The sequence below is a fragment of the Malus sylvestris genome, chromosome 15, assembly GCF_916048215.2.
Source record: "Malus sylvestris chromosome 15, drMalSylv7.2, whole genome shotgun sequence".
Classification (NCBI taxonomy): Eukaryota; Viridiplantae; Streptophyta; class Magnoliopsida; order Rosales; family Rosaceae; genus Malus; species Malus sylvestris.
The window spans coordinates 17,632,364-17,704,452 of record NC_062274.1 but is presented as its reverse complement, the minus strand read 5'-3'; the positions used below and the strand labels follow the sequence as shown (position 1 = coordinate 17,704,452).

Below are 72,089 nucleotides of genomic sequence, written 5' to 3'. Positions count from 1 at the left end.
TGGAGAAGGCATACATCTATTATACAACAAATATACATATATACATACATACATACATATACAACATACATAGTCATACATATACATATATACATAGACATACATATACATATATACATATACATATATACATAGACATACATATACATATATACATACATATATATATATATACATATACATATATACATACATATATATATATATATATATATATATATATAGACGGACTTAAGTTGTCAAATTATAAACCTAGACCACACATTAGGTGACAAAAATATATACATAGACATATATATATATATATACATATACATATATACATACATACATATATATATATATATATATATATATATATAGACGGACTTAAGTTGTCAAATTATAAACCTAGACCACACATTAGGTGACAAAAATTCGTGCAACAAGTGCAAATTAAGAAAACGTTTCCCTATATTATAGATAGGCCAAGACACATTTTTGGTTCATGTAGTTTTCACAAAGTTCAACTTTCGTCCCTGTATTTTTAGTTGTATTGAATTTCGTCACACATGTTGTTCGGTAACTTTTGCTGGTTTGTTGTAGGGAATGGTTATGTGCACTACACGCTCAAAGGTAAATTTGATGGGTTTTGTACTAGAATTGAATCGGCAGAAGTTGAAGGATGTTGTCATAGTGGAACAATTTGCCAACTATATAGACAAAATTTGATGCAATTGAGAATACATGTAGCCAAGTGAAACTACTAATGGTATATTCAACTTTTATTAATTTTTTGGACGAAATTGCCATGCGCACAGTGAGATAAAATTGACAGAATCCATAGCAAGAAATCAATAGAATGTCCTCGATATTGGAAAGATTTTCAATACTTCAGAAGAAGATACATCTTTTTTATTTCCTAACGTATTTTTATTTTGGGTCAAAGCTAGATACCTTCAGAAGAAGATACATCCCCAAAGTTCAAGTGGTTCAACAATGTCCATGAAAAAGTCTGGCGATGATGACGAAGGAAGTAAATGGGACGAGACTGATTCTGAATGTAAGCAGTTAAACATGATTAGGACATGGATTAAGTGGCTGTTAGTGCAAAGACATATGCTTTGGAAAGTTATCATTTTATTCACATTTTTTCTTGGTTGCAGATATCGTTCTAGAGATATAGATTTACTATTACTTGTACGACTTCTTTCAGCTTCAGTTCAAACAACATACAGGGTAAGTTTTTTATGTAGCTTCGTTAATTAACTAATTTGGAACGTAATTATTCAAAAAAAAATATAACGAAATAAATCAACTGTATATCTTTTATAATTTCATCATAAATAAATAAGAGTACCATCTTTCGTTTTTTCTTTCTTTCATTTTCCCCTTTGCATGGCAGATGGAGACTATTTAAACTCTTATTATTTGTATGGTGTGCTGCATTGATGATATTATGATAAACGTTAGTTTTATATAGTTATATCAAAATAACGCAATGAACAAATATGTTAACACATTATTTGTAATTTTTTTAAGAGTAATGTTAGAGAGACCATCTATTTAAATCATGTTTTATAAGTCATATGACGTGGTTGTTGATTATTGATTTTTTTTTACAAAATATTCTTATGCTAATGTGGTATTTGAATTAAAGATTAATCTGATCCGACGCTCCACAAAAAATCTACACTAATCAAAGTTTTCCCCGTTAATAGATATTTTGATCCCAATCCTACCAAGTAATAAAATCCAACAAAAAAAAAACTACTAAAACTCTGTAAAAAAAAAAAAGGAGTAATAAAACTTAAAAAATCGAATAAACAATAATGGGAGAGAGAGAAGACCTATAAAAAGATGTCATCTTTTCGGCCAAGCCGGTGACTTTGGTCCAAACCCAATTCACAATCTTGATTTTTGATGGGTATTGTTGGAAATTTGGAATTAGGGTTGGTGGAGGAAGTGTGTGATTGAAAGCGAGTGGGCTGTCAGGTTTTGGGGATTTTATTTTTTTGGTGGGAAGTAGCGAATGCCATTGGGGTTGACGAGAGTTCTTCTGGAGAAACTTTTGGTGTTGCAATTTCGAGTTCCCAATTCCCAGTAGATACTTCATGTCGTGGGCTGGAGCAGAAGATACTTTCCTTTCCACTTCTCTTGCAACCTATCTCGACAGTATACTCTCTCTCTCTCTCACTCGATCTACTTTTAACTGATTGAGAATCGGGTTTTGTGATTTTCTGCTGTTTTTGTTTGTTTTAGCTGTTAATTGCCGTATAGAGCTTTTTTGTTGCTGTAATATTGTTGAATTGAAAAGGGTTTGAAGGCTGCTGCTTTACTGTTCGGTTTGCAGATTCCATGTTACATGTGCTGTTTTATTGCATTTCTTTTCTATTTATGTATGAGGTATAAGGAAGATAAACGAGTAAAGCTTCCGACTTTAGGTCACTGACTCTCTGCACTGAGTAATTATAGTGATGAATTGTAATTTTGGGTATAGGTGCGGGATCCTTTTGTCCCAATTTCTTAGACTCGAAAACGTATCTTTGTTTCATAAGCAAAAGTAGAAATGGTAGATATGTTTTCGTAAAGAAGAAGGTGATGATGATGAATCAAGAGATTTGAATAAGAAATGAGAGCCAGACATTCAGGGTATTAGAAGTGCTCGCAGCATCACTTTGTGCATTTCCGTTGTTGGATAGCTAGTTTGAGAAAATGGAAATCTAAGCCGTATTCGTGAGGCCTCAAGATTGAGTTCACTAATAAATTTGACTCGGATGCTGAAAGTGCACTCATTAATTTCAAGCTTCATAGTTCAACATTATATATTTGTGTGGGCTGGTAGTATGTGTGGTTGACAAAAGATATTTAATTCCTTACAAAGTACCTCACTTATTAGGATTTTATATTTATTTTTTCAGAAAAGCTTCTTGTATTATTGCGAGATGGACGAAAGTTGTTGGGATTGCTACGGTCTTTTGATCAGTTTGGTAATACTAATATATCACTCCACGTAGCTTACCGAGTTCTCATTAGCTTTACTCTTATAATCTCTATTGAAACTATTGCTAACGATGGGTGGTTTTCTTTCATCTGCATAGCTAATGTTGTTCTTGAAGGCGCATGTGAACGAGTAATTGTGGGTGACCTTTATTGTGACATCCCATTAGGTCTGTATGTTATCCGTGGGGAGAATGTCGTCTTAATTGGGGAGCTGGTATATTGCATTCTCTTCCAGTTCTGTTAGACTTGACGACTGTTAATATTTTTGGAATAGTTTATCAGTTGTTTTTAATTGAATTCTTGTTATCCGCTTTACAGGAATTGGATAAGGAAGAGCTTCCCCCGCATATGACTTTGGTACCAGAAGCTGAGATAAAAAGGGTAAGTCTGTATGTTCATCTTTTAAGATTTAAATTGAAAATTCCAATCTGCAATGCTTATGGTGTTAGCAGTAGGTCATATTGAATGCAATATAGATGAAGAAAACTCAGTGAATGCATATGTGCCATAGATATAATTCTTCGCACCTAATCCAAAATTGTCCTGCCACGGGTAACAAGGAGCTTCTTTGTAGTTTTGATTGGGAATATTAGTTCACTTTGGTTCTTCCTAAAGAAAGAAACTCTTAGGTTCAATTCTTTCCAAATGCGAAGTTGGACCACATTATTATGTATGGCAAGCCCATTGTAAGGCTTAGCCCACTTCCCCATCCCCTTAGTGTAGATATTATCGTTTGTTCCAAAAAAAAAAAAAAGTTTCTTGTACAAATGCAAGCAGTAAAAGATGCAATCTTTGTATGTTCTATTCCGGTGGCTGGATTGAATTGTTCTTTGATATTGTTCTCTTCTGTTCAGGCTCAGAAAGCAGAGAGGGATGCAACAGATTTAAAAGGCTCCATGAGAAAAAGAATGGAGTTTCTCGATTTTGATTAACTTGCTCCCTTTTTATTGTGGGTTCAGGCCATGTCCGCAAGTTTTAGTGCGACAGTGACCCAATATTTTCGCCTAAATAGGAGCGCAAAATAGAATAGAAACTGTTTTGAGTTCTGAGCACTCATGAACAAAGGGGAGAAAGGAAGTTGTGTTTTGTGTCTAGTAGATGTGAGGCAATGTCGACTATCTTCCCACGTGTCATTTGGATTTGATTGATGCGTGCAAGCATGGTCTCAGGTTCTGTGGAAGTGATTCGGGTTTTAGATTTTCAATTGCATCTCTGTCGAACATGTTTGTTTTGATTTTCCATGGGTTATTACCTGTTGTGGAGCTTCACTTTTCATGGCACATTCAGTGCCATTTATATTTGTAAGATTGTAATTCTTGTTTAAGCCATGTTATATTTTAGTCATAAGATCTGTTCAAGCCAAAATTCAGTATGTTTTTTGCAAATGATCAAAGATTGGATCATCAAATCCCTCCAATATTTAGTACAAAATCCCGAAATTTGACACGGTCCGATGGATCAGCTTTTCATTCATGCAATCTGAAGTTTGAACAGTCCTTGGCTGCTTCGAATCCGTAAACATAAGCATGTAAAAACTGAGAAGTAACATCGTGCTAGTGCAATCATAATATTGCAGTACCAAAGGCGTATGCATTCTTCAGGGAAGGTAAGCAACGTAACGAGAGGCTGGTAACTAGGAAAGCGAGAAACAAGGTCGGAGCGTTTTGCCAACTCAAAGTCTTGGAAACGAAATGCAGGTGCACAAGTACATCCCACAAGAGAGTAGTGAGTCTCGGCATCCCTGGAGCAGCTTTGAGCAACGCCCCATCTGGTGAAATGCTGTAGTCCTTTGTTGGAAGGGAACCAAACCACGCATTTGGTAATCTGACAAAATGATATAAAAAGAAAGTAAAAGGGAGCTAATATATTTAGACCAGAACAACATCGACCCGTATGGGTTAGTGAGCTTGGGCCTCCATTGACGGATAAATCTGAACGGCTGAACGTCAAACGCATCGTGGAGGGTTTTGGTCTTGATATACCACAACTTTTTTGAGAGAAATCACAATCTCATGGGTTTGGAAATTAAATATATAACTTGAAAGCCATGTCGTAAGTGCTTCCATTCTGCAAATAAAGCATGAAATACAAGGCTTAGACATCCATGGACGGGGTTGGGTGGTTGGGATCATGGAAGAAAATGCCGATAATATCGGCGAAATATCGCCGATATTATCGGTTTTTCGCGCAATGAATATTTAAATAGGTATCCAAATGGTTTTCGTCAAAATATCGTGATATTTTTTGAACTGCTACTCGGAGAAGAACGCCGGAGCTTCTACAGCTCCGGCCAACTGTAAAACAGGACCTTAGACTCCGATCTAGGTATCAAAATGAAATAGAAGACGAGATGAACATTTTTATATATTCCGTTTGCCATGAAACGGTCGGAGGTGTTCGGAAAGTTCGTCGACCACCCACGGCCTCGCCGGAGATGGTGTGCCTATTCTCGAGCCGATTTCGTCCCAAAAACCTTGCAAAAACACGATTTTGAACTTAAATTTCACATATAAGGTTCAAATTTCACACATGCAAGAAAGGTTATGAGCCGAAGCTTACCTTACCTAACCAGAGAAATTCAAGAAACTCGCCGGAGTTCCTGCGTTCGCCGAGTGCCAGAGACGAGAATGAGAGGGAGAAAGACGAGGTTGTTGATGATGATGGGTGTGCGTGTGTGTATGTGGATCTCGGACCCTCGGTGCAGAGAGAAAGGAGAGAGACGGTGCCGACGAGGGAGGACTGAGGAGCAGAAGGCGATGTGGGTCTCTGTGCGTGTGTGTGGGAGAAGGATCGAGAGTCCTTGGGTCTCTGTGCGTGTGTGTGGGAGAAGGATCGAGAGAGTGGGAGATCTGTGTGTGTGGGAGAATGGAGAAGGGGGAGAAGAGAGCTCAGAGAAGAAAAGAGAAGGATCGAGATTCAAGAGAGAGAGACGTATGTGTGTGAGGTCTGTGTGCGTGTGTTGTGTGCATGTGTGATGGCATGTCTGTGTGTGTGTGTGGTTGGGTCATCTCATCTGACTCACCTGATTGATTTTACAATCACTTTTTACAATTTCAGACCATGGACAACAAATAATAGTGCTTTAATAATGAAACCGTGTGCCACTGTGAGTCTGTGATATTCTTTCACATGCAAAACCATGTGCCACTGTCTGTTATATTCTTTCACCTTATCAGAGGTGGAGTATCAGAGGCATTCAGAGCATTTTCGTTTCTTCTTCTTCCCTTACCATTTTCAAAGCCATTCTAGATCCATTCCAAAGCTTGAACACAAAGGGTTTCATATTTAAGGTAAGTTTACAAACTTATATTTATATTATTGTAATTTATACAACAACAAATAAATTTATATGGACTCTATGTTAATTTTTTTAAGTAATTAATACTTGCATGTTAATTTTTGTAAGTAATTAAGTAATGTTAACAATTACATGTTAATTTTTTAAGTAATTAAGTAATGTTGTATAATTATTCCCTAGGATAATTTTAATATGTTTAATGTTATTTATTATTTTATTTCCCTTACCATTTTCAAAGCCATTCCAGATCCATTCCAAAGTTTGAACACAAAGGGTTCCATATTTAAGGTAAGTTTACAAACTTATATTTATATTATTGTAATTTATACAATAACAAATAAATGTGTGTGGAATCGTATGTTAATTTTTTTAAGTAATTAATACTTGCATGTTAATTTTTGTAAGTAATTAAGTAATGTTAACAATTAGATGTTAATTTTTTTAAGTAATTAAGTAATGTTGTATAATTATTCCCTAGGATAATTTTAATATGTTTAATGTTATTTATTATTTTATTAATATTAGGTTTTATTATCAAATTGGATTATTATTCATTAATATTAGGTTTTTTTTTAATTATCAAATTGGATTATTATTCATTAAATTAGATTATTATCAAATTGGATTATTATTAATTAAATTGGATTATTCATTAAATTGGCTTATTATCAAATTGGACTATTCATTAAATTGGATTATTATTAAATTGGATTATTATCAAATTGGATTATTATTCATCACTATGTTTTATATTAGGATTATTTTTTTATCAAATTGGATTATTATTCATTAATATTAGGTTTTTTTTATTATCAAATTGGATTATTCATTAAATTGGATTATTATTAAATTGGATTATTATTAAATTGGATTATTATCAAATTGGATTATTATTCATCACTATGTTTTATATTAGGGAATCACAACCAACACCACCAATAGCCCCAAGTTTATATAAGTCATCCAAAACACGTCAAAAGAGTGTTTGGAGTTATTTCATTGGAGGTAATGTGAAGGAGGGAATGAGGCGTCTAATTAGCAAGTTCTTTATCTATGAAAATGTCTTTGCTGCGAAGGCATCATCACATTATTTCAAAAATATGGTAGTGGGATGTCAACAGGCCGGTGTTGGAGTACAACCTCCCACTCCCTATGAGATAAGAAACAAATATTTGGATATGGAGTATAAAGACATTGGCAAGTATGTTAACAAGTTGAGGTCAAAGTGGGAAACTAATGGTTGCACAATCATGTGTGACGGATGGACTGGCCCGACCAGATTGTCTATCATAAACTTCATGGTATACTCCAAGGGAAAGACAATTTTTTTGAAGTCTGTTGATGCTTCAGACCATATAAAGAACTACAAGTGTATTTACAAATTATTGAGGGATGTAATCATGGAGGTGGGAGAGCATAATGTTGTCCAAGTCGTGACCGACAACGGTTTTGCATTTGTCAAAGCTGGAAAAAAGTTAATGAAGCATCATAATGTGTTTTGGACATCATGTGCAACACATTGTATTGATCTCATGTTTGAGACAATGGGGAATAGAGAGAATGTTGCTACTGTGGTAAAAAGAGCTAGAACGATCACAAATTATATTTACAATCACGGTTGGTTGTTGGCAAAGATGCGTGAATTTTGCAAAGGAGAAATTATTCGTCCAGCTACCACTCGATTCGCCACCAACTATATTGCATTAGTCAGCCTACTTAAGAAGAAAGCAGGGTTGAAGCAACTATTCACTAGTGACGATTGGGCCAACCACAATTTGAGCTGCTCAAATGCAGGTCGTATGGTGGAAAGTATAGTGCTTGATCATGCTTTTTGGACTCAATCAGAACATGTGTGCCAAGTGTTTGAACTTCTTTACAAAGTTTTACGGATCGTTGACACATAAGTGTATCCTACTATGGGGGCAGTATATGAGTTGATGCGTGTAGTGAAGGATGAATTGGAAAGAAAACATAGTGCAAGGTGGGTCATAAAGATAATTAAAGACCGATGGTATAAAACATTATACCACGATTTGCATGCAGCAGGTATAAATTATGTCATAATTTGCAATTCATTTCTTTAGTTGCATAAGTATTATTTCTCTTATTAGAGTATGTGTTTCTTTGAACAACATATTATTTGAATCCCCGATACCAATACAGACTCAGTGTTGGAGATGATGGTACCCTTATACGTGTTGTACATAATGTATACTCTAAATTAGACCCTGCATCACCAGCAGTTGGCCAATTTGGAAATGAGGTACACAATTACTTAAATTATAATAATTACTTTGTTGGATTAAACTAACACGATTTATTGAATTCAGCTAACATGGTTTAAAGATGCAAGAAGAACTTTTGGAGAACCAACATCAGTTGCTGCTTGAACAAATATGTCTCCTAGTGAGTATAAACATATTTCACTATAAGTTTATAATAGAATTTGTTGGAGTTATTAGGCTTATCAACATTGTTTTTCATTGTAGCTGAATGGTGGATCATGTATGGGACCGATGCACCAACTGTGAGAAAGTTAGCAATCAAAGTATTATCACAAACAGCTTCCTCATCTGCTTGTGAAAGAAATTGGAGCACATTTGCACTCATACACACAAAGCAAAGAAATAAGTTGGCTCATTGTAGCTAGGAAAAATTAGTTTATTGCTACTACAACATGAAGCTTCAAATTCGAGATAAGGAAGCAGAAATAGATCATGTCGACCATGGTGACCCACTAGATGTGTTTGATATTGGTGGTGAAGATGATGATACAGAGGGTAACCAACTTTATCAATGGATTAGACCTCTTCATTTAGATGATGATGAAGGCAACCCAGCTCCTAGAGTTGCTGAAGAAGCACGTAATGAAGGGATAAATGTAGAAAGAGTATTAGAGGAGGAGGTGAGATCTAGCAACGCTGACTCTTTGGAAGAACTTTTGTGCCCAAGACCAAGAAACACTGGAATTCCACCTTCTTCCAATCCTACACAACCACAACATCGTGCTGATACTAATGATATCTCTAGTACAAGATCAGGAGACTCACCTATCACCGGAGGTGGGAATGATGAAGGATATAGTGGAGCTGGAGGTAGTGGTGGTGGATATGGAAACTATGTTGGACCACCTCCTGGATTTATGAGCCCCTTCACTGGTGAGGCAAACTTCACGCATGCAACACAGGATGATGACCATGGCAGTAGGCGGGCAGGACCAGAAATTAGTGCCATAGGGAAGGACTATACACGCATGCAACACAGGATGATGACCATGGCAGTAGGCGGGCAGGACCAGAAATTAGTGCCATAGGGAAGGACTATACTCGTAGAGAAAGAGGCAAGGGGATTTTGTCAAGTCAAGAAGATGACTCGTTATCTAGAACTTCGGACTCTGTTGGAGTGGGAAGTAGTAACTATGGTAATACTCATAACCAACCATTTCCCTACCCTTCATATCCCATTCCTGTTGGGATGGAATCGAGCGACTCATGGAAACAATCCGAGACTCAATCTTCAAATGATTTTGCTTATGGACAACGTCAACCAATCTCGGATCCATATGGGTGGCATGTTAACAATTACATGCAAAACTATTTTGGGGATTTATCATTTGATAACTACTCTTCACAATACACTCACTCTACACATAGAGATAATGAAGATAGTGAAAAATTTGAACCTCATAGGAATTCTATGTGGTACTAAGTCACTCATGTATCTTACCATGCAATGTATAAAGTGTAAAATATTGTACTAATTCATTATATATAAATGATTATGGTGTGTTTAGACTTCTTTAATTAATTACTACATATTTTCTACACTCACAATGTTTGTCAGCTCGCTATATAATCAACTTGATAATGTTAAATCCATCATGCAATGCATTTCCTTCCAAATTTTTTGTGATAAACTAATAGATAATTGACTAAATAAACATCCTGCAAAGTTTCAATAAAAATTTCCAAGTTTTTCTTACAATTTCCGTGGTTTCCATGTAATTTTTATCGATATCGATATTATCCTGATATTTCCATCGATATTTCCGTGTTTTCGGACTACCGATATTTCCGATATTACCGATATTTAATACCTTGGTTAGGATGGTGGCTGTCGGAGCTGGTGTGGTTGGACTCCTTTGCTGGCTGGGCTGTTTAATTTTACCGGGTCGTCATGTTTTAACGGGTTTAATAGTTGGATATTTAACTGGTTGTAACTTAATTTAAACTCTACATCTCCACCCTCCATTTGAATCCAAGCTCTTATTTACGTGTGTAAATAAGATTCACACCAGAGAAAAGTTGCACTAGAAACGAGATATAGAAAGAAACAGATATACATTTGTGGCATGTGAGTTCTTGGCCGCACGAGTCAGTTACTTCATGAATGATGAAGAATTTTAATCGTAGCACTCCTTGTTTTCTTGACATGTCTTTGTGATACTAGAGATGCACAAAAATGTGTGTAATGCACACACAACATGGAAACTTTTGCTTGAATTTAGATGTAATTGCTCGTAAGAGCATAAAGATAACTGTTACTATTTTTCTCTATTTCTCTAGCCCTGGTATAGGACTGATATTTTTTTTTCCGGGTAATGCTAGGAAGTCCAAATTCTTAAACCAAATTTTGTAAACCAAATGATATGGTTGTTGATAATTGAATTATTACTTAAGTATTGGCTAACGTACTTATTTCTTATTGATGACACATTATTTAGTTTCAAATTTGGTTTCAAATTTCGGTCTCCCAAGCGTTATCTTTTTTCTTTTGCATTTCCTTGTGGGACAATGCTTAGGAGACTAAATTTATAGACAAAATTTGCAAACTAAATGATGTGTCATCAATAAAAATGAGCACGTTTGTCAACGCTTAAACAATTATCTAATCGTCAACTTCCATGTCATTTAGTTTACAAAATTTAGTTTCCATAACATTACCCTTACTTGTGTCTTTCTTTTTTCTTCTCTTGCCGGGATGATTGTTTTATAAACAAAGTGCCTTTCAACCTAACAAACCTACCAAGACACTTTCTTTGACAATTTTGTAAAGGTATGATCATACTTGGTTGCTCACATTTATAAGGGGCATTTACACCATTTACAACAATATATCTTCTGTTTACTTGTTAATACCAAGTTTATTAACCAAATTTTATTGGTAAAATAATATGACAGTTTTATTTAGTCCAATGCTGAGCTACTATAAAACCTCTTTTATCTATAAAATATAGCTTTGCTCTTTGGCAGTTTTGAAAACTTGGTAAATGACAAGTCTTTAAAACAAAATCATGCGATACATGTATGTTTAGTCAAGGAACATGTAAATACATGAATGAATCTCTCTGTTGGTATTCCTAGCTAGAAAAAATAAAATTATAAAGGTTCCTTCTCTGTACATCTAAATTTAAAAAGAAAAAGAAAAACCCAAGAACTAAGAACCAAACATTCCTTCAGAATAGAAATATCACTTAATATATTCAGTATTTTTCACTAAATTCCATTTTTCTTCCCTTGTTCCAACCCAACACCCTCTCTCTCTCTCTCTCTCTCTCTCTCTCTCTCTCTCTCTCTCTCCCCTACCCTCTTTTTAACTCACCCATATATATGCATGGTAAGGAGAAAAACAAAACACTTCCTGAATTATCAATGTTCACTCATTTGCACTAGCTTCTGTGGTTTCGCTCATCAGCCCTTTTAATTTCTCACCTTTGTAAGAAAATCCCATTTGTCTTGAAGTATGCATTGAAGTATACCTAGCAAGCGCATATATATATGCATGCATGCCTGCATGCTTCTCAAACTCGTACCTCTTCAATCCTCCTAATGGCTTCCCTTAAATCAAGCCTTTGCTCAGGCTCACTCGTAGTGCAATCAGCTCCAACCATCAGAAGCTGCAGCATTTGATCCACTGAATCTGTCTCACTTGCTATCTCTGGGTCTAGCAACTCTTGTTCTCTTTGCTCAGCCATGGCTGATTGGACCCACTGAACGACGTCGGTTCCGCCTTTCCCGTTGCTCAGATACTGAGATGGGAACTTCCCGGTGAGGATTTCAAGGATCACAATTCCAAGGCAGTATACATCGGCTTTCGGAGATATTTGCTGGGATTCTATGTACTCTGGGGTCCTAAAAGCAAACATGGATTGTGCAGAATTGCTAGGGTTTATGAGGGGATGTAAGGCATAGTCGTTGAGGACGGGCTCATAGTCTTCTTTTAGTAGAATGTTGCTCGACTTTAGGTTTCCATGGGGCAGGTCATAGGATGCAAACTCTGTGTGGATGAATCCCATTCCACATGCAATTCCTTGAATTATCTGCAGACGGGTTGACCAGTTCAGCTCCGAATGAGAAATTCCACGATCACCTGCTAATTTAAAATTGTGCATATATTTATCAGTCTGGTTAGATTTTTATGAGCTACAAAGTTATAGATGTATACCACCAAGAAACAAAATTGAAATTTGTAGCCCTATCCAATGGGAGTTTTTGTTGTGTTCATCTAGTTAGAAGTGTCTTTCATTGAACAATCTTATACTATTAGACCGTCAACTTAAATCGTTGATAAGGTGAATTCTAATTAATAGTATAGTTGCATAACATGTCATATTCTAACAAGAAGCAGAACCCTAATTTTCATTAGATTCTCCCACATCAACTGTAATAGGGAAAAGAAGAGTTTGGTACTAGTTACCAATCTACATTACCCGGTACATTATTCAGATTTGGTTGATAATCTACTGATATTTGATAATGTCAACTAATTATTAACAATGTACCAAGAATTGTAGTTTAGTAGTCCAAACCATTGATTAGAATGATTACGCCCCTAGTCTAATTTTCATTAGATTTGTCATACAAGGTAAAAATGGTTTGTTGCTAGATAGCAATCTACAATACTTGGTATATATATGTGATATTTGGCCGATAATTTACTTATATATAATTAATAATATCGATCAGTCTCGAATATTGTAGATTGGTACTCAATATTAGTCAATGATGTATCAAGTAGTGTAGATGATACTCGTTACCAGTCAATCAAACAAACATGGTTCTAACATATAAGGAGGCCTGAGTTAAGATTAATTGAGCAAACTTGGACAAACTCATACCATGCAGAACGTATAGCAAGCTGCCCTTAGGAATGTATTCTGAGATCAACAGCTTCTCCTCTCTCCTATAATGGTAAGCTAAAGGAGTCAATATATTCTTGTGGCTTAATCTTCCAAACCTTCTCATCTCAGCATCAAACCCATCTCTCCCCAACCTATTCATCTCCCTCATCCTCTTCACTACCACCGAAAACCCATTAGACATCACCGCCTTGTAAGCCGATCCCAACCCTCCATTCCCCAAAACCTCCGCCGCTGCCTTCATCAAATCCGGCAATCCAAACGTACCCTTTTCCTCATTCACCATCAAAAGCTCGTTCATGCCGTTTTTCCCATGATTCGACCCCTTCTTCGAGTCCCCGCCACCTTTTCTGCTATTGCTTTGGTTGACCTCCATGCTACGATTTGACTCATTCGTGCTTCTCACGCTGCGATTTGTGGTGCTTGGAACATGAACGTCAACCACCTGCTCCTGTACATTACGATGGTCATCCATGATCTGTTCTTTGCCGAGCACGTTGAAATCGTCCTCCGGTTTTCGCCTCTTCTTTGTGAGCAGCACGTAAAGCAGGAGTAGAACCATGATAGCGGCAATGACACTGATGACTATGATTATGGTTTTTGATCTTTTATCTTCCTCTTTCTTAGATGGAGTCGAGTGCGGCGTCGAGGGTGGTGACTTTGATGGGGATTCTGGCGGAGGAGATGACGGTGTTGGAGGTGGCTTGCATGATGACTTGAGTGGCCCGCCACATAGTCCTTCGTTTCCTTCAAACGCCTTGGGGTCGAATTTCGATAGGGTTTCCGGGATAGGACCTTGTAGTTTGTTGTTCGAAAAGTCGAGTGAGTTCAATACTTCTGATTTTAACTTCGGGATAGGGCCTGTGAATTGGTTTTTCTCCAAGTGAAGTTGTTCTAGCTTGGTCAATTGGGTCAATGACTCTGGGATTTTTCCGGTGAAATTGTTACCGTTGATGTAAATTTTCTTCAACGACGTCAAATTGGAAAAGTAGTCTTTTGGGATTTCACCGGAGAAGTAATTTCCCGCTAAAAACATGGATTTCAATGCACCAAGCTTGTGGAAATCTGGAATCGGACCTGAGAATTTGTTGTTCATGATATTAATGGTTCTGAGGGTAGGAATGTCTTTCATTGCATCGATGTCAATATTTCCGGAGAGACCCATGTTGGGGAAATGGAGACCAGTGATGACATCTTCGTTGCAGACAATCCCAGCCCATTTGTCGTTACACGGGGAGGTGTTTGGTTCCCAGTTGTCCAAGGGATTGTCTGCAGGAGAGAGAGAGTTCTTGAGCTTCAAGAGAGCTTCTTGTTCTTGTGACAAGGAGAGGGAGAGGTGAGTGGAGGAGAGGAAGATGAGGAGGAAGAGGAACGAGCGAACAGCGACCATTTGCCAGGCCGGAAGGTGGACAATGTGGTGTCGTCGTCTCCACCGGATAGAAAACAAGCCGCTGTTCGAGATGGCGTGGTGGTGTTGTGTGTGAGGGTTTGGTGTGTTTGTTTTTCATCAATGTAGGGTGTATGAGAGAGGAGGGGAAGGAGGAGGAGGGGAAGGAGTTGCGTGTGACATGTTTAGGTGGGTGGGGTGTATTGGGGGGATAGGGATTGCCAGATTTTACAAGACAATCTAAGAATAGAGATTCAGTACAGAAGAGAGAGGGCTGTATTTGCCTCTTGTGGGGGATTCAGAGAGAGAGAGAGAGAGAGGGAGAAAAGAGCGGTGGAGGTTGTGGAACTTGCATTGACCTTTTCAGCCATTGGATGCCCCACATTTCAGGACTTCAAATTCCAAAAATTACACACAAAAACATTCTTTTCATTCATTCCTTTCAGTTGGGTAGAGTTGGTAGAAGGAGACACCATATTTGCGGTGCCACCCTTTCATGATTGATCACAAGTGAACGGGTGTTGTGTAAATAATACTAGATAGCCAGTAGTAGAAACTAGATTTTCCATCTAGAGTACCAGCGTTGTCTGCATGAGAATGCATGCAAGAGTTCATCTGTGAAATTGGTTGTACTACGTGGCCGTTTCTCTATTATTACACCATGATTTTCTCAATTTGATTAACTTCGTTAAAGAAGAAGAGGAACAATAAATCTTATCTTTAAAGTAGCTATTAATTGTTATTTGGTCACAAACAATTAAAAATTAATATAAATACTTGCCACTTAATATTGATGTAGTGATATTATTCTTCATTTGTAACTAAAAGGTTTTAGGTTTGAGTCATCAAGATGATGAGTTCGATATCAATTTATTCTTCTATAAGAGGTTTAAAAACGAGCTAAGTGGAGCCAAGCTAAATATCATATATAGCACTGTGGCCACACAATAGTTACAGTACTCAATTAAATTTTTAAGAAAGGTTCTTTAGATATAAACTCATGCAATACTTATTTTCTTGACAAAAACCCATCTCATTTTAAAAATCCAAATAAAACCCAAATTTGAAATAGACTACCATGTAAACAAATAAATACCTATTATTTTCAAACTATTTACAATTGTCCCACACAATACTTTAATTATGTTAATGAATTTAATTATCCACCATAATTGTGGGAAATAAGTGACACACCCCTTCCCGAAGGAGGGCGTGCTGGCCGCCACGTGCGAGTGACGTAACCATTTGCACAGTACGGAAGCTAAGAAGATAAATAGAATTACGAATAAATAAAAACCGAAACACTAGCAATTCTAGCTAAGAAAAGATGCTAGTGCGAGCCTAAGTGTATAAATACACATTCAGAGTAGAAGTACGTCTAGTTGCAGTCAAGTAGGACAATTACTAAGTTATAACACTCGAAGGTGAATCCTACTTTTGTGAATTCTGTCAGAATGTCGTTGGATTCCTCGTGGCCACCAAAGCACTGCTACCTAGAACCTGAAGGGGTGAAAAATAAAGTTGAGTGGGTCAGTAAAACAAATCTTTTTCAAAACCTTTTCTCTTTTCAAAGGTTCTAACCCCTTGCCGTAAAACCTGTATAATTTTCCCAGAATCAAGATATAAGCATATACATATATATATATATATATATATATATATATATATATATATATCTGAAATCATAACAATTCAGTTCATGCTTCACATAATCATACTCATGAATATATATGCCATACCAAGTTAAAACAAAGTAAGCTATCCAGGTAAGTTTAATTTCATAGAAATATGATATGTTAGCCGGAACTTTTGTGGTAGTCTGTACGGCTGAATTCATAGCTCAAACTCAATCTAGCCGGAGTCACTACTATGACCTATACGGCAATATACTACACATAAGTCGGAACCCCTGGAAAGGGTCTGTACGACAAGGTTGGGTGTAATATAATTATGCTCAATTTACTCTCTCAATGCTAGCTGTGCGATAATACGTTAGTCACTTACGAGTCGGAACCACCTATAGTGGTCTGTACGACAAGACTGTGCACCTAATTGGATCCGATGTGAGCATATGGTGCAGGAGGTGACATAATATACAGGCCTATGCCAACTCTCTTTGGCTAAATCGCAATCACCCAGGTGCAAGTTATGAGCTCTATGTTCATCAACACATTTATAATTATTCTATTCACAACTAAGGCCTTTATCTCAATCACGTCTCATATAGCCAACCAAACATGTTCATCACACTTCTCAATTCCTCAAATAAACTTATATCTCATTTATTTCATCTTATATATTGTATGGCTGCACCTAACATTTCGTTAGGCTGCCTACGTATCCTAAGCAGGGATCAAGCCGTTTGTAGTTCACCTAAACCAAACATAACTTACCTGAACTTACCTATGCCTCCATAGCACTACATTTTTATATATAAGGTATCACACATCAATTCATGCACGAAACATAATTGTATATGCATGACATTTATGGCATGGCATTTAAATTGCATTTCCTTTAAATACATTTTCTGGGAAAAACGTCAAGTATATATATACTGAAAATAACTACCCACTCACTTGGAGTTCGCCCTACATCTCCCTAGCACAACACATCAAGACGTCATGACGATCGGCACCTAGAATAATCATCAAGACATGCCTCAGAAATCATATCGATAGAATATAACTTATATAAAACACGTCACTACGTAGTTCGATCCGGAAGATCTGCAACTCAGATTTCCGATCTGAAACTTCTAGAGATATACAATATACCTCTAGGACAACATCCTAAAATTTCATTACCATCCAACGATCAGATTTCAGTCAATTGCCAAAACCAAGTGACGGTTAACATTCAATCTTATGAACTTACAACTCCAATTCCGAAAGATCCGTAAATCGGATTCTCGATCAGTAAGTTCCTATAATCCTCAAATATTACATATTACAACGTATCAAAGTTAGGTGACGATCCAACGGTCGGATCGTCAATTCATATTTTGGCCTAACCACACATCGTAACGAAATTAAGTCCAAATGATTAACCAACGTTAAGCCAATATCAAAACTGAACTTAGGACATCAAATATAGCTTAAAAATAACATTGGCGGCCCACTGGCCACGTGCCGCCGCACGCGTCGCTGTGGGTGGCGGTTGGTTGCCCCGGCTCGCCGGAAAATCCAACTATTTCCAAAATTTCTCAAAAAATATAGAAATGAAGATCTCAAAGATTAGAGCAAACTTTATACCTGCGGCCAAGTCCAATTTGTCCTAGAAATGCTCCAATTCCACCAAAACTGTATGAACCCTAGAAATGGGTGAGTTTCAATTCGTCCTCAAATCAACTCCGCCGTCCCAACCAATGCTTGGGCTTTGTTCTAGGCCTCAAGAGGATGTTATGGGTGGTGACAATTGGAAGGAATTGCTTCGGGATTGGGTGATTCAAAGCCAAAGCCGCCGCACCTTTTTCTTGCGGTTTTCTCCATTTTCAAAGCCAAATCTCTCCATATTTGAGATGGAATGGATAGAGGGAGGGTCCTAGAGTGTTTCCCATGAGGTTTCTTGAAGCAATTCGCCGGAAAAATGGGTGAAAATCATCGAAAATAGGCATGGGTACCGACCGGATCAAGAACAGGCCAAGGGGATTCGGCCGATCCCCCGCGCCACTCTCTCCCTCATTTCCTCCTTTCCTTGTTCCGATTGGCCAGGCTTTTCTCTCTCTTCTCTCCATTCGCCCAGCTCTCTCCTTTCTCCCCCGGAGCTCCTGCTTTCATCCTCTGGTTGGGCAGCTTTGCCCAATCTTTTTTTTTTTTTTTTTCACCAGTCACGCGTGCGCGCACACACACACACACACAAAACCTTCCTTCATCTTTTTATTTTTATTTTCCTTCCCTTACATCTGAACCATCCATTTCAGATTTCCTTTAATCTGGGCCATCCAAATGGCACACCAAATTTTTATAATAAAATTCATAAAATGCCCAAACTTCAAACTTTAAAATCTTTTTCGTTATAACTCCAATTCATGAACCGTCTGCGCCCATGCTTCCGTAGTGACGAGTACTACGAGGATATGTCAAGAAAACAAATTTTAGATGGTACGACACAACGATTAACCTCGAATAATGCGTGTGCCTCAAAGAGCATTTTTGTAAAATCCTTTATTAAAACTTTAAAAACTCTTAAAATCAGGGACGGGCTGTCACAATAAGTGCCTTATTATTATAAAATTATCTACTTTATACTACTCTTACCATCATATGTTTCATTTCTTTTATTTGTTTGACAATCATTGTAGGTAAATTATTTTGCAGGTATGTATTAGGCACATTTTTTTTAAATATGTATATGCGTGCAAATAATTTATCTATATTTTTATGTAAAATAATATGTAATTAATTAATTTTGAATCAATTGGTTAAAAACATTTATTTATTTTGTAGGTAAATTATTTTTCATGTGATATTACATGTATACTAGCCACATTTTGTTATTATTTTATAGAGTGTGCAATCAATCGATATTCTTTTATTTTGTAGGTAAATTATTTTGCATGTATGTAAATTGTTTTATTTTTATTTTTTTGCAAAATATTTGTATTTAATTAATTTTGAATAAAAAATATTGATTTATTTTGTAGGTAAATTATTTAATTTATTTTGATTTAATTTGCATGTAGGTAAATTATTTAATTAATTTGATTTATTTAATTAATATTGATTTACTTTGCATGTAGGTAAATTGTTTTATATATATATATATTTTTTTTTTTTTGCAAAAATATTGGTATTTAATTAATTTTGTATGTAAAAAAATATTGATTTATTTTGTAGGTAAATTATTTTGCATGTATCATTACATAATTTACTAGGAACTTATATTGTTATTATATATATGTTGTGCAAAATAATTTACCTATGTTAGATTTAAAATATTGATAATTTTGAATAAAATAACTTTTTTTTTTATTTGTAGGATATACTAATTTACCTGTTAGCATCATGTGAAAACAACTATATATGACATACCCTGACCCGGAATGTCCACTTGGACTCCGAATCGAGCTGTGCTGGCTAACACCTAGAAGGTGACGAAGCCATAAAGTGTAGTGTAGTGGAATATGTAAATAAATTTAAACCTAAAGTTGCCTAATTTTAAGAGTGCGCTTATGAGCGGGAATGAACCCATTTCACACGTGATGTCAGAATATAAATAAAGTACAGTAAGGTAGGATAAGAATTATACCATTAAAGGTAGCCACCTATACCGAGATTTTTCAAGAATCCTCGTTGACACGAAAGCTCAACACTAAAACCTGGAGGGCGAAAAATAAGTGTGAGTGGGCCTGAAAATAAAGCTTTGTAAAAAAACCTTTTCAAAAACATAATAACTCATCGCTGTAAAACAAGTATAGTTTCCAAAATATACATACTACGTATAGTATGAAAATACTTACCGTAGCCTACAATATCTCAAGAATTCAATACGGCACAATATCTCGTAAGTAAACACATTATGTCCGTAATCGCATAATCTCGCATAAGCAAACATATCATAACGAGTACTCATCGACACATACTGACACACAAGTTCATGCATAGGTATTCTGACATGAACATGACTGGGTGTAACAATGATATACGCTCTAGTATTACAATCATGTGAAGACTGACACTATGCGCATCACATACGAGTCCTAATTGCCTATAGCAATCTAGGACAAGACTGGCACCTATAATGGATCTAAGTGAGCGTACAGTATGATGTGCACATACACGTGAAAGCCTGGCCCTGGCCTGGGACCGGTGTAGCAAACGATGAGCAAATATCATAAATAAAATCATACGGCAGTAAATCAACACTTTACGTCGACGTCATACTATTCCACAGACATTAATCATAGCCATAAATATAATTAAGGCAACAATAATAATACGCATACCAATGTATCTTGTAGGATGTAGCATAATTGCATGAATTCCGTCAATAAAATAATTTATATACGTTATTGTGTAACGTAGAAAATATTAATAATAAAATAATAAAAATATCAAATCAGAAAATAATAAAATAACAATTTAGCAATATAAACTAGTATAAGATAAATAAAATAGTGATTTCTTCAAAAATAACTTTTGGATTCGTAGATCCATAAAATTTTAACCGTAACCCCAATTTCTGTTCTGATTGTGCCTCCGCATTCATACTATCGAGTACTTCGAGAATATAGTAAAATAATAGTTTGTACACGTCACGAAAAGATGGTCAACGAAAGTCAAAATCTTTGCCTCTAGGGGCATTTTTGTCAATTCACACTTTTAAAATTTATTAAATCGTAGAATTCGGGACGGGTTGTCACAATATAAGAAACATTTGTATCATGTAAATTTTTGTTATTAAATGCATAGGAATCATGACATTTAATTTTTTTCTTTTCAAATCCCCATAAGGTATTTGAAGACATTTAATTGAATGAAATAATGTAAAATAAATGTAGATAATAAGTGAGAGACCCAAAATAAGTTTTATTAGGGGTTATTTAGACATCTAAAAATACAAATTTTGCCAAGTCAAACTTAATTATGAATATTGCTTAGTTGGAGCTTAGTCATTGGGTTTTTGTTAAAGAAATTTATCATGATGGGTTTTAGTTAAAAAAAAAATTGAATTCCATAGGGTGTACTCATATTTTCAGTTTTAAGAAAAATAATATTCAGATTACAGAATGCAAGAGGTGTTTTTTCCGGCTGCTTGGTATGTACAATACAATATAGTTGAAGTTTACAACAGAAGAGAATATTGCATAATGCACAGAGACACTTGCAGGCAGTTAATTTGGTGTGTATGCAAACTACAAGAGCCTTTCAGGAGTCCTCAGCTTCAGCACTGCGAAGCGAAAGCTTACACACATGAATTGTTGGCAACAATTTATAAACACATTAAACAGCATGACAGCGAAAACCAAGAAATACGTTATTCTTTGGAGAATTGAGAACTTGTACTGAGTTTTTATTTATTTATTTATTTATTTTTATGTTTTTTCATGTTACATAATAAAATATTATTTAAGGTTCTTTAGATATAAATGTAGGAACTATAAATGGTTAGTCTTCAACAAGGATCACAAACAACATATCTTACATATAACATTTACAAGAGTTGGCATTAAAAAGAGATCGCCTATACCTGAGAACCCATCTGTCCAGCAACAAAGACAGCAGCAACACCAACTGATAGATCTGGTGCAGGATGTGTTTACTGGTAACGCATAAGAATTCTTCTACTCACTCAAGACCTTATGTTCCAATGGTGATAGAACCCTGATTACAGAACGTGTTCTTTGTGAGCAGGGAATCCTTTATTATATTGAACTGAACTTCTCCAACTTCCATCTATCATGATGATTGGATAGCAACTGCTATGAACTGCAGCCATCAGTTTCCTTTGACGTGGAGTAATGCAGGCATCCTTATCATGTCCCATATCCCTTAATTCTAGGAGATCAGTTATTGACATGGCCATGACTCCTAATTGGTTTAAACCCACGTTTAGGTATCCTTATCATGATATGTGTAAGTTCAAAACCTAACATTCTCCCACTTTTGAACTTCCACTTATCATGTTCCTTGTCCAACGTATTAAACCAATCCCTTATGTGATCACTTAAGTCATGTCAACCATACAACAACTCATATCTGCCATGAATAGCTTCAAAAGTTGAACCCCAGAAAATTAGTACTTCATAATTTGTACTAACACTCTGAAATCACAACCCCCAAAACTACTCATGCATGATATTAACAGAGCAAATAGACATATTTAACATGTCTATTATTTACACTCCCACTGATCAAACCAAACATCATTGTCAAGCCTTTGTTTGGCTCCAATGATAAGCCTTTTACAATAACCAGCTCATTAAACCTCGGTTTGATTAGTAATTCATCATTTCAAACACTGCATATATATATGAAACAACATCAAATATGATACAATCATATTCGATCCTTTATCAAACTCCAATGAGTTTGCCTAATGCTTCCAACCAAGCCTCAATTCTACCTTATGCAGATAAACTAGTCATTGAGTGAATAACCATGACATGCAATTTATGTAACACCTTTGGGCAAGAGACATAAAATATTAGTTATGCAATCTTAATCATGCATCCTTATTTGCATAGCTATTTCACAAAAATTTCAAGTTACAACTCAAATCATGTCTTTGGACAAGGGAACAAAGTTGACTTAAAACTTTTATAAAATACTACACACTATATCACAGTTCAAGCCATTCACTATTTCTTTCTTTTGAAAGATTGGTCTTATGCAATGAACTGTCACTCATAAAATTCAATTAAGAATCCCTTGAACAAAATTTTCTAATAATTCCCACTTTGATGAAGATTTATTCAAACATTTGTTCAAGTATAGAGATTATTAGTGTTGAAAACCAGCATAAAACTTTAGCATTTCAATTTGATTGTAGAAATCATCCAAACGTCAAATGAAAAACCAATTTTCTACACAAGTAAAATCTAATTATAGATTATTTTCACATGTATCAGGTTCAACCTTGCAACCTACCAGCCATATTCAAGTTCAACATAAAGTTACTAAGCTACAATCTACACCAATGGCTATTGCCAATACATACTTAGATATCAAGAAACTGATTTCAATCATATCCCAGATTTCAATCAGATATCGATCATCATTTGCATGACTACCAATTATAGAATGATAAAAGCACAAAGTTTACAATGTTTTAATCTCCAAACCATATATTCCTTTTCCTGCGGTGAATAAAACTTTGGCAACAACATATGGCATCAGAATTAATCATGCTATAGAAAAAACTGTAGCAATCATCACACGAATTTTATACATGCATAAAGCATTAGGATTTCTTATCACAAGTTCATAGTCGAGGTATTCACTGAAGAAGACATGGAAAAATCGTTGAGATGCATGCTTATAACATACCTTTAGTTAAAACTATAAGCAACCATTCATTCTTTATTGTACACCCACCATTATAGGATCTTTTCATGCAATTATATCAAGTATATGGTAGCACACATGCAGTAGCACCATCTGCTGTCTTCTGACAGCACGCATGGGAAAGATTTGTGTAACAAACATGGGAAAGAAGTCTGAAGGTTACACTTTAACAGTAACCACATGGGAATGCTTCTGACAGCACACATGGGAAAGAATGAAGGCATTAGAATGATACCTCAGCATCTGCTTCTGCCCGCATAACACAGCAGCGGCACAATCTCAAAACGTGAAGATTCCCAGTCCTTAAATCTATCCTGATACGCCAGTTGAAATCATCTGGAAAACTGTAAGGACTATCTTAAGAAGACATGGAAAACTTGAAACAATCATTAGTGATTGTTAAATGCATATTTATATCACACCTTTGGGCAAGAGATATAAACTGCCATTGACGTTCATTGTATAGCCATCATTCAAGGATCTTATCATGCAATTATTACAAGTCTTTGGACAAGAATATGGCCTGATCTACATGATGCCATACACTGATTAAAACTACCAATAATTTATACATCCCCTTCTTTGGAAAAGAATGTGAACATTTCTTGAGTTTTAAACCACAAACATTCTTCCTTTACTGTAATCGAACAATATTCTTGACATTTACTGCAAACCAAACTGTTAGTATAGTAGCAGAAAAGATAAAACTCAAAGTGATATAGTTCCAACAATATACGGATCATTATATTGATCACAACAGAAATAGATGAAAACTGCATTCTCACTGCAGCCAAACACATTGCATATGCAGATCATAAAGCCACTTCATCTTCCATTTTTAAATAAATGGGATATAATCATACTAATAAACTAATGAAAAACATCATTTGATTCGTCATGTCCCAGAGCATGCACTCAATCTGTTGTTTAACGAGGAAACTTTACCAGAAGAATTACAGCAGCAGATAGCACACACACTGCAGTATAATTTTACCATACATTCTCGCAATGTTCATTTACACACCATCAACCGGTGCATGAAAATAGTTTATTTTCAACTTTACTTGCATGCACCCAAGGAGATCAAGGAAGAAAAGTGAAATAAAAAACGCATGCTTATGAAGAGAAAAATTTACGAGCATGCAACATAGCACAAAAACAAACCACTCAAAATTTCCCTTCTTTGTAGAATTTGCCTAATTCTGTGTCTTTTCAACCAAGATGAACGCCACATGCAGGTTCTCTAAGCAGAGATTGACTTTCACAAGTTTGGTGATCTAATCATCTTTTTACTTGTTCTTGCATATATAAACAATCAAGAAACATTACAGGAACTTGCAATTAGAAATTAGGCAACAAGATATCGAGGTAACCATGAACCAAGAAATCAAAATAGTCATAAATAAATGCCTCAAAATAACAAATGAAACTATCATTAACCAAGGCAGCCATGAAGTAGGGAATTAGATGTTGTCATGAATCAAGGCAACAATCACCGATGCTAACATTAGGGGCTAGGTTGAGGCAATTTTCTTCCCCGTACAGCAAATATTTCCAGTAAATCATATAGGTATAAATGTTAAGATAATTAAGTTTGAATCCAAGTAGACTAACCTTGCTCTGATACCAAATGTAGGAACTATAAATGGTTAGTCTTCAACAAGGATCACAAACAACATATCTTACATATAACATTTACAAGAGTTGGCATTAAAAAGAGATCGCCTATACCTGAGAACCCATCTGTCCAGCAACAAAGACAGCAGCAACACCAACTGATAGATCTGGTGCATGATGTGTTTACTGGTAACGCATAAGAATTCTTCTACTCACTCAAGACCTTATGTTCCAATGGTGATAGAACCCTGATTACAGAACGTGTTCTTTGTGAGCAGGGAATCCTTTATTATATTGAACTGAACTTCTCCAACTTCCATCTATCATGATCAAGGAAGAAAATATCGGTGATATCGGAAATATCGGTAGTCCGAAAACACGGAAATATTGATGGAAATATCGGTAAAATATCAATATCGATAAAAATTACATGGAAACCACGGAAATTGTAAGAAAAACTTGGAAATTTTTATTGAAACTTTGTAGGATGTTTATTTAGTCAATTATCTATTAGTTTATCACAAAAAATTGGAAGGAAATGCATTGCATGATGGATTTAACATTATCAAGTTGATTATATAGCGATCTGACAAACATTATGAGTGTAGAAAATATGTAGTAATTAGTGAAAGAAGTCTAAACACACCATAATCATTTATATATAATGAATTAGTACAATATTTTACACTTTAGTACCACATAGAGTTCCTATGAGGTTCAAATTTGTCACTATCTTCATCATCTCTATGTGTAGAATGAGTGTATTGTGAAGAGTAGTTATCAAATGATAAATCCCCAAAATAGTTTTGCATGTAATTGTTAATATGCCACCCATATGGATCCGAGATTGGTTGAGGTTGTCCATAAGAAAAATCATTTGAAGATTGAGGCTGGGATTGTTTCCATGAGTCGCTCGATTCCATCCCAACAGGAATGGGATATGAAGGGTAGGGAAATGGTTGATTATGAGTATAACCATAGTTACTACTTCCCAATCCAACAGAGTTTGAAGTTCTAGATAACGAGTCATCTTCTTGACTTGACAAAATCCCTTTGCCTCTTTCTCTGCGAGTATAGTCCTTCCCTATGGCACCAATTCCTGGTCCTGCCCGCCTACTGCCATGGTCATCATCCTGTGTTGCATGCGTGAAGTTTGCCTCACCAGTGAAGGGGCTCATATATCCGGGAGGTGGTGGTCCATAATAGTTTCCATATCCACCACCACTACTTCCAGCTCCACTACCTCCAGCTCCACTATGTCCTTCATCATTCCCACCTCCGGTGATAGGTGAGTCTCCTGATCTTGTACTAGAGCTATCATTAGTATCAGCACGATGTTGTGGTTGTGTAGGATTGGAAAAAGGTGGAATTCCAGTGTTGCTTGGTATTGGGTGCAAAAGTTCTTCGAAAGAGTCAGCGCTGCTAGATCCCACCTCCTCCTCTAATACTCTTTCTACATTTATCCCTTCATTACGTGCTTCTTCAGCAACTCTGGGAGCGGGGTTGCCTTCATCATCATCTAAATGAAGAGGTCTAATCCATTGAAAAAGTTGGTTACCCTCCGTATCATCATCTTCACCAACAATATCAAACACATCTAGTGGGTCACCACGGTCGACATGATCGATTTCTGCTTCCTTATCTCGAATTTGAAGCTTCATGTTGTAGTAGCAATAAACTAATTTTTCCAAGCTACTATGAGCCAACTTATTTCTTTGCTTTGTGTGTATGAGTGCAAATGTGCTCCAATTTCTTTCACAAGCAGATGAGGAAGCTGTTTGTGATAATACTTTTATTGCTAACTTTCTCACAGTTGGTGCATCGGTCCCATACATGATCCACCATTCAGCTACAATGAAAAATAATGTTGATAAGCCTAATAACTCCAACAAATTCTATTATAAACTTATAGTGAAATATGTTTATACTCACTAGGAGACATATTTGTTCGAGCAGCAACTGATGTTGGTTCTCCAAATGTTCTTCTTGCATCTTTAAACCATGTTAGCTGAATACAATAAATTGTGTTAGTTTAATCCAACAAAGTAATTATTATAATTTAAGTAATTGTGTACCTCATTTCCAAATTGGCCAACTGCTGGTGATGCAGGGTCTAATTTAGAGTATACATTATGTACAGCACGTATAAGGTTACCATCATCTCCAACACCGGGTCTATATTGGTATCGGGGATTCAAATAATATGCTGTTCAAAGAAACACATACTCTAATAAGATAAATAATACTTATGCAACTAAAGAAATGAATTGCAAATTATGACATAATTTATACCTGCTGCATGCAAATCGTGGTATAATGTTTTATACCATCGGTCTTCAATTATTTTTACGACCCACCTTGCACCATGTTTTCTTTCCAATTCATCCTTCACTACACGCATCAACTCATATACAGCCCCCATAGTAGGATACACTTCTGTGTCAACGATCCGTAAAACTTTGTAAAGAGGTTCAAACACTTGACACACATGTTCTGTTTGACTCCAAAAAGCATGATCAAGCACTATACTTTCCACCATACGACCTGTATTTGAGCGGCTGAAATTGTGGTTGGCCCAATCGTCACTAGTGAATAGTTGCTTCAACCCTGCTTTCTTCTTGAGTAGGCTGTTTAATGCAATATACTTGGTGGCGAATCGAGTGGTAGCTGGACGAATAATTTCTCCTCTGCAAAATTCACGCATCTTTGCCAACAACCAACCGTGATTGTAAATATAATTAGTGATCGTTCTAGCTCTTTTGACCACAGTAGCAACATTCTCTCTCTTCCCTATTGCCTCAAACATAAGATCAATACAATGTGCTGCACATGATGTCCAAAACACATTATGATGCTTCATTAACTTTTTTCCAGCTTTGACAAATGCAGAACCGTTGTCGGTCACGACTTGGACAACATTATGCTCTCCCACCTCCATGATTACATCCCTCAATAATTTGTAAATATACTTGTAATTCTTTATATGGTCTGAAGCATCAACAGACTTCAAAAAAATTGTCTTGCCCTTGGAATATACCATGAAGTTGATGATAGATAATCTGGTCGGGCCGGTCCATCCGTCACACATGATTGTGCAACCATTAGTTTCCCACTTTGACCTCAACTTGTTAACATACTCGCCAATGTCTTTATACTCTATATCCAAATATTTGTTTCTTATCTCATAGGGAGTGGGAGGTTGTACTCCAACACCGGCCTGTTGACATCCCACTACCATATTTTTGAAATGATGTGATGAAGCCTTCGCAGCAGGGACATTTTCATAGATAAAGAACTTGCTAATTAGACGCCCCATTCCCTCCTTCACATTACCTCCCTTGAAATAACTCCAAACACTCTTTTGACGTGCGTTGGATGACTTATATAAACTTGGGGCTATTGGTGGTGTTGGTTGTGATTCTCTAAGACTGCCTCCCCGTCTCATTTGTGCACCACCACTTGTCCCGGAACCTTGTCCCCTATTAGGAATTTTATGAAGGTGTTCTCTTTCCCATGCTGACTGTTTGGAGGCACGTAATGCTTGTTTCAAACTGCGTCGTTCTTCAGGTCCCATGTCATCATCACATTTGTCCTCATCGTCATCATCATCACTGTCAACCGCTTGGCCATAGACTTCTCCCCGTAGCCCAGCTCGAATATTTTCCATTCCTTGTGTCATCTTTTCCTTCTGCTGTTTTTTATTTTTTAATAATGTGCTGATGAATGCTTTCACTTATGGGGGGACATTATCGCATCGTTGGACATTTTTTGCTGGATCTAATCCACTAAGATGGTGCTTAAGTCGTGTCACTCCACCACTCTTCATTACCCGACCACAATATTTGCAAATTGTGCCATGTTTGTTTCCGTCTATTGGGTCGCCATGTTCCCAAGCTGGATCACGTTTACTAGCTCCACTAGACATCTTAAACGTACCTACATTTAATTTGATAAAACCTAATATTAATGAATAATAATCCAATTTGATAAAAAAATAATCACTGATGAATAATAATCCAATTTGATAATAATCCAATTTAATGAATAATCCAATTTGATAATAATCCAATTTAATGAATAATCCAATTTGATAATAATAAAAAAACCTAATATTAATGAATAATAATCCAAATTGATAAAAAAATAATCCTAATATAAAACATAGTGATGAATAATAATCCAATTTGATAATAATAAAAAACCTAATATTAATGAATAATAATCCAATTTGATAAAAAAAAATCCTAATATAAAACACAGTGATGAATAATAATCTAATTTAATGAATAATCCAATTTGATAATAATCCAATTTAATGAATAATCCAATTTGAGAATAATAAAAAACCTAATATTAATGAATAATAATCCAAATTGATAAAAAAAATAATCCTAATATAAAACATAGTGATGAATAATAATCCAATTTAATGAATAATCCAATTTGAGAATAACAATAATATAAATATAAGTTAGGAAGGGCTTAATAAAAAGTTGTACACATGCTTTCTAATCTAACCTCCGACCAGGCTAACTAATATATTTCATATTAAATTCACAAACATGCAACTGAGATCCCCATGTTCTATTTTATTTTTTATTTTATTTTTTTGGTCTTAACTTAATATTAATGAATAATAAAAAACTTAATATTAATGAATAATAATCCAAATTGAAAAAAAATTAATCCTAATATAAAACATAGTGATGAATAATAATCCAATTTGATAATAATAAAAAACCTAATATTAATGAATAATAATCCAATTTGATAAAAAAAATAATCCTAATATAAAACATAGTGATGAATAATAATCTAATTTAATGAATAATCCAATTTGATAATAATCCAATTTAATGAATAATCCAATTTGAGAATAATAAAAAACCTAATATTAATGAATAATAATCCAAATTGATAAAAAAAATAATCCTAATATAAAACATAGTGATGAATAATAATCCAATTTGAGAATAACAATAATATAAATATAAGTTAGGAAGGGCTTAATAAAAAGTTGTACACATGCTTTCTAATCTAACCTCCGACCAGGCTAACTAATATATTTCATATTAAATTCACAAACATGCAACTGAGATCCCCATGTTCTATTTTATTTTTTATTTTATTTTTTTGGTCTTAACTTAATATTAATGAATAATAAAAAACCTAATATTAATGAATAATAATCCAAATTGAAAAAAAATTAATCCTAATATAAAACATAGTGATGAATAATAATCCAATTTGATAATAATAAAAAACCTAATATTAATGAATAATAATCCAATTTGATAAAAAAAATAATCCTAATATAAAACATAGTGATGAATAATAATCTAATTTAATGAATAATCCAATTTGATAATAATCCAATTTAATGAATAATCCAATTTGAGAATAATAAAAAACCTAATATTAATGAATAATAATCCAAATTGATAAAAAAATAATCCTAATATAAAACATAGTGATGAATAATAATCCAATTTAATGAATAATCCAATTTGAGAATAACAATAATATAAATATAAGTTAGGAAGGGCTTAATAAAAAGTTGTACACATGCTTTCTAATCTAACCTCCGACCAGGCTAACTAATATATTTCATATTAAATTCACAAACATGCAACTGAGATCCCCATGTTCTATTTTATTTTTTATTTTATTTTTTTGGTCTTAACTTAATATTAATGAATAATAAAAAACCTAATATTAATGAATAATAATCCAAATTGAAAAAAAATTAATCCTAATATAAAACATAGTGATGAATAATAATCCAATTTGATAATAATCCAATTTAATAATAATCCAATTTAATGAATAGTCCAATTTGATAGTAAGCCAATTTAATGAATAATCCAATTTAATGATTAATAATCCAATTTAACAATAATCCAATTTATTTGTTATTGTATAAATTACAATAATATAAATATAAGTTTGTAAACTTACCTTAAATATGGAACCCTTTGTGTTCAAGCTTTGGAATAGATCTGGAATGGCTTTGAAAATGGTAAGGGAAATAAAATAATAAATAACATTAAACATATTAAAATAATCCTAGGGAATAATTATACAACATTACTTAATTACTTAAAAAAAATTAACATGTAATTGTTAACATTACTTAATTACCTACAAAAATTAACATGCAAGTATTAATTAGTTAAAAAAATTAACATACGAGTCCATACAAATTTATTTGTTGTTGTATACATTACAATAATATAAATATAAATTTGTAAACTTACCTTAAATATGGAACCCTTTGTGTTCAAGCTTTGGAATGGATCTGGAATGACTTTGAAAATGGTAAGGGAAGAAGAATAAACGAAATTGCTCTGAGGGAATGCCTCTGATACTCCAACTCTCATAAGGTTTTGCACATCCTCTGAGGGAATATAAGTATATAACAGAGAGTGGAACATGGTTTTGCCTGTGAAAGCATATCACAGACTCACAGTGATACACGGTTTCATTATTAAAGTTCTAATATTCGTTGTCCATTGTCTGCAATTGTAAAAAGTGATTGAAAAATTAGTGAGGTGAGTCAGATGGGGTCAATCAACCACAGAGGCACACACACAGACATGCTATTATTCGTTGTCCATTGTCTACAAATGTAAAAAGTGATTGAATAATTCATGAGGTGAGTCAGATGGGTCACTCAATCACAGAGGCACACACGCACACAGACGTGCCATCACACACGCACATAACACACGCACACATATCACATACGCATACCGCACTCTCTCTCTCTCTCTCTCATTCTCGATCCTTCTCTCATCTTCTCTGAGTCGCGCCGGACCTCTCTTCTCCCCCTTCTCCATTCGACCCACACACACCCACACACATATCTCCATCCTTCTCTCTTCTTCTCTGAGGCGCATGACCTCTCTTCTCCCCCTTCGCCTTTCGACCCACACATACACAGATCTCCCCCTTCTCGATCCTTCTCTCTTCTTCTCTGAGGTCTGCCCTCGATCCATTCGACCCACACACACACAGATCTCCCCCTTCTCCCACTCTCTCGATCCTTCGCTGCCGTTGATCGTGGGTCTGGCGAAGTGGAACATGGCTCAGTCGTCTCTCAGGTAAGATTCCATTGAAACCCTAACTTAGATGTGTTGAATCTTTGATGCATGCGTGAAATTTGAGGCTTATATGTGAAATTTAAGTTAAAATTCGTGTTTTTGCAAGGTTTTTGGGACGAAATGGGCTCGGGAACAGGCACACATCTCCGGCGTCCGATATCGGAGTCCGATTGCCGCGTTTGCCGACATTTCTCGATATTTCCAAAATATCGCGATATTATCGATAATATCGATAATATCGCGATATTTGGCCGAAACCCCCACGGAAACCAGTTTAAATATCCATGTTCCGAAAAATCGATATTATCGGCGAAATATCGCCGATAATATCGATATTTAAATCTGTGATCATGATGATTGGATAGCAACTGCTATGAACTGCAGCCATCAGTTTCCTTTGACGTGGAGTAATGCAGGCATCCTTATCATGTCCCATATCCCTTAATTCTAGGAGATCAGTTATTGACATGGCCATGACTCCTAATTGGTTTAAACCCACGTTTAGGTATCCTTATCATGATATGTGTAAGTTCAAAACCTAACAATAAATTCTTGCAACTCATGTTTTTTAGATAAAAACCCACATAATTCTAAACATTCAAATAAACCCAAATTTGAAAAAGATTGCTAAGTAGAAAAGTAATTTACCTATTGTTACAAAATATTATTTGTGCCACAATTTTCAAATTAAATCAAAACTCTAGTGGTGGATTCGAAAAATCAAACACCGAACTGAAGTTGAAAAAAACCGAACTAAAACAAACAAACCGAACCGAACGAAAAAGTATTGGTCAGTTTTAGTTTTGGTGATTCAAAAATCGACCCACTCCCCCATTTTTGTCTGCGAATTCAAACTCAAACGCAGTTAACCACTGTTGCTCTCCTCTCATGTGTCTCTTTCTTGTTACGTTAACTTTTTCCGGTGCCTATGGAATTAGTATTTTGTTTTTATTATCAACCAGGTGGGATTAAACATCAAATTTTAGAAGCTCGAGGAATAAGCAACGACTAATGAGGGTATGGAAATGGAAGTTACAGGTTCCAACCGACGGGCTGACGGGAAAGAGAAAGAGTTGGTGAGGAAGGAGTTGATGGAGGAACATACAGCGAAGTCATTGCTGACAGCAAAAGCCCATGGAGCATTGCATTTCCCATTTGGTTCATGGGGAAAGAGAAAAGAGGAAGAAAAACAAAATATTTTAGGACACAGATTTTCTGTTGTGTTTTTTGTTTTAATGACTCCGGTCATCCAACATCGGCATTTATTTTCTAGTTTGACTTGTAAAGATTTTATCCTTGTGGAACCCCAACCTTTTCTCTTGCCTGTGACATTGTAAGAAACTTGAAGCATTTGCCTTGTATTCCCTCGGGAGCTGCTTGGTTGCTTGTCTCTGGTAATTCACTTGTTAATTTCTGCCTTGATTTCAGAAACATATATATATATATATATATATATATATATATATATATATATATATATCACTACTTGTATCTGCTTTGGTACAATCGCACCAGTTTTACCGTCGTATTTGTACGTACAAGTATAATTGGGGTGTGTGTTAGCAAATATGAACGTGTATTTCTTGTACATTTGTAAGAACAACCATTGTATCTAGGAAGACAGACAAGGTAACCGATGTCGTATCTGATGTAGGTTACACAATAGTGCTCCTGTTACATGGAGTACTGTTGGTAAGTATTTTCTCTTGATGCGGGCAGAGTTTCGGATAGTGTGTGTATCTTTGTCTCAGTTGTAATGTTATCTCTATTAATTAATGAAATTCTCTTTGTCAATCAAAATAAGATGAAAAGATTACTTAGTCTTTTAACACAAAAAAAAAAAAATATAGGCAATAATGTAATTTTATATGTTCAAATTTTACTTTTTTTATTGAAGCATCACCTATAGGTGATGTTAAAATATCTTCAATATTAAAAAAAAAACCAAGAAAAAAAACCTCCCACTCCCCCCCCCCCCACATTCTCTCTCTCTCTCTCTCTCTCTCTCTCTCCCCCTCTATCCTACTCATTTTCTAAAAAAATGTGTTCATAACTTCATACACACATTTCACAGGTCCAAATTTTATTGTTTTTTATTGAAGCCCCACCTACAAGTGATATTAAAATACCTCCAATATTAAAAAAAAAAAAAAAAAAAACCTCCCACTCCCCCCCCCACTTTCTCTCTCTCTCTCTCTCTCTCCCTCTCTTCTTCTCATTTTCTAAAAAAATATGTTCATACACACAAAGTGGGTAGACAAATACTAATAAACAGTTATTTGCTCTTTGTTTTTCTTTTGCCCCAAAAAACTTTGGTGTTTTCAAAGCTTTGTTAATAGTAACTAGCTTTTGCCTACATACTTTGTGTGTATGAACACATTTTTTTAGAAAATGAGAAGGAGAGAGGGAGAGAGGGAGAACGTGGGAGGTTATTGTTTTTGGTTTTAAAATTATTTTTTTTTGTATATTTTTTTTTAAATATTGGAGGTATTTTAACATCACATGTAGGTGAGGTTTCAATAAAAAACAGTAAAATTTAGACCTATGAAATTACATTATTGCCCATCTTTTTTTTTTTGTGATAGAAACTAATTTGTCTTTTCATTCTCTTTTGGTTGATAAAGAGGGTTTTATTAATTAGTAGATATTCCTTAAAATCGTAAAATGTTCTCTGTAAATTCCATTAAGTAATCAATAATATTTGACGATGTTATAATTTTCTTAATCTCTCTTGATGGTTATTATGTAAGAGGTGAAAGAGAAGTTATAGAACTACTTGAAAACCAGTCGGAAAAACTGCTCAACAAACCATTGATGGAAAGGGCAGATGAGAATCGCACCGTGCCACATTGGTCTCTTCGCAACTTCTTCTTGCGACCATCGGTTCTTGGGAAACATTTGCCTTGCACAACATGTAAGTCACTACTTTTTTTCCCCAGTAAATTTAGTTTAACTTTGTTGACTTTAATACGTTCCTGGTATGTCCAGACGATTCTGAAGACAGTTTGTGCATTCTTAGCATTAGTATGGGGGCTCTTTGGTGTATATGGCGACGCAGAATTCAAGTGGTATTACGGGTTTGTAATTCATACAAATATGGCATATTGCTCTGGCGTTCTTCATGGATGCTTTGATGCACGGGTATAGATGCATCTCCCACTTCACATTGTAACCCTAACTTCTCTGCAGGTATCCTTACATGGCTGTTGTACTGAACTTCAGCCAGACGTGGGCATTGTACTGCCTTGCGCAATTCTACAATGTAACGCACAAAAGACTGGAACCGATAAGGCCAGTCCCAAAGTTCATTAGATTTTTGGTGGCAAGGTGTGGGCATCGTGCTATTCTGTGCATTCGTGTTCTTCCCAGGGAGGATAAACTACAAAGCGGCTTGCAGAATTACGTGATTTGTAACGAAGTATGTTGCTTCTTTTGCTCTGGCAACTTTGTTTTTCCTTACCAATGATGGCTGTGGATGCAAATTTCCGTCTTTTTCTTCTTGGACAAAATTGCACTTGCAAAACAATTAACACCTTAGGTCAAGGCCAAGAGCCTCACGCGTCCACGATGAATGGGGGGAGGGCTTTGGCCGAAGAAACCTCTGATGCCGAAGTTAGAATTTGAGGGAAAAGTGTTTAGAGAAATTTGAAGAATTTTGCAAGAGAGTTCAAATTAGGTTTTTTGGGGAAATGGAAGCTATTTATAGGGGTGTAGCTGACCCTTATTTGGAGAAAAGGGGTCCGGTCACTTATGGTGGTTTTGGGGTGTAATTGCAAGATATTATGTCAAAATAATATATCGCAATCAATTAGAAAATTAATTAGGAAATTAATCAATTAATTTAGGTAATTAATCCCAATTTGAATGAATAATTGTGGGTTACCTTGTGGGGAGGATTTGATGAGGATGGATGAAATAGGTTTTGAATAAATCCCTATTTTGATCACTTTTGACCTTGATTGAGTTATGATTGTCCGCTGCTTGTGCGTGGGAGTTCCGATGTGCCTCGAGGGTAATTTTGTCTTTTTAACCCAAAAATCCATATGTCGTCTCTATATTCTTCTTGATTATTTTTGGCTTCACAAATGCCTGCACACCTGTTGGGCTGCTCGCAGGAAATGGCAGCAGGTGTAGAAATCTTCTTGCTTTAGGAAACATAGGATTCTTCCTATTTTGATGTAGATTCCTTCTTTAATATGAAATTAGATCAATCTAGGAAAGGGAAATAAATTACTTTTAAAGTCTATTTAAGTTTACCTTAAGTAGATTATTAAATCAACTTCAGAGAGCAATTTATTCTACCCTACAAGAGAGAGCTAGATGAGATTTGTTCCCCCTCCCCTAGCAATCTTCTACACTTGCTCGTGCAAAGGACCGTCTTTCGTTGCTTTCTTCGTCTTCACGCCACACCAAGGTAAGAAAAAAATTAATTTTCCTTGTTTTCATAATTTTTGGGAGTCTCGGGGCTTGAAGTTTGGCTCGACGGGGGTCGAGAAAGTAGAGAAAGTGACTGTCGTGGGGTAGCTTTGTGGTCTTGGCGCGGCATCATCTCGATTCGAGCCGAGAGTTGGCTTGGGTTGGGAGCCGTGGTCTGGGTTTGGCGTGGGCCAAATTGGTGATAGGCTAAAGATACACGAGCTTTCTTTCCCTTTTTATCTATTTATTTTTTATTTTTTTGGCTGGGCTCAGGCCCGTGCCTGAGGGAAAATAAAGAGAGGCCGATAGCCTTGTTGGGTCGTGGGGCTTGCTGTGTTGTGTCTTCCTATCCTTTTTTGTTTTGTTTTTGTTTTTGTTTTTGTTTGTGTTGTCGTCTAATGAAGTTTCCTTGCGTCTTTGTAGAATTTCTTCAAGCATGTCTTCCTCGAGCCACACGAATGATGATGGTGTGCTTCCATTGTATCGTTAAGGCGGGTCTTTGAGTAAGGTTGGCTACTTCAAGGATGCTCACTTCAAAATTAGCTCTGATGACTTGTTTAGAGACTTCCTTGAGGCATATAGGCACATTATTCCATTGGGAGTACGTGTGAAGTGTGTCAAGGATGGTAGCAGCTGTGAGCCGTGCAATGGAGCTCGGAGAGCCATCAAGTTTCACCCTTACTACTTTGTGTTGGGGTTTACTTTTCATATACCGTGTTTCTTCCAAGAAGTGCTTTGCTCCATGAGATGTTCCTTGACTCAATGTTTTCTGAATGCAGTCCTCGTGATGGTGAGATTCCTCAATCTAAGCCAATTCTTTGACTTAGATCTAACCGTCAACCAATTTTGGTACTTTTTTGACATAGGCCACATCGAGGAAGTTGGGCAGCTGTGATCTCGCTATAGGCTATTTGACCATTCAAGCAAGGGAGATCATGACTAGGCCAAAGAGACTTTAGAGATAAGTGGAGAATGAGAGTTTGATTCTTCCCCTGAGTTGCGTGTTCTGACGATTTTCATCTCTGGTAAGTAGGCTGCTTAGTCCATCGGTTGCTTTGTACTTTCGCTAAGCTGATTTCTGACTTTTTAATTGTCTTACTCTGTTCTTGTAGATTCGAAATTTGGCTCAACTCCTAAGACTTCTCTAGACATGAAGAAAGTGCATGTTACTTTAGGTATCCATTCCGAGTACCGTGAGTGGCATTGGCTGCTTAGTCTTATTCGCTAGGAGAAAAGTGGGCTGCCCCTAAGAGAGAAGATAAAGCGAATCAAGGTTGAGGCGTTGGCTCGCTCGATCACCGTTGTGAAGCTTGCTGCAAATGAAGGTGGGAAAAAGACCTTCCCCGCCTGCTTAAAAGATGTCGGCTGAGGAAAAGCCAAAGACTTCTTCTGCTGCTCGCAAGGGTTCGTTAGCTGCCCTCAGGCTTGTGATTAACTTGACTTCTTCTAAGGGTGAGAATGATAAGGCTGCTACATCCGTGCCAGTGATGAATGCCGTTCCAAAGGTGACTAGTTCGATTGCTGATAGGATCGCTCAGCGTAGAAGTTCTGACGTGTCCCTAGTGCTGAAATTCAGTCTGGGGCTAAGTCTGGTTCATTTTTGGAGAGGCTTGCCACTATGAAGAGTGACAAGGTGCCTTGGCTTGCTAGAGTAGCGCCAAAACCTGATCCCTCTACTGATAAGACCGATTCGTCTACTGAAATGAAGAAGGCTACTCGTGCGGCAGTTGTAAGAAATCTACCAAGTGTGTTTCTAGGGAAGTTGCTGAGATTTGTGTGCTTTTAAGACCATATCTGCTTGAGGATATGGATATGTATGCCAAGTTTATTGATGACGTTAAAAGGGTTGTTGGCCCAAGTTCCTTTGCGAAGCATACGACCAAGTATAGGATGATTGCTTTGTTGTCTATGATGCAGAAAACGGTGATTCTAGCAGCTGAGTCTATTTTCCTTGATCAAAAGGACATTAAAGCTGCTAAGGAGGTGGCAAGGACTGTGGCAGCCAGAGCTTACTCTTTGGCTGAGAAAGTCAAAAAGTTAGAATCTGAGCTTGCTGCTTTGAAAGAGTCTAATATCTCTGCCTCTACTTCTCTGCAGCTTGAGACCGCTCGCCAAAAGATCGTAGATTTGAACACTAAGCTTGATGTTATCCAAGTTAAGTATGAAAGTGCAGAAAAGGAGATCGGGTGTTACATACCTTAGATTTAAGACCTTGAGCGTGCCATCTCTGAGCCCCGCTCTGCTACTTACGTAAAGGATAAAGAACTGATCGCTGCTTATAACCAAGTGATCCACTTCAAGAAGGTCGTTGATAGGCTTAAACTTCAAGTGTTAGAACTCCAGGGTGTTTTGAAGATCAACGACAGTCTGAAGAAGGAAGTGGAAGAGCTGTAGCGCGTCCGTGCTAGTCTGATCAAGGAGAATGAGTAGTTGAAGGATGAGAAAACTGGGTTTGAGGCTTCGCTTGCTCAGAGTCAAGCTGATTTCTACAAGTTGGGTTATATAGACAATCTCTTTGGGCGACCGTCTAACTTTGAGTTTTTTGGTAAAGACTTTGAGACCTTATCTATTTCTCTGGAAGACTTGCTCTCATTTACTTTCGAGGTTTTTATTGGTGAAATAGTCAGAGAAGCTGATGCTCAGGCTGGAGCAGCCGGGGTTGAAGCACCGGATGGTGCCATGGCTGATGATGGTGTGGTGACCGAGTAGTTGTGGAACGTACAAGCTGTGGATGAGTAGTTTTCTATGTAGTTTTTAAGATTTTCTTTGTTTTCCTTGTTGCTTTTGCTTTGCTTGAACTCATTCGGTCTTTGCTAGTTGTCTATCAATTTTGCTAGAAAATTTAATAAACTTACTTCCTTCACTTTTCTCCATCTTCACTTCTTTTGTTCATGCCCTAACCTTTTAGACTTTATAAACCAGTGACATGCGTGCTACTTTTCTATAAGAAAACAGGCCCGCGTAGACTGTGCAGCCGTATGAGTTGGTGTAGAACTTTGCAAAGTTGTTAGCCATAGGATCGGCAGCAGGACACCTTACTTACAGAAGTAGACAAGTCCGCATAACCACTAGGCTGTTAACCTTGGCTTTCTCTAATTTCGTAGGTTACGTAACAAGTATTACAACACTTTAGGACTTGGTGTAGATCGTTCCGCGCTTTGGCAGAAATGAAGCACATCAACTGCGTAGCATGTCGGCAATGGATGAAGCTTTATATATACGTGCTAACTTGTTTAACCTCTCACAGAAATGTGCAGTTGTATAAGTTTAGCGTGACTGACTGCTCGAAGGGCAAGCCGTAGTGCACTCAGTAACAGCTATTGGGTTCCAGGGCAACCGTTCATAGGGCGTATTGTGTTATATGCCTCATTCATTTCTCGGGCCCGGTTCCCCGCGGATTAGGCTTAGAGATCCAAAATCCTTCAGTTAGCTAAGCCTTGAAAAAGAGCATTGTGGTTATTTCTAGGAATTCCGGCACAAGCCATTGTGCATCTAGTTATATTACGGCAGCCCGACTTATCCACGTCTAATTATTTGGAGTGTTAAGTTTATCTTCCCGCTTTGGAGAGCAGACCCATGTGGGTGTCGGGTAATTGGTTACCTTCTCGCACTAGAAAGCATGGTTGGTCTATCGATGGGGGTGCAATTCCTGCGATGAATCCCTAAGAAGGGCGTGATCTTCTTTTGAAGTGCAAGAGTGATCAGTTGTTGTAGACATGTAGTCGAGCCAAGTTGTAAATTACTTCTGAATTCCTCATTGAAAAACGAGTGAAATGAACGAAAACTTATCTGTAAAGTAGAGACTGCATATCAACTGGATAATCTTTGGCTCGCGAGGTGGTGCTCGTTAAGCTGCTTGAGTTATTCGGGCTTTGATGTAGTGGGACGTTATACATGGTACTTCTTCATATTGTAGGCGTTCCACTGCTTTTTGATCTCTTTGTTGTTCATGGTGGCGATGGTGTAATTACCCTTACCGCCTACTATGTTGATCTTGTACGGACCTTCTCATATGGGATCCATATTTTTTTAGCCTTCCATACAGGTAGTGATGAAGGCTTTTCTTAGGACTAGATCTCCGGGTTGGAATTGTCGGATCTTGGCCCTTTTGTTGTAGCTGGAGAGGAGCTGCTGCTGGTAGGCTGCGATGTGGGTGATGGTCTGCTCGTTCTTCTCATCTGCCAGATCTAAGCTTGTGACCATCTTCTTACTGTTCTGCTTAATGCTTGGCAGTAGAGTGCTGATACTTGGCACGATGACATTGGGATGAATGATTGCTTCTGAGCCAAAATGCTAAAGAGAAAAGAGTCTCACCGGTTGCTCATCTTTTGGTGGTGCGATACGCCTATAGACATCCGGGGAGTTCGTTTGGCCACTTTCCCTTCTTTCCAGGGAGGGATTTCTTGAGGCAGTCGAGAATCGCCTTGTTGGATGCTTTGGCCTGCCCATTGCCTTAGGGATATCTCAGTGTGGACATGTGCTGCTTGATACCATACGTTTGGAAGAACTTTGCCAAATCTTTGCCCATGAATTACGGTCGTTATCAGTGACGATGGATTGAGGGATGCCAAATCGGCAAATAGTGTTCTTCCATATGAAGCACTCTATGTCTGCCTGAGTCGTGGTTGTCGTGGGCTCTGCTTTTACCCATTTGGTAAAGTAATCAGTTGCCACGATCATCATGCCTCTGCCCCAAGTAGTGGGCAACATTGGCCCTACCAAGTCGATTGCCCATTGCATGAATGGCTAATGACTCATTTGCTGATGTAACTCGCTGGCAGGCAGTACGGGTATCGGCTTGTAGCGTTGGCAGCGGTCGCACTTTTGTACTAACTTCTTAGCGTCTTGATGTATGGTAGGCCAGTAGTAACCTGCATTAAGAGCCTTCTGCGCTAAGGATCAGCCTCCGAAGTGATTTTCATAAATGCCTTCGTGGATTGATCATAGAACCTTTAGGTCGTCAGGAGGCACTAGGAAACGGAGATGTGGTCCAATATTGGATCTTCAAATGAGAATGTCGTTCTACATGTAATAACGTGCTGCCTTTATTTGGAGCTTTCTATACTCTAACTTTTCCGTGGGGAGTGTGCCATTGATCAGGTAGTTTATAATAGAACTTTGCCAGTTGGGAGTTGTACTAACCTGTGACACTTCGGCTGCCGGCTCCGCCTATGTGCTTGCTTATCTAGATACTTCATCAGAATAGAGCGTTTGAGTTGGTGGTCGAGGGCGGAGCCTAGGCTGGCTAGCGTGTCTACGTGAGCGTTGTCTGCTTACGAAACTTGTGTAAGAGTGTAAGTCAGAAATGCCTCAAGTTGCTTACGTACCTTCTCTAGGTATTACGTCATCCTTAGATGTTTTGCTATGTACTCCCCTCTAACTAGTGATTAACTGGGAATCGAAATGAATTGCGAGCTTTTTCATCATTAAATCTTTCGCCATTCTGAGGCCTGCTAGTAAGGCTTCGTACTCCGCTTCGTTGTTAGATGCTTTGAAGCCTAGAGTGATTGCCTGCTTGAGCATTAAATTGTATGGGGTAACAAGGACCACGCTTGCTCCCGAACCTTTGCAGTTGGATGTGTTGTTGACATGTAAATGCCAAAAGTCTCCATCGGGTAGAGCAAGCGTGACTAAGATATGTTCGGCTACCTTTGGGGCATCATTGGGCCGCTCTGTTGTGTTGCCTAGGCTAAGCGTGAATTCCTCTATAAAGTTCGCCAAGGCTTGGGCCTTTATCACCGTACGAGGTCAGAAAACTAAACCGTATTAGTCAAGTTCCATAGCCCATTTCATCACTCGTTGAGAAACATATGAACCATGTAGGATTGACCGTAGAGGATATTGAGTCATGACAATGACTATGTGAGCTTGAAAGTACGGTTTGAACTTCCGAGCCGCAACAACTAGTGCCAAAATTAATTTGTCGATCTTTGGATATCTAGTTTCCACATGAAGAAGAGCTTTAGAAGTGTAGAATACTGGCAGTTGGGCCCCTAGCTGTTCTCATATAAAGGTATAGCTCATTGCTACTTCTGAAACTGTCAAGTAGATGTATAAATCCTCTGCTGCTTCTGGCTTGGATAGTAAGGGAGATGATGTGAGATACTTCCTTAGGTCTTTGAAAGCTCTTTCGCACTCATCATCCCATTTGTCTCGTTGTGCCTTCTTAATGGCTTTGAAAAATGGCTTGCATCAATCAGTGGACCGCAAGAGAAAGAGGTTGAAGATGGCTGCTCGTCCGGTCAAGCTTTAGATCTTTTTCAAGGCAGTTGGAGATTTCATCTATAAGATCGCTCGAATTTGCTTGGGATGTGTTTCGATTCCTCGTTAGGTTGCTAGGTACCTTAAGAATCTGCTTGAAGATACTCCAAATGTGCATTTGGCGGGATTGAACTTCATCTTGTACTTTCTATGGATGTCGAAAGTTTCCGCTAAGTTACCGATGTGGTCTGATCACTGCTTGCCCTTGACCATGATGTCGTCAACATGACCTCCATGGTTACTCCAATTTGCTTCTTAAACATCATGTTTACTAACCTTTGGTAGGTGGTTCTCGTGTTCTTGAGGCCAAAGGGCATGACCTTGTAGCAGTAGGTGCCTCACTCGATATCAAACGTTGTTTTCTCCTTGTCAGGCTCGTACATGGCTATTTGGTTATAGCTGGAGTAAGCATCCAAGAAATTGAGCAGCTGGTTCCCAAAAGTCGAATCTACTAATTGATCGATTCGGGGAAGTGGATAACGATCATTTGGGCATGCTTTGTTGAGGTTAGTATAGTCTACACAAACTCTCCACTTGCCTTTTTCTTTCTTTTTCACCAGCACGACATTAGCAAGCCATGCTGAGTGTGCTACCTCTTATATGAATCTGGCCTCTAGTAGCTTGTCAATTTCTGCTTCTATAATCGTCACTCGTTCAGGTGTAAAATGCCTTCTTTTTTGGATCATCAGTTTGGCAGCGGGGTTGACGTGTAGCTTGTGGCAAGCTATCTTAGGGTCGATGTCAGGCATGTCGGAAGGTGACCAAGCGAAGATTTCATGATTTTCCTTAAAGAAAACTGTAAGTTCTTCATTTTCCTTCGAGGTCAGACGTGAACCGATACTAGTAGTCTTTTCCGGCTGTTGGGGATCAAGAATGATGTGTTCAGCATCATTTTCAGGTTTCCATCCTATTTTGTCTGTTAGCGCGTTGGTTTGGACACCATTTTCTTGATTTGCTTGCTGTAATTGCTATTTGGTACCTTCATCGTCCATTTGGACCTCGATAGCCTCTACGGGGGTAAAAGTTTTATTCTTTTATTCCTTCAATACTTGCATAGTGCATCGTTGAGATGCGGCTTGGTCAGACTTGATTTTTTCAACTCCTCCTCCTGGGATACGGAATCAGATTTTTTGATAATTGACGGAAGTGATGACATCTAGCTTTATCAGCCAAGGTCTCCATAGAATCCCATTGTAGAGAGACAAGTCGCTTACTATTGTGAACTTCTGCTTTGAGACAACTGACTGTGTTTTCACATTAAGTGTGATGTGGCCGATGGCAGTCCAGGTGTGTCCGTTGAATTCTGTGAGTACCTTCGCTCGGGGTATGATTGTGCTTTCCAGGCCCATCTTTTGAATTACTGAGAGTTGAAGTAGGTTGATTGCACTTCCATTGTCAACCATCATTCTGTTGACTATGGCATGGGCCAATTGGACAAATACCACCATCGCGTCGTTGTGCGGAAAGTCGATGCCTTCAGCATCCTGCTCGGTGAAACCAACAATGGGTCTAGGTTGGGTGTCGACTGCTTGGATTTGCGAAACTAAAAGAGTTTGCTAGATCTTCCGTTTCTTCGAATTGTTGGTGGCCCCCAAGTGCTCATAGACGAAGATGCCGTTAATCTGGATTGTCTTGTTGGGGGTTCTTTGTCGGCATTCGTGTTCTTTCTAGGCTGCGCAGCTGGCTTGTCCAAGTATCTGTCGACCTTACCTTATTTCATGAGCTTCTCTAGGTAATTCTTCCAAGTGTAGCAGTCGTCAGTTGTGTGACCGAGACCACGGTGGAATGCACAGTACTTGGTATGGTCCGACTTGGAAGTATTTCCCTTTGATTGCTTCGACAGTTTGAACCATGGTTCGCTCTTAATGTCATGAAGGATTTGGTGATCGAGATTGAGAACTTAGAGTAGTTCTTAGTCGTCAGACTTTCTTTGGTTGCGGGTCAGTCCATATGCTTAGCCTTCTGCCTGCTTTTGTTGTACTGTTTCCCATCCTCATTCTTTTGAGCCACTGCCAACTCTTTTTTAGGCTGCTCGGGCGCCTTGTTTGCTCGTCTAGCCTCATCCCAAAGTGCATGCTTCTCTGCCAGAGTGAAAAATTTTGCCAGAGTTAGATCTTCTTTCATAATCAATTCTCCAAACAACGGGTGATCTGCTGAAAGTCATTTTTGGAAGGCTGCACTTGCTATCGAGTCATCGCATCTGACCATCCTCACCTTCTCTGCTTTGAACCTCTTCACGTAGTCGTGGAGCGACTCCTTTGGATTCTTCTTCACATTGAACAAATGATCAGACTTTTTCTTGATCGAGCGGTAGAATAAGTATTCTTTGGTGAAAACCAAGGAAAGATCATCAAAGCTCCAGATGGATCGTGGCGGTAGGGTGCGAAACCAATCTTACGCTTCGCCTTGTAAAGTGGTGGCGAATATCTTGCACATAAGGGCATTGTTGTTCCGATAAAGAACCATCGCGCTTTAGTAGTGCTTCAAGTGCCTCTCTAGATCTCCATCTCCTTTGAAAGATGTGAAATGTGGCATGCTAAACTTGCGTAGAGGCTTTGTTAGCTCGATCTTGTCCATAAAAGGTAACATGCTTATGTTGGTCATGCCCCGTCGTAATGCTTCATCGACGACCTCGTTACGTTGGAAATTACGTAATCGTTCGTTTAAGAGTTTTTCTACCTCTTACTGAATTTACCTTTGTTGGGGGTAACAAAGCTCTCGGTTGCCCCCCGTCTTGACCTACTAGTCTAGGCTACTCTTCTACATGCTCTGCTCGTTTATGCTACGGTTGCGGTGTATGTGATTCATTCCTAGCAGGTTGCCATTTGAAATTAAGCCAGATTAAGTGACTGCTCATCTCCGTCCGTCGTGCTGCCTACTCCGATATGAGGTGGATGATGCTCCTTGTGGGCCTAGCCGTGAATGAACACTTCGCCTAGAAGGTTGTCCATGTTGATCATAAGAGTGTGGTCTCAACCATGAATGGACGCTCGTTTGTGGGCCTAATCGAGAGTGCATGCTCCTCCATGCGCTAGGACATGAGTATACGCTATCTCGGGGGCCTAGTCGTGAGTGTACACTGCCAGAACACTCGATTCATGACTGGTCGATTGGTTGCTTGCTAGGACGTTGTTGGAGAGGTTCTTCGCCTGTCCTTGTCCTACTTCGAGACACCTCGTCCTGGGCACGTTACATCTCGGTGCACTGTAAGAGCTGATTCACCAAGGTCGTTTGCTGTGCGAGGGTGCTCATCAACTCTATGACTTGTCGAGACAAGTGTTGTTCTTCATTTGGGTTAAAAGAGCTTGGAAGGAACGCATTTCCTTGAGTAGCGGAAGTGTGGTAGATCCATATGCGAGATTTGAGTTAAGAAATGTCAAATCTGTGGAGAAATGTGGTGAAAATACCCCTGGTTCAATCGTCAGCCCAAAAATTTAGAGCCGAGACTGTTGAACTGGTCTTGGACCAATTTAGGCTACTTGGGACACCATGGGAGTGGGCTACTCCATGTGCGGCACGTGTGGGAGTTGGGTCTGAGCTCGGCTCAGATGTGCGCTAGGCTCGCGCTAGGTTGTGGCTCAGGTCAGCTCATCTTGGGCTTAGGCCCTTGAAGCTTGAAATGTCGCGGCTTGGGCCCTCTGGACTTGGGCTCGACCTTGGAGTGGATTAGGCTCGTGATGGCCTTGGGGCCGTAAGGTTTGGGCTACTGCCTTGGCAGTTACGGCTGCGACTTGGGCCTCTTTATGCTAGGTCGAGCTGGACTCTCTTGTGTCGCGGGCCTAGGCTCGCTACTGCAAGGTGGCATGGGCCTGGGCTTGCGGCTGCAAGGTATCTCCTTCACCGTGGGCTTGGGCCTCATCGAGGGTTGCCACTGTGGCTGCTACGGTGATGCCCAGTAGGGGTGGTGCCGATCCACTTGCCGTCGCGTTGAGCCTCATGGCCGTGGTCCAAATCCTTGAGCAGAGGAAGTTTCGTTCGTTGTGGTTTCTGAGTTTCTAGTCATTGTACTTTTCTTTTACATTTTATCAAAGAATTTTTATAAATAAAAATTCCAAGAATAAGAATGTACGAAAATTCTACAAATGAAAAAAAAAACGAATAACCTTGAATGCGAAAGTCTTTTTTCGAGCATGTGAATCAAGACTCTCAATGAAAGCACCAATTTGTAGATGTAAATTTTTGCCTTCTTCTTCTTGGACGAAATTGCACCTGCAAAACAATTAACACCTTAGGTCAAGGCCAAGAGCCTCACACGCGTCAAAGAACCTCCGATGCCAAAATTAGAATTTGAGGGAAAAGTGTTTAGGGAAATTTGGAGAATTTTGCAAGAGAGGTGTGGCCGGCCCCTATTTGGAGAAAAGGGATCCGACCACTTATGGTGGTTTTTGGGTGTAATTGCAAGATATTATGTCAAAATAATATCTTGCAATCAATTAGGAAATTAATTAGAAAAATAATTAATTAATTAGGAAATTAATCAATTAATTTAGGTAATTAATCCTAATTTGAATGAATAATTGAGGGTTACCTTGTAGGGAGGATTTGATGAAGATGAATGAAATAGGTTTTGAATAAATACCTATTTTGATCACTTTTGACCTTGATTGAGTCGTGATTGTCCCCTGCTTGCGCGTGGGAGTTCCGGTGTGCCTCGAGGGTAATTTTATCCTTTTAACCCAAAAATCCACATGTCGTCTCTATATTCTTCTTGATTATTTTTGGCTCCACAATGGCCACAAAGCTTCATTTTAATTTTGTTTACTCCTATAGATAATGCAGTTTTGTATCTGTGTAATTGGTAGATGGCAATTGCAGCGGCTCATGTGTTTGCCTTTTCAACCGAACCATATCATTACATTTCGGCGTACGGGTATGTGAAAATCACCACTGCAACACCCAAGGCAGAAGTGAAGTTGGAGGAAGGTGACGCCCCAGCTATGCTCGAAAGAAAACAGACTAAGGTTGAAGCGCCTGGAAGAAGTGTCACTGAGAGTGTTCAGGACATTGTTGTTGATGGCAGTCAGCGTGTAAGTTTATTCCCTATCGATAATCATCCAGTGGATGTTCTGTAGTCTGTTGTGAAGGGGGTCAAGAAGGGCGCGACGAAGATCCAGGAGACTTTCCATGACAGAACAGTGGACTCAGAAGTAGAAGTTGAGGAACAAGTTGGAAATTTTGTCAGAGAAACTCATATCGACCTGTAGGAAAGTACTCTCTTTCTGCTTGCATTGAAAAAATATAGTCACTGTGATTAAATTTTTCATGGAAATAATGAGAAAGCGAGCAGATTCGAATGTTTATTTGGGACATTCTTGTACCATATTACATTTTTTTTACTACGGAAGAAACTTCCGGAGATCGAAATCTAAGTAAATCCCTATGCAATCGGACATAAATTAGTATCGAAATGCAAGTTTTAAGCCTTCTGGAAGCACTACGGTTGTGAGAATGGCAAGAATGTTTCAAATGGGAAAGTACACAACAATTTCATCCAAAAGTAAAAAACAGACGCTTTTAACTTTTAATTGTAACCATATATATCTATCATTCATGTTGAAATGTACAGGGTTCACCCACTGCGAAAAAGAGATCCCAAAACAGTAACATTATAAGAGTAAGAATTTCTCGTCTAATCGCTGTCTAGCTGTGCGTATTTGATGCCATGAACAATAATCCTATATACACTATTCTTATTCTACAAGATTACCCAATTCGTACGGCCAAGATTTACGATCCACCATCTCCGCCACAGCAGAAGACACAGCAGTTGAGGCAGCCAGCACATGCCAGACCAGTGCAGAGCTGAGTGAATACGTTTGCACATTGAGGATTTACCTTGAAGCAACACTGGATGCAGGCCATGCAACAACATCTGTTCCACATTGAGCCACAGCAACTCGAAGCTGCTCTCACAAAAATTTCAGCAGCTTCCGGGAGTTTTGGTTCTTCGGATCCAGGAGGAATGTTCTCGGCTGTTGCCACTAAGTTGCCAAAGCCAACGGATAGTGTTGGAAGCAACGTCGGTTTTTCAGAGTCTTTCGTCTTGTTTGTGCGGCTTTTCTTTGATGTCTGTTATGATGTTCATTGAATAATCAATCAGAAAGATGATCCATTATATTATATCAATACCAAAGTACACACTTTCATCTATTTAAGTTGCAATCATTTTGGAAATATAAAAAAATGTTCAAAAAAGACATTCTATCACACTATATGGTGAAGAATAAGTTAGAAAGGAACACTAATTTTGCACGACGAAATTGTTATGGACTTGATGATAACCACATGATATGCTAACAATTGTCCCAGTAGATCAACACGGCAGAATTTAGTTCTGTTTTAGAAAAATGCTTACCCCTTGTGGTCCAGATAATTCTTTGTGAAGTATCACCATGCGTGTATACTCACTCACGACATTGGTCTGCATGCTCAGTTCAGCTACCTGCAAATAGTAGGATATAACATCAGAATATTGGTGCACAACTTCGGAATCAAGGACCTGGGGTAAGATTTTCGTTTTTAATTTTTGGTTTAGGGATATAGAGGAAATACGTGGAGGAAAAGAGAGACGAGGTCGAGGGAGGTGGTCATCTTTTTGTAACCTGTCTACATTTTAATTTTCGGGGTAGGGGAATGTAGTGAAGCAAGCAACAAACCTTATCCTGAAGCCCTTTGTTATCTCCATACCATGCCCAAGCAGTCAACAACTCAATCTGTCCTTTTGCACATACCTGTACAGAAAAGGAAAAAATTGTCAAGAAACAGGAAATAAGGTACGGTCCTGGCGATGGCTTCTTGTAAAATTCGCAAGACAGGTGGATTTATTTTAATTGGAATAAGAACGGAGAGAACCCTAACTTGTACTGAAATGGCAAAATGATTCATTGGTGTGATCATGCATGAGTTCTGAAACAGATATTTTGTACGGGACTAAGCAACTACAACTTAAACCAATATAAAATGAAACGTGAACCGGAACCATACAAGCATGGAAAGAACTGTACAATCCAGTAGGAGGTAACACAACGAACACCATCATTCAGTTCACGAAAATACAGAACTGGCAAAGCCAACTCAATAGCAAAACTCATCAAAATTATTCTAAAAAGATTTATGAGCGGAAGTCAAACTGTAGTTATGCTCACAAGTGAACGGCTTAGTAGTGTCCTTACCCTGTCAAGAGGTATGTCCTTTGCATCTTGTAACTTCAAATTGATCTCAATATTAGACATATCAGGTAGAAGGCCTTTAGCTTTAAGTGAGCTGGGAAACTTTCCTCGGAATTTGCCAGATACGGTTAATGGACTCTCAGATGAGAGGTCTGGAATATGGGAAGGGAATACCTAATGCATAAATTGCAGAGTTGTCATGGCACCTCCAAATAAATTGCTAAAGTTGATGTAAGTTGGATAAATTGTCCAAAAAAATACAGCGAGTAAGTCTATGTTTAATGTTGGTTTCGCGTTGTAAATGCAAAAGGTCCTTGAACTTTTAAAACAGAAAGCATACCTCAACATCAACAAGATTATCCAGTGTTTCAAGGGTGATATTTGTAAGAATCACAGATGAGGCTCTGGTAAATAAGCTCTGCATTCGAGACTCGACCAAATCTGAAAACAAAAATGAAAAAAGATTAAGGATTTGATAACTACAGCTAAAAGAAGTTAGCACAAATTTCTGATATACCTTTAACATATTTGTTCATGGCTATATGACAACAGAAGGTGAGTCATATAATTTGTATGATTTGAAGATCGAGTTTCTAGAAGCCTAGGGCTATTAAAGCTTTTTATTTGACAAAACAGACCAAGATTCATACAAGCTCTAAGGTACAGTATTCATATGTCTTATAAAATATCAGATACTTCATACCAGCTGAAATACAAAACATGTCTCCACGATATAAAATCCTTTCCAGAAGAAAATAGTGAACTGACCTATATCGTACGCAGCATCATATTGGCCCCTGCCAATCATTGCAAGCATTCGCAGGAAATAATGGTTGCAGAATGTACCTGGAATATTTCAGATAAAAGTTAGCCAGAAGGTAGAGCATACAATATAGTTGATTTTTCTCCTTTAAATGCGAGTGTACTAAAAACAATGTGTGCTTGATGATAAATAAATGTGACTTTATGCTGGCAGAGAAAAAGTGTTCTCAACTGATATTAAATCATCAGAAAGAGTTTATGATTTCACTTGAGTAAAATAATACTGGCCTGATCTCTAATGGCACAAGCAAAAACCCTTACCTATTCCAAAAGTGTATATACGTGGAGCTATAGGACCTGCTTCTGTAAGACGCTTCTTCATTACATCACAAATGCGCCTCTCATCTTGAACAGACCCATCAGTAACAAGGAAGATGATAGGAAATGAACCCCGAGTATTGGATAGCATCTCTATTGCCTAAATCAAAGCGACAAAAGAAATTTTAAATCTCAAATGATGTCAGGGGTTAAAATTTACAAAGGTAAACTGAGAAATATACATATCCACACACCCACACACACAGAGACACATCCAGTTGCAGAATAATAGACCATGAAAAATGGATACTCCTTAAAATTGTCATTTTTGACTGCCATAAATTACATTAAGAGATATCCACGTTCTTATGCATGAAAGAATCACAAAGAAATATAAATGGTAAATTTTAATGGCAGAATTCACAAAGAGGCAAAAGGAGCATGAGAAGATACTTGGTTAAGGGGAGGCAACATATCTGTATCGCTGCCAGCAACACAATTTATGCCAATCCACTCAATGGCCCTTTCAACATCCTCCTTGGTAACCGATTTCATTGATGTGGAAGATAAAAAAGTCTGTCCATTAAAAGCTATAATGCAAAACGAATCTTCTGGATGAAGCTTTGAGAGGGCTGCAGATAGTACATTCTTAACATCATCAAGTGGCTTTCCCTGCATACTTCCACTAATATCAACAACAAACACTACATCCCTTCTGAAAACCTGAAAGACCAATTAGGAGGGGTAAGAATAATGTACATTACAAAATCCGAACACAAAGGGTTAGAAATATTCAAAGAGAACTGCATAAGTTGTATTCATTATAACAGCAACCTTCCTGCTCTGCTCGTTTCCTGGTAGAAGATAGACACAGAAGATTTCTCTTTGATCAATGTCATGCATGGGCGGTGACTGCACGAGAACAGTACCAAGTGTATGACTCGATGAGACCTAGAAATGCACAAATATGTTAGAATGACAAAAACATTATATAATATGCCCACATGGAACTGAAAAGATTTCTCAAATATGGTCAAGCATCTAGCTGGAAATAAAAATGCATGCAAGCCTTACCGTGTACGAGAAATTAAAGTTGGTATTTGACCAATTCAGAACATCTGCCTCGTACAGAAAACCCAATTTCCCAACTTGGCTTATTCCCCGTAATTCCTGAAAAGTCAAAGCAAAAAATATAAAAAGGTTGCCACCTTGCTTACAAAAAATGATACGAAAGCCCTCAGAGTTATGATCAAAGTTGCACCTTCAAAGAATGACTAACTGTCTTGCACGAAACTTCAGTTCCAACGCAAGAGTTCACGTTTAATTGGATCTTTTCTTTTTTCAGGTACTTCCTTCCCGGGGGGATGACATACTCCGGAAAAGTGAATGGTACATTCAAAGAGAAATCACCATTTGAATACGACAATTTCTGAGACCAACTCATTTTGATTGAGATATTGGCTCCTCCGTTGACCTTGAATAAAACAAGAAGAGTACATTTCATAGAAAAGAGCAAGAATTAAAATACACGACTCCGAATGCTGATAAAGTAAAAACAAAAAGTATGTCGATTCTTCGTACGTTATTATTACCTGAGGTGTTGTTAATGTGAATATTAGAGGTTTGACTCTGAGAAAGCCTCCCTCTGCATTGGCCATCTTCTCCATCTCCTTCTCATCTTCCAAATGACTGAGTTGAGTATGGTACGATTTACTGTTTACGTCGACCTCAACACCTAGAATTGAACCCTGTTAGCACAAATATATGATTTGCTTAACAAGAGGGATCAAAATCAACACACCCAAAAATTCGATCAATTTCAAAATATTTCCAAATTTCAGCAACAATATCATCATTAAATTCAAAACCCCAACAGCTATTTCAACAAATCAGAGCCTCCAAAGGAAATAAATTAACAGACTGAATACAAAAATGCAAAAAAGATAACTTTTTTTCGAATTTATGCACCTGTTCACCCATAGGAATGGCAACGCGGCAACCGCAGCTCTTGCTAGCCTTTACGCAATGGACCCTCCACGACCCGGAAACCCGAATAAAGGCGGTGTCCATGTAGCAATCGACCTCGAGCTCGACCCGGTTCATCGTCAGCGGAATGAGGGCCGGGGGGTCACACCTTCCGTGCACGTGGGGCTGGTAGCTGGGGATGTCCGGGTTGTCGACGATGGCCGGGTCGGAGATGACCGCGTAGACCATCGGCGCCTTAGGGAGGAACGCGCACGACGTCGCTTTGTCCATCGACGGCGGCGGCTTCGGCGGCGACACCGCTCGATCCTTCCCGAAGTATAGTCGTTTGGAGAGCTTGAGACCGTCATCCACGGCTTTGGAGAAATCCTCAGCCATTTCGGACGATCAAATGGGGAATTTCGGATCCGAGAACTTGTGGGTCTGCAGGAAATCGGATGTTATAGCGAATGGGAGTCGATTGGCGATCGCAGAATTAGACGAGCGAGAGAGCGCGAGACACAGAGGGAGATTGCGTGACCGTTGGGGAACGCTGGGGCATTTCCTTTTTTTGAAATATTTCACAAGGCGTTATTGTTTTTAGATGCGCTCGAAAACCAGCTGGCGGATTGACGAGTGGGAACGCGACGCGTGGAGGGACGGCGGGGCATTTGGATCTGGTGGTACGCGGAGGGCGCAGGGGAGCATGTTTGGCGCGTTGGGATGCGCGGGCATTCGTTGGAAATTGAGTGCGTTGGTGAATGAGAAGCACGTGATCGTGGCTTTTGGATGAGAAGGGTTAATCTGACTTTTACGGGGTGATTACGTGGATGATTAAGTGGGTAATTAGAGAGCGAGATTGATTAGGACATGGGTCCTTGTTTTCTAAAATGCTATGAGGACATGTACACGTGGAGCGTTGAGGCGACACCAGAATGTCGTCCTTCTGTCACTAACAATATTTTAGTGGGCGGACGGTTAATGAAGATAAGATCTTAAAAAACTATAAAATAAGGGGTCAATATCTTAAATATTGAATAATTATGTTTTGACAAAAAAAGAAAATTAAAATACACACGAGTAAAAATGAGAGTCGAATTCTTAATTTTTTGACAAATATTATATAAGATAAAAGCAAGATATGAGAAAAGTTAAAAAATAATAATGATTTGTTTACTTATTTATGAGCGAATCAAGGATGAAAGTGAAATCGTCTCTTTCTTTCTTGACCTAAACGAAAAGGTGTCATCTTTTCCAATATGTAAAATAGTTATCTAATTTCACAAGTTCAGTATCATTATTGGTAAGTTCATCAATCATGAACTACCAATGATCGATTTTAGTTCATATCCTAATCCACCCGCCAAGCAAGGTCTATGTCTAATTATCTCAAAGGCCGAAGGCTGCTTGACCCACAAACCAAGTCCAACACACTCAAAGGGTGCACAGGTGATGTTGCCAATGGGAGACGTACTTTAATCTGTTTATACACCCGATTTCAAATTCTTATTCTACCGTTTAAATTTCTTTAAAACAGAAGCTCATGATAAAAGGAGTAAAAGAAAACCTAAGAAGAGTTAGAAAAGTGACTAAAAAAGACATGGAATACTTAGAGTTAACGGAAGATTTGACATAAAGCCGAGCGCAGTGATGTGTTCTAAAATTCATAAAGACAACCCCATTTAGTAAGATAAGACTTTGTTATTATTGTTTCTAGATTAGATGAATGTGTGCAGAAGCAACAAAATTCTCATAAAAATGCCAATTAAAAAATGAAGTTTTAACGAAACACTCCTGGTACTGTTCACTTTAAACGAAAAACCATATTTTTACCTTTACTTGGTACTATTCACTACACATTTATTTGTCATTTTTCATTAAAACTAAAGTTTTTTTTGAACTTTTTCTTAGTTTTCCTATTAAAAAAAATGTGTATATACATTCGATTATTTGGAATTTTGTAATATGAGTAGGGTAATGCATTAGACACAATGAAAATTGTACACCCATATACATTCTTGACTTGAAAATCCTATTCTTTCAATCCTGAATATCTAATCCTACCACCCTCTGCAGAATATCTGAAATCTCGCTTCCCTTTTAATCTGTTGCGGTGCTTTCCCAAACAACCCTCAATCTCGGGGTTTAAGCAAACTAACCAAAACTGAAGAGAAGGTCTCGATCGGCGAAGCTACAAACCTACAACAAAAGACTAAACCTGGGACACCACAGGACTTCACGTTGTCCACAGTAATTGTGGTTGTGATCAACTGGTTGCCATTTTCTCCAACGATCAAAGTTTGCGCTCGATTTCTATGTAGACCTTCGCGGGTGACATCTCCCCTTCTTTGGGATAAAGGCCTTTAGTCCTGGACCTGAGCCATGGAGTCCCTTTGAGGGATTTGATTAAAACTTCGGGATCAGTTACACTGGACTAGATTTGTGCAAGAAGAATTTCATTCCATGTATCTGGAACAGCAGGTAAACACCAATGCAGACAATCTTGCACGCCTGGTTTCGCTGTTTTGCTGAACCGGGATATATGACCTTCATCCCTGACCTTGGATAGAGCTGTTGTGTCCAAGAGCTTAACCCCTGTTCCCTTCGCTGCACCTGCAGCATCTGAGTCACTAGACACTTCTTGCAATACTTCCTTTCCTATCGACATACGAGTGGTGTTGTCACAGTTTCCTCCTGTGTTCCATTCACCATCGACAAAATGCCTGGGCGAGATGGTCCGGTAGAAAGCTTTGAGACCCGGATACTATGGGAGCTGCGAGTTCACCCAATTAATGATACTGTGGACTGTCACATTATTGGCCTTCCAAATCACAGCTATCTTCCTGTCAGTGTTTCGGACACCCCCAAGAAGCATCACCCAACGGTTAGCTTTAAGCTTTCCACGGTTCTAGTGGTGCCCTGTATTGAGGACCAGGACATCAAGTTTATGAATATATTGGCGCAAGAATGTGGGTGGCCGATCAAGGTGCATGGCATAATGAGTGGCTGGGTTTGAAGCATCAATAGGCTGCAGATCAGAGGGTTGATGACCAGGAATAGAGGATGGTAGTGTTGGTGCTTGGGAACCGATATGCCCACCCACTAGGGCGGACATCGCCACGTGCTTGGACTATCCCGTATTCCGGCCCCACATCTATAACATCATGCCTCACCTTACCACCTGTGATCATGCACATTAAAGACTGGAACTGCTGTCGGCCCATTGAAATTCCAACAAAAGCTAGAGTTTTGTGTTGCATCCTGAATACAATAATACAATACTCACATTATCAATATATGTCAGGCTATAGTCGCTATGCCAAACAAATAAGAAAGAGAGCAAATAAATCACCCAAAGGGGTTAAAACCTACAGAAAATAAGGTTAAAAACCTTAAATTCTTCAAATAGATGAACGGACGAGAGATATTAAAATGCAAGGTAGCTTGTGAATCCTTGATTGATACTTACATGCACGAAATAAGAGATCTACTAACCAAAACACCACAACTTGAGAAATTCGTTAACTTGAGCCCAGAATGGATTTAATATATAGGAGAAACAATCATTACAGATCAGATTTATGCATACTAGGGGGCTAAGGTCACATCACACCAGATTCAAGATAGTAATAAAATGAAACCTTGCACATGATCGAAACTGTTTAATTTTAACATTTTAATACCTTTTCAAGAACTTAGAGCCTTCAAATTCTTCCATTTGACAATCTTTTGGCTGCCATGAAACCTTCTCATAGGAAAAATCTGTGCGCTGTGTCATCCGGCAAGACCACATACTTGACAGCCATTGCTTACAGCCATGCCCAGAATACAGCGGCTTCTTATGGTCCACAACCCATTTTCCTTTCGCATAATTGCAGACTGGAGCTATTGTTAGATAAAAAACAATCAGTAATATAATCACGAAAGCTAACAATAACAAATTGGTCTAGGTAGATTCTTGTGATCGAGCTTTCCAAGGATTTAGAAAGAAATACAAGACATTTAAAAACAAAAATTAAAACATAATCTATCATATAACTTCAAAGATATTATTACCTAATGCTGTCCCTAGCTCCACGTTTTGCTTTTGTACATCTGAATTATTTTCCTCTGCTTTTTCTTTCTGTCTTGCATCAACTGCCTTGCCATCTATTTCCGCTTCCTGAACTTCTTTATTTTCTTCTCTTTCTTTTGACCCACTTGTTAAAACCCCTGGCACCATAATAACATACAATTCAAGTCCATACTATTTGATGATGTTTAAAGCATATAGCCATCGAGATTGTACTGTTAAAAAGAGAAATAGAATTTCGGGGATGGATTTCAGCATTTGAACATGTAAACTGTACAAAAAGAAAAGCAAGATAGTAATGTCATAACAAGATAATTTTGAGAGAAAATTTGATTTGGCACAACACTACTCACGCTACTCTAATGAACACAACAGTTTGACGTACAAGAAATAGGACAACTTAAGAAATACAATCAGAAAACCAACATATCAATCACAAACTCTTCATAAGGATCTAACTCCAAGGACACAAAAGAAAACAATATCTTACCACTTTTCTCAAACTGGTTTGATGCTATATCACTACTAATCTCTTCACTTTCGTCAGAGCCTTGTTCAGAACCTGGTGGAGCTCCGAGTCGTAATTCTTCTTTTACAGTATCTTTTTGGGTAAATGTTGCTACCCCTTTGCCCACATCTATTTCTTGTTCTGATAGTGCAGATTTATCTGCATAATCATCCCTTATCTCTGCAACGAACACCAAAGGGAAAATACGAATAAGCTATTGAAAGAAAACCAGCAACGTTTGCCTAAAGGAAAATAAGGGGATGTTTGTTTGCCCTCGACTCTCACTGGATTGGACTGGACTAAGGGTTAGTCCAGTCCCGTGTTTGGTACCTGCTGGGACTAAATACACTACTAGAGACAAACCTGAGCCCAACTGCAAACGGGTTTGGGGCGGCACCAAGTTAGTAAGAATCTGGGTTTTCTCCCATCCCCATATAAGAATGGTGGTGCACATTAGAACAATGGTAAAAAGAGAGAGCTGTTTACACTTCAGTCCATAAAAGCTTCCTTTCATTCTATATACACAATACAAGACCAAACAAGTACGTTAGAACTTAAAGTTCACAGAACTTTTACAGTTCCTAGCCATCGAAATGTGCCTGCATGATACAAATCACAAGATAACAAAAAAATAAATAAATAAATAAAAACTAACAAAAAAATTATAAAAATAAAAAAAATAAAAAATAAAAAATAAATTTGGGCGTTTCATTCCCCAGCTTCGTCTCCACTGCCACCCCGCCACACTCGATCCCTGACCTTCGACCACTCCACCTCCCACGCGCCTTCTTCTTCTTCTTTCTCTCCGACTCCTCTGTCCTTGAAAAACCCACACGCCACCGCCTCAGCTCTACTGTAACGACGGCACTATGTCTCACAGTGCACCGATGGTGCATGCAAGACCACAGTCACATTCCACATGCTCCATAGATTCGAGATATAAGGTTTTGAGGTTAAATTACTCAAGGAAATGGTGGTGATGGTGGCTAGTTTGCCACTGTGCTAGAGAGAGAGAAAGAGAGAGTTTGCGGAAGTGAGGGAACTCCCTGGAGCCAATGCATATTAGGTGGCTTATTCACAAGTATAGCCGTCTTGCATGTATGACAGGTGGAACTTGGAAATCTAATGACACACACACACACACATATATATATATATATATATGTTTTCTTTCCAACGAGTTCACCCAAGGAAAATGATAGGGAAAATGATAGGTGATATGATCAACCTTTACGGTACAAAGTCAATCTCAACTCCTATATTGTTTCCCTTTATTGAATTTCATAATCATTCATTAATTTGTCTTTCAAATTCTTCTATATAAAAAAAATTGCATCACTAAATGACACGTGGTACAACGAGATCGATTAAAAATCTTATCCGAAATTACAAATAAAATAATTTTTTATTATTTTATAAAATAAAAAATATTAATATTTTATTACCTATTGTCATGACTATTCAATTAGAGGTGAAGATGCAAAAGGTAGTTACTATTCATTAAAGGAGATTATTGTTCATTGAAGGCTATTCAATAGTGTGTTACCCTAAGAGGTCTTTGCAACGCTGGAGTTGCTCTGAAAAAGCCTAAGATGCATCATAAATTAATGGTTTATATTGATAAACAGTAATCTACCCCCCCCCTTCTTCCCTCTCTTCAAACAAATTGATTGAAGAAACAAAATCGATTTCGTAGCTCAACAATAGCATTCTCTCATTTCCCATCAATCCATCGAAACCTAACATTTCCATTTTCTCGGTACCACGCACAAACAAATCAAGTTCAAATTTCCCAAAACAGAAAAACGAATCCGAAAATGAAAAACCTCGGATCTGGAAAGGGTTTTGTTTCCTGTATGCAAGTAGCTAGATTGCGAAAAATATAAATTAAAGATTGTAATTTTAGATGAATCCGAGTAGAGGGTTTGGATTACCTGAGACGAAAACAGCCCAAAAATGCCATCAATTCTTCCCAGAATTGGATTACCGAATCCGGAAATGGTTGAGGATATATAATCTGTGAACAAATTGGGAAACTTAATGAAAATTTATGGCGAAAATGAAGATACGTGTGAGAAATTTGTCTGAAAGTACAAGCTCGAATGGAGACCGCGAGAGGGATTGGAAAATTAAATTCGATTCTTTTTAAACAAATGATAAATTTTGACGTTACTATTAAGGGTAAAAATGTAATACAGTTAGTAATATAGTTAGGTAGTTAGTTTTTGGTTGAAGTAGTTAGGATTTCTATATAAACAATAGTGTGTAATATTCATTTTTGTCAGTTAATACAAATCATATTTCTCTCTCTAAACTCTCTGTCTAGAATCTCTTTGTTTCTCTCTATCATCTTCCTCTTCTTTTGTACCAATCCATCATCTTTTATAATGTAGTTAACATGGTATCAGAGCCACCAGGCTCACGCCATGGATTTTGGTGGTTCCATTTCTTAGTTGTTTTCATTATTTTTTTTCCAACTTAGTTTCTCTTCAAATTTTCATTAGATATTTCGATTAGATTTTTGGTGCTACCGCAATTGTTAGGATCGTGATTGTTGCAGTTGTTGTGTTGATTGGTTTGGTTTGGAGATTTCTCCACCGACGCCTCCGCCACCTCCAAGAACTGAAGCTCTCCGTTGCCGTCCATCTTCTGGGTTGATTTGTTTCTGGGTTTGATTTTCTGTGAGTCATGGAATTTTGGGTTTGATTTTCTGATTTGGGTTTTTGAGCCAAAAGGTGTCTCAGGTTCTCAATGTATTTTAGTGCGGTTAGGATTTGAGATATGGAGACTGGTGGAAAGTTGAAGAATGGTTCCAAAGGAATATGTCGATTGGCGCTCGGGAGAGTTGAAAGTTCTGGGAATCTTGAAGTGCGAATGATGCGTATAGAGAATTAGGTGATTTCATCTCTGTGAATTTGTGATTCGATATGTTCATGTAATCTTGAAGCTATGGTCTTTGGTATTGATTCGATATGTTAAAGATGTTTTCGTACGAGTTGAAGATTTGGGAATGTTTGATTAGAAATTGGATTAAGAAAGTGTTATTCTTTCTGGGTTTTTATCTTTGAGTATCATTCTCTAGGATTTGTGATTTTCTTAAAGGTTAAACACTGTTAATTGGTAGAGAAAGTGTCAATTAGAGTATCATTCTCTAAGTTTCATTGGGTCAAGTTTGCTGCTTCACTAGAATCTTGTGATTCTTGTTTGTTGGAATATGGAATTTGTGCCTTCTTTCTTCCTAATGGGTTCTTGCCTATCACATGTTCAACCTTATGCGTCAATAAAATTTCAGCAAAGTGATATATTTGACCAGTTTATGGTATGCACACGAGTTGCTTGTTTGGCAGGACATGATGGTATCTTGGGTGGTCTACTTTTAGTGGATAATCTTGAAGAAGAGTGCATCAATCTTTTCTTGCTCATTGGAGCAAGCTTTTCCTCACGGGCAGATTCCTGAAGGATGGTATGCACACGAGTTGCTTGTTTGGCAGGACCTGATGGTATCTTGGGTGGTCTACTTTTAGTGGATAATCTTGAAGAAGAGTGCATCAATCTTTTCTTGCTCATTGGAGCAAGCTTTTCCTCACGGGCAGATTCCTGAAGGATCTTATTTGGCATCTTCTCTATATCTTTCACCACCATCTTCATGTATTTTTAGCTTCCAGACCGACAGAGACTTCTGGTTTTCTCTCTCAACATTTATCTCTTTTAAATTCTTGAAGGATTTGATGACTAAATATGTATATGCAACTCAATTAGTTTGTCGCATGAAGTCATCTTTCTTGTGAGTTTTTCTGGCTTTTTCAAGTTGTGTCTGATATTTGGGTTCAAGATTGGTGCTCTAGATTGCTACTAAAATTCTGCTCAGTCTCTTGATATGTTTGGAGAAATGAATATGGATTCTTGGGTATGAGAAGTGTGATGTCCGTGAAGATTGTTCAATATTTTCCCTTATCGCAGCCTATAAAGTCGAGTCTAACCAACTCAGTTGTTAGTATGAATCTACAGTAAGTCCGGTTATACGATAAAGTTTGAAGAAGTTGTAAACGATAAATCCCACGAAGGGTAATTCCGTGATGTGAATAGGTAAATCCCACGAAGGGTAGAAGAAGTTGTTAACGGTAAATCCCACGAAGGGTAATCCCGTGTTTTGAGTAGGTAAATCCCACAAAGGGTAATCCTACATGGATGTTGATGTTCAATTGTTGAAATTGTGAAGGCCGATGTCATTGTTCAAAGAAGTTATTTTTTGGTAAAATCCACAAAGGGCGATCCCGTGGTGCTATAGTTAAGGCCGATGCCACACTATAGTTTGTTAATTTTCTGTTTTTGTAAATATTAAAGGCTTAAGCCAAGTTGAATGAGATTGTTGACGGTGAATCCCACGAAGGGTAATCCCATAAGAAATTATTATAATCGGCATGAGGGTGTGCTACGACTCCTTTATAGAAGATTGTTCTTTGTGAAGATACTGTTAGAGGCAGGGGCAGGATGTCATGATTTCGGTCCACTGGTTGGAGTCAGAAGCTGGAAATAGCAAGATGAACAACTTCATTATTACACACTACTCCAAACTGCAAGTGACAGAGCAATGGAAAATTATTTGCCCAGATCAAGTTGAATGAGTTGAAATTAGACACGGGTTGATAACATTTGAAGCAGAGAAGATACTCATTTTTGCCATTTTACACACCCATGATGGAAAAGTTGTTTTCTTGTTCTTTTTACAAGAAGAAGTTGCTGATGTCTGATTAAAGTACTGTGAAAATTGCTTTCAGCTTTTTGAAGATTGGTGCACCCAAACCTGGGGAATTGGGTTACTCTTACTTAGCGCCATTGATCGGTCTGCTCCAATCTCAAACTGAGTTACCCCAGTTGAGATTGAGGGGGAGTATTAAGGGTAAAAATGTAATACAGTTAGTAATATAGTTAGGTAGTTAGTTTTTGGTTAAAGTAGTTAGGATTTCTATATAAATAATAGTGTGTAATATTCATTTGTCAGTTAATACAAATCATATTTCTCTCTCTAAACTCTCTCTCTAGAATCTCTTTGTTTCTCTCTATCATCTTCCTCTTCTTTTGTACCAATCCATCATCTTTTATAATGTAGTTAACAGTTACAAACTCGCAGTGTGCGGAAAGCAATTTCAAACATGCTGACGACTGTCGGTATCACGGAAAATTCTTCAATTTTTATATGTTCCTTTTTAATGGAAAAAGGAAAACTATATTAGATAAAAATGATTGCGATCGCGGTCTTTTTTTTTTCTTTTCTTCTATCAAATGATATAAAAAGTTAAAAACAAAAAAAAAATGTGTAAAAGTAAAATAAATGTGTTAATTTTTAAAAGTTGTTTCTATTCGCATATTTTTTTTATCTATATTTATCATTTTATTTTTTTATTTGATTTAATGACTAAAAGTTAAAAATTATATATAAAAGGTAAAAATAAGTATAGGAATATATTGTATTATTCTATTAAACAACAAAATTTGTTAATCGTTTTATGAAAATGATTAATCAGTCAAATATTGTATAATCATTATTAATTTTAGGTTTGACTACAGAAAAAAATGATAAGTACGATGTCACCATTAAATAGTTTCATGTTTAATGTGTTAACTTAAGAATGACGTATTTCACTGCAATGGTTAAAATCTTAAAAATAAACACTTTGATGTAGTTTAGATCTTCACCGATTTCTTCACCTAACAACTAACAATTCAATCCACTAACGATATCGTTTGTAAGAAACAATTTTTATAATTTGTATTTTGATTTACATTTTTGTTCATTTTTAAGAAACTAGTTGTAAAAAAACTGTTTTTGTTTTCAAAGAAGAAAGTAGTCAGAACTTCAATATTTAAAAAAAAAAAATAGTTTAGTTTGATCCTATGTAAAGTTGTAAATCATGATGTTGGTATTCTATTATAGAAAAACAGATCGTTCTTTAAGTACGAATTTATTATATGGCATATAAATAGGTGATTGTTTATGCTCTAATGAAAATTTGAGATAGTTAAAACTTAAACCATCATAGCATTTGCATCATTATAGACTAATGCAGCAAAAATAAGAAAACACCAAAACTCAAAGCAAATTCGAAAATTCAATAATTCAAGATGTTTGTACCATACTTGACCAATTCCGAAACTACTGAGCACCGGTCAACGTTATACCGTCAAGGACCCAGAAGAGTTTCCCTCCAACTAGGAGGCTAATCATAGCGCGACACGTGTCGACATCAGAAGCCAATCATAGCACGACACATGTCAACATCAGAAGCCAATCACAACACGACACGTGTCAATGTCAGAATGAAACTAGAAACTCTCTTTTATAAATAGAGATCATTCTCTCACAATATTTCCTAATGTCATTTGTACCAAATCATTCACTAGTACTCACTAAAGGAGAGCTTGAACCTATGTACTTGTGTAAACCCTTCACAATTAATGATAACTCCTCTACTCCGTGGACGTAGCCAATTTGGGTGAACCACGTACATCTTGCGTTTGCTTCCCTGTCTCTATCCATTTGCATACTTATCCACACTAGTGACCGGAGCAATCTAGCGAAGGTCACAAACTTAACACTTTCTGTTGTACCAAAGTCCTCGTTGATTTTGTGCATCAACATTTGGCGCCGTCTGTGGGAACAACACTTATTCCCACTCTCTTCAACTTTGCCAAGCTGGTTTCCACCATTCGTACACTCTCTTTTAACCAGGCATCCCTCTCCAACATGGGGAGCGAAGGAAGCCACAACACATAGAATGACACCCCTCTTACACCTAGTGCGAAACAACGAAAGAAGGAAGGAAAGAGGGTTGCTCTTCAAGCAAAAGTTGACGAGCTAGAAGCTTAGAACAACAAGATAGCAATGAAGAATGAGGTCTTCCAGGAGCAGTATGAGAAGCTTTTTGAGACGCTATACGAAACTAGGCGTACTCAAACACGTGAGCTCGTTGTCCCTGTTGACATCAACCATCATCTGGGTGCCCCCTAACACGGAGGGTCACCTCCATTCGACATGGGTATCCCTGATGAGGAGCGAGCTAATCATCAAAATATTAATCAACATGAGACCTCTCTCAACCCAGATGTTTCGACACGAAGCAGAAGAAGTGAAGGAAGACACCTCTTTGCATAAGGGTTTGAATGATCGAAAGCCGTTTATCGTGACTGCCGAGACTTTCTAAAGCAACGTTGAGAGAATCCCCTCCATATATGCTCAAAAATCAATGACCCAAGGGTTTCTAAAAGACTCGGTCCCCTCCCATAACCCAGGCCAGCTGCCAATCTAAGGAAGGAACGACAGGTCCTAGAGGAACATAAAGGTATGAGGGACTCTAAGGTATTCCGATAGACTCGCCCTATAAGTCAGTACGGTGAGTCCAAGAAAAAACCACACGCACTTGCTCAAACTTTCCTACTTCCAAGAGGCGATGGAGACTTACGAAAGAAAATTCCAGTGGTACATGACTCCACTCAGGACCCATTGTCCTACAGCTCTTTGATGAAGTAAACAAGTTGAAGGCCGAACGTCAGGCTGAGATACCTGAATAGAACCAACCTAGGCCTGACCCTCTCACAAGAAGGATCATCGACACCCCCTTCAAGCGGAAACAAAACAAAAGCTTGGTTTACAACTCTATACTAGAAGGGAGGACCCAATTGAACACCTTAACCTCTTTGAGTCCACTATGGCATATCGGATGCACATCGACGAAGAGCGATGTCTTCTCTTCCCCTCCACCCTCTCTGGCGGAGCTCTAAACTGGTATTGCCGTTTTCCACCTGAGACAGTAGACTCATTTGAGGAATTGAGGAAACTGTTTCTCTCTCAACACATCTTCCAGACCGATCACTTGCATTCTGCAGATCACTTGTACACTATTCGCCAGAAACCGGACGAGTCACTACGAGAATATGTCAATCGCTTCAGCCATGAGTATTCTCGTTGCGCTGAGGCAGATGACAAGATCGCTTTCAAGGCCTTCACGGCAGGCTTACGTGATTGTTTCTTCAAGTACATGATCAATGCCAACACTCGAAAGACTTACTCTGAGGTGATGGCACAGGCTTACAACCACGCCTCCGCCGAAGCAATGACATACCAAGGAAACCCCATATGGTTAACCTCTATCAACAAATGGGAAGTGGAAGTCAAGTTCTACCAAGTGAGGAGATATTGGCCATTCAAACACCCATTTCATCATCTCCTGCCTCATTTAGCTACTCACTAAGTCACCAAACGTATCTGTCTCTTGGTAAAAGGAAGGATTTTTACTCCCAGCAAGCCCATTACAATAAGAGGGATAAAAGTTCGTATCAAGACAACTAGGGGTGAACGTACCGTCGACTATTATGACTATGAGGCCAAGCCTCACTCTTTCAAAGTAGAGGACTAGGTACTGAAGGAAGTGCTATTATAAGAAGGCATACACATTACAAATGTTTTAACTATCAACCGCTTAAGATCTTTTGTCACACAAGCCATTCGGCAAATATTTAAGGAAGAGGGAATTCAGACAACTTCTTCTGAGTCTTTTGCGTTCCTAGCACTGGAACACTTGGTCTACGTTGACTTCTCCTTATACTCCAACTCAGAGATTCAACATGCGTACTTTGACACAAAGTATGTGATAGTAAGTGTTACAATCAACATGGTTCACATATCAAAAGCATGGATCCCTTCATGCATAGCAAAACATTCATAAGCATCACTCATATTAATCAACATAAACATCATACATTCCAACACATTCATACATAAACATCATACATTCCAACAGATCCATACATAAGCCAACTGTGTTTCGAAAGGGTTCAACATACTTTGTGTCTTCGACATTTGCTACAATGTGCCTCGACAACTTACCCTTATTCTCACTAACCAAGTGATGAAATGTATAACTCGTACTCTCCTTCATGCCACCAATCAGATGATGAAATGTACAACCCGTACTCTAATATCATTTGGTAACTTGCCACTCATGCCACTTACCAGGTGAAGAAGTAACTCATCTTCGTGCTACCAACAAGGTGATGAAATGTACAACCCGTACTCTAATATCATTTGGCAACTTGTCATTCATGCCACTAACCAGGTGAAGAAGGAACTCATCCTCGTGCCACCAACCAGGTGATGAAATGTGATGAAAAGTGATGAAGGAACTCACCTTCGTACCACCAACCAAGTGATGAAAGCAACTCACCATTCATTCCACCTACCAGAAGACGAGTGGTACAACTTGTACATGTGAACTCCTAGCATTCACAAATAATCAAAAACCCTCAAACTTGACAACTCAACTATGGGAGCACTTATGCCTAACAAAAGTTATAGTCACCAACAAAGTCTTATTGCAATCCAACAACAACTTTAGTGCATAGCATACAAAGATCAAGCTATTCAACCCTCTTGCATTTGCTTTAGACATTTCCCCTCTGTAACAATGCAAACACTACAACTCGTAGAAAGCTTCACACTCTTGATCAAGATAATGTGAAGCAAAACCAATTTATGGTGCCAACAAGAGCTTCATCAAAAGAGTTCAACCACAATTCTCAAAAGTATCACACACTCTTGATCAAGACAGTGTGAAGCAAAACCAATTTATGGTGCCAACAAGAGCTTCATCAATGGAGGGCAACCATAATTCTCAAAAGCTTCACACACTCTTGATCAAGACAGTGGGAAGCAAAACCAATTTATGGTGCCAACAAAAGCTTCATCAGAGGAGTTCAACCACAATTCTCAAAAGCTTCACGCACTCTTAATCAAGACACTGTGAAGCAAAACCAATTTATGGTGCCAACAAAAGCTTTATCAATGGAGGACAACTACAATTCTCAAACCTTCGAGGCAAATTCAAGACTGTTCGAAGCAAATTCAATTTATATGGTTCATCCAAGCCTTCGACTACTACAAGGTGTGGCTTGCATCACAATCTCTTGCTCAACAGTATGGAAGCAAAATTTGTATATGTTGTCTCTCCCACATTTTCAAACTTCTAGTTTCCCAAAAAAAAAAAGGAAATTCAACAAAGCTTCATAAATGGAAGACAACTACAAATTCTCAAAAGCTTCACACTGTCTTGATCAAGATAGTGTGAAGCAAAATCAATTCGTGGTACCCAACAAAGCTCCACCAACAAAAGTTTCATCAATGGAGGACAACTACAAATTCTCAAAAACTTCACACTATCTTGATCAAGATAGTGTGAAGCAAAATCAATTCGTGGTACCCAACAAAGTTTCACCAACAAAAGTTTCATCAATGGAGCTTCAACCTCAAAGCTTAAAATATATATATATTTTTTTTTCGGAAATTCGAAAATTCAAAAATTCAAAAAAAAAAAAAAAATTGCCTAGGCCTCCTCTTCTTTGGGCCTAACAACTTTCATAACAAATATATATGAAGGAGGAATTTTGGGCTACCACTTAGAAAGGAAAATGGTGAAGTTTTGTTACTTTGGAAACTTGGCTACTAGCAAAACACCTCGTCAACTCCCTCGACCGGAGACTTGGGAGACTCCTACCATATGCTACTGCACGACCACTCAGTGACTTGAATTTTTCAAGTCTCCAACCGAGATGTTTTCCTCACTCGGGAAATTAAGGGAGCATTACCTCAACCTACATGCTTCACTCACAAAGCTTCAACATACAAGATTCAACAAAAGGAAAAATTCAAAGAATTTAGTGAAGAAGGCTTTGGTGTATTTAACACAATATGTTGAAATGAAACAAAGCTTGTTTATTGATATATCCGATAAGTTATAAATATGTACATATACATGAATCAAAATAAACAAACAAAAGGGAGCATTCACAAAGGTTGCTCAGGAGAAGTCTCAGCAGTCGGTAGAGCCCTAGAAAGAGGAGGCACCAGAGGGTGATTATTCGGAGCCTCAGTACTAGGCAGAACCCCAGAAGGAGGAGGCACTGAAGGTTGATCATTTGGACCTTCATTACGCGGTACAGCTCCAGAAGGCGAAGACAATAAATGTCTTTGGAACAAACCCACAAACCTTTGTTGATTAAGTAAAATCTGACCATTAGATTCCTGCAGTTGGTCAAGCTCCATCTTCATGTTTGTAGCATAGTCATGTGCGAGCCTATGCAACTGTTTATTCTCATGCTTGAGCCTTCTGATATTCTGTTTAAGACTTATCACTTTAGCTGCCAATGATTCAACTTGGCGGGTTCGAGCAAATAGGTGTTGGGCCATATTAGACACAGAACCTGCACACTGAACACTGAGAGCCAGAGACTCCTTAACAGCCAACTTATCAGACCGTGTGGAAAGTAGTTTGTTATCTTTGGGAGTGAGAATGTTCCTGGCCACCACCACAGTGGTCATATCATTCTTCATCACAGAGTCCACAACGGTAAGATGACCAGTAGGGGATAAGAAGGATGGGCGCCATATGTTGTCTTGAGAAGGCATGGCTGCCTCTTCACTAAAGTTCAAGTCAAAACGACGGTCGGATGGGCCAGACATTCTCAGAAATGATGAAGGAGAAATGAGGTGCAATAAACTCTGAAGTAAGGGGAAAATTCTTACAAGCAATAACTCTATGAATGTACTTCTTGTACACAATTGGTGCCCTTATAAAAGAAAGGGCAACAGGGCCGTTGGTTCAAAAATCGAAGATGCACCATTCTCCGGATTCCGAAGAGGCACCACTTTCCACACGCAACATCAACTCCTGGGGTACTACAGATAACTTTGCCAAAGATCTCTGAAAAAGTTTAGACACATAAATTTTGAAGGTCTAGCTACCATACTATTACCCACAAGGGTAAAGGAACAGCACCACTGCTTGATTACTAGAAAGTCCCAATGTGTGTCAACCTCCGTGCTCCGTGGCAAGGCAGACTGGCAAAAATGCCCAACCTTTACTCACATTCGAGAAAACACTCTCAACAAGATTGCTTGCTCAAAAATCGAAGAGGCACCGCCCTCCGAATCTCAAGAGCCAGACTCCCAACATGATTACTTTCTCAAAAATCGAAAAGGCACAGCTCTTCGAATCTCGACAGGGAAAAAGCATGATATGGATACTCTTGCTTTTAACCCCGATATTATGAGATACTCTTACTCTAGTATGGCTTGTTTGCAGAGGTATTATCAGGGGGGAAAACTGAGTATTTCCAAAGACTCTGCTAAGAGTGCCCTTTCGGATGTGAAGAAAAGTTGAGCATTTTTTTTATTTGCAGGTCTGCTTGGCTGTGGAGGATAAAGGTCTACATATATAGGAATTGTCTTAACAACGAATGGTAACGTTGTTCCTTTACCCTTCTCGGTCATAGCAATGTAGTGGGAGTTGCAAGATTCACGTATTTTAACTTTGTCAAAACACTTTGAAAAAATGGTCTGTGGTATCTGGAAAGCTGATGTTGCGTGTGAAGATTGCAGACAAGCTTTATCCAAGGAAATCTAGCTCTTAAAGTTCGGGGAGCGGTGCCTCTTCAGTTTTCGAACAAGCAATCTTGTCGGGGATCTGGCTCTCGAAATTCGGAGAACGGTGCCTCTTTAATTTTTGAGAAAGCAATCTTGTTGAGAGTCTGGCTCTTGAGATTTGGAGAGCGGTGCCTCTTCGATTTTTGAGCAAGTAATCATGTTAGGAGTTTAGCTCTCGAAATTTAGAGAAATGTGCCTCTTTGATTTTTTTCCTTTGACCTTGTTCTTACCTGCAAGACAAGGAGAAAAAGAGCAATCAGTCAGCACTTGGAATCAAGCTTCCAGTCAGGAACTAACTGCCTGGAACCCCTTTCCTGATTACTTATCTGACATTGCTCTCGAGTACTCATCTTCAACATCTTACGCTTCTAGAGAAGATACCACATCTGCCTGAGGAACAGATAGAGCAAGTGAGAAAGATACAAGGAAGCATGTGGAGACAAGTATAACATAACACGTGCTGATATATCCAATACTTTGTCAACAGCAAAAGTATCCCATATCATCAGGGTCGAACGTATTCTAGATTTGGTGGACTTGTTTTGACCCTCAAATTCTTAAGTCACCAGAAAACCCTTCAGCCCAGTTTAAGAATAAGCCTGTGGAAAGTTACTTCTTCAAAAGCAAAAGTATCTCATATCATCTATTCTCCATTTGCTTCTCCTTATCCTTGTTGCTGATTACGACACAAGGAGAATGAGAACAATCAACCGGAAGCCAAAGTCGAACCTCAGATCCAGGTTGCTTGCTTGGAAGTCTGATTGCTTACCTTGTCTGGTACCTCATTCGACAAATCTCCTAGCTCGGCGACTTGGGGGACTCCTACTATAGGGTTTGTATCGCACTTGACCAAGCCCGAAACTACAAGTAAGCTTCAAGTGAAATTGATACATTACCTTGTGCATCTTCATCGATTAAAGATACCACCCCTGGATGGAGGAAAAGTACTTCCAGAGAAGATGCCACATCAACATATGAGACAGATAAGACAAGTGAAAATGATACCACACTTCGGTACTTAGAAGTTTCGTGATTACTCAATGACTTGAATCTTGCAAGTCCCTAACCGAGGAGCTTCCCTCACTCGGAAACTTAGGGGAGCACTATTTGTACCATACTTGACCAATCCCGAAACTACTAAGCACCGGTCAACGTTATACCGTCAAGGACCCAGAAGAGTTTCCCTCAAACTAGGAGGCTAATCACAGCACGACACGTGTCGACATCAGAAGCCAATCATATCGCGACACATGTCAACATCAGAAGCCAATCACAACACGACACGTGTCAATGTCAGAATGAAACTAGAAACTCTCTTTTATAAATAGAGATCATTCTCTCACAATATTTCCTAATGTCATTTGTACTAAATCATTCACTAGTACTCACTAAAGGAGAGCTTGAGCCTATGTACTTGTGTAAACCCTTCACAATTAATGAGAACTCCTCTACTCCATGGACGTAGCCAATCTGGGTGAACCACGTACATTTTGTGTTTGCTTCCCTGTCTTTATTCATTTGCATACTTATCCACACTAGTGACCGGAGCAATCTAGCGAATGTCACAAACTTAACACTTTTTGTTGTACCAAAGTCCTCGTTGATTTTGTGCA

General features: G+C 38.1%; 4 protein-coding genes and 2 pseudogenes across 5 annotated transcripts; 2 read left to right on the top strand and 4 right to left on the bottom strand.

Moving 5' to 3' along the window:
• Positions 1-1,852: 1,852 nt before the first annotated feature.
• LOC126601140 (sm-like protein LSM1B) lies at positions 1,853-4,347 on the top strand. Its single transcript, XM_050267800.1, has 5 exons — positions 1,853-2,154; positions 2,901-2,969; positions 3,081-3,196; positions 3,301-3,363; positions 3,837-4,347. The coding sequence occupies exons 1-5, from the start codon at positions 2,094-2,096 to the stop codon at positions 3,912-3,914; spliced, it is 387 nt and encodes a 128-aa protein (XP_050123757.1). The 5' UTR covers positions 1,853-2,093; the 3' UTR covers positions 3,915-4,347.
• A 7,212-nt stretch (positions 4,348-11,559) lies between these two features.
• On the bottom strand, positions 11,560-15,056 carry LOC126601091 (pollen receptor-like kinase 3). 2 transcript variants are annotated; one of them, XM_050267758.1, is made up of 2 exons: positions 13,398-15,056; positions 11,560-12,652 (listed from the first exon to the last, which is right to left on the bottom strand). In XM_050267758.1, exons 1-2 carry the CDS (start codon positions 14,806-14,808, stop codon positions 12,081-12,083), a joined length of 1,983 nt encoding a protein of 660 aa, XP_050123715.1. In that variant the 5' UTR covers positions 14,809-15,056; the 3' UTR covers positions 11,560-12,080. The 2 variants fall into 2 exon arrangements, with proteins under 2 accessions (XP_050123715.1, XP_050123717.1); XM_050267760.1 differs by having other exon boundaries at positions 11,560-12,649; positions 13,398-15,054.
• An 11,000-nt stretch (positions 15,057-26,056) lies between these two features.
• LOC126601092 (uncharacterized) lies at positions 26,057-28,068 on the bottom strand. Its single transcript, XM_050267761.1, has 4 exons — positions 27,723-28,068; positions 27,506-27,636; positions 27,363-27,438; positions 26,057-27,279 (listed from the first exon to the last, which is right to left on the bottom strand). Exons 1-4 carry the CDS (start codon positions 27,967-27,969, stop codon positions 26,120-26,122), a joined length of 1,614 nt encoding a protein of 537 aa, XP_050123718.1. The 5' UTR covers positions 27,970-28,068; the 3' UTR covers positions 26,057-26,119.
• Positions 28,069-33,558: 5,490 nt separating this feature from the next.
• Positions 33,559-48,517, top strand: LOC126602745 (protein LAZ1 homolog 2-like; annotated as a pseudogene).
• Positions 48,518-48,722: 205 nt separating this feature from the next.
• On the bottom strand, positions 48,723-54,006 carry LOC126605734 (uncharacterized). Its single transcript, XM_050273173.1, has 13 exons — positions 53,428-54,006; positions 53,052-53,207; positions 52,721-52,933; positions 52,534-52,629; positions 52,294-52,410; positions 51,913-52,182; positions 51,463-51,619; positions 51,148-51,225; positions 50,720-50,820; positions 50,383-50,553; positions 49,867-49,941; positions 49,566-49,652; positions 48,723-49,279 (listed from the first exon to the last, which is right to left on the bottom strand). Exons 1-13 carry the CDS (start codon positions 53,818-53,820, stop codon positions 48,938-48,940), a joined length of 2,256 nt encoding a protein of 751 aa, XP_050129130.1. The 5' UTR covers positions 53,821-54,006; the 3' UTR covers positions 48,723-48,937.
• A 1,350-nt stretch (positions 54,007-55,356) lies between these two features.
• On the bottom strand, positions 55,357-60,168 carry LOC126601481 (protein trichome birefringence-like 16; annotated as a pseudogene).
• Positions 60,169-72,089: the final 11,921 nt, after the last annotated feature.

Coding starts and splice junctions, on each gene's coding strand:
- LOC126601140 (XM_050267800.1), top strand. CDS start 2,094: ATGTCGTGGGCTGGAGCAGAAGATACTTTCCTTTCCACTTCTCTTGCA. Junction 2,155..2,900: donor TCTTGCAACCTATCTCGACA/GTATACTCTCTC, acceptor TTATTTTTTCAG/AAAAGCTTCTTGTATTATTG. Junction 3,197..3,300: donor TCGTCTTAATTGGGGAGCTG/GTATATTGCATT, acceptor TCCGCTTTACAG/GAATTGGATAAGGAAGAGCT.
- LOC126601091 (XM_050267758.1), bottom strand. CDS start 14,808: ATGGTCGCTGTTCGCTCGTTCCTCTTCCTCCTCATCTTCCTCTCCTCC. Junction 12,653..13,397: donor CTTGCTATACGTTCTGCATG/GTATGAGTTTGT, acceptor ATTTTAAATTAG/CAGGTGATCGTGGAATTTCT.
- LOC126601092 (XM_050267761.1), bottom strand. CDS start 27,969: ATGGTGGAAAGTATAGTGCTTGATCATGCTTTTTGGAGTCAAACAGAA. Junction 27,637..27,722: donor CCACGATTTGCATGCAGCAG/GTATAAATTATG, acceptor TTCTTTGAACAG/CATATTATTTGAATCCCCGA. Junction 27,280..27,362: donor TCGAACAAATATGTCTCCTA/GTGAGTATAAAC, acceptor TTTTCATTGTAG/CTGAATGGTGGATCATGTAT.
- LOC126605734 (XM_050273173.1), bottom strand. CDS start 53,820: ATGGCTGAGGATTTCTCCAAAGCCGTGGATGACGGTCTCAAGCTCTCC. Junction 50,821..51,147: donor TGATGCTGCGTACGATATAG/GTCAGTTCACTA, acceptor TTTTGTTTTCAG/ATTTGGTCGAGTCTCGAATG. Junction 49,653..49,866: donor ACAAAGGGCTTCAGGATAAG/GTTTGTTGCTTG, acceptor TACTATTTGCAG/GTAGCTGAACTGAGCATGCA.